This window comes from Camellia sinensis, chromosome 11 (genome assembly GCF_055761805.1).
Source record: "Camellia sinensis isolate YWXY chromosome 11, ASM5576180v1, whole genome shotgun sequence".
NCBI classification, from domain to species: Eukaryota; Viridiplantae; Streptophyta; class Magnoliopsida; order Ericales; family Theaceae; genus Camellia; species Camellia sinensis.
The window spans coordinates 4777091-4849179 of NC_138971.1; positions in this window are offsets into that span (position 1 = coordinate 4777091).

Sequence of the window (72089 nt, forward strand, 5' to 3'; positions counted from 1 at the left end):
GGTACCGAAACCCCGTGTTTACATATCTGCCACTGTGCTGGAGAATCCGTATAGGTGTTCGAGTGTTCGAACCGTAATGCGCAAGAAATGGTACCGAAATCCCGTATTTACATATCTGCCACTGTGCAGGATTATCCGGATAGGTGTTCGAGTGTTCGAACCGTAATGCGAAAGAAATCGTACCGAAACCCCGTATTTACATATCTGCCACTGTGCAGGAGAATCTGCATAGGTGTTCGAGTGTTCGAACCGTATTGCGCAAGAAATGGTATGTAAACCCCGTATTTACATATCTGCCACTGTGCAGGAGAATCCGTATAGGTGTTCGAGTGTTCGAACCGTAATGCGCAAGAAATGGTGCCGAAACCCCGTATTTACATATCTGCCACTGTGCTGGAGAATCCGTATACGTGTTCGAGTGTTCGAACCGTAATGCGCAAGAAATGGTACCGAAACCCCGTATTTACATATCTGCCACTGTGCAGGAGAATCCGTAAAGGTGTTCGAGTGTTCGAACCGTAATGCGCAAGAAATGGTACCGAAACCCCGTATTTACATATCTGCCACTGTGCAGGAGAATCCGGATAGGTGTTCGAGTGTTCGAACCGTAATGCGCAAGAAATGGTACCGAAACCCCGTATTTACATATCTGCCACTGTGCAGGAGAATCCGCATAGGTGTTCGAGTGTTCGAACCGTATTGCGCAAGAAATGGTATGTAAACCCCGTATTTACATATCTGCCACTGTGCAGGAGAATCCGTATAGGTGTTCGAGTGTTCGAACCGTAATGCGCAAGAAATGGTACCGAAACCCCGTATTTACATATCTGCCACTGTGCTGGAGAATCTGTATAGGTGTTCGAGTGTTCGAACCGTAATGCGCAAAAAATGGTACCGAAACCCCGTATTTACATATCTGCCACTGTGCAGGAGAATCCGTACAGGTGTTCGAGTGTTCGAACCGTAATGCGCAAGAAATGGTACCGAAACCCCGTATTTACATATCTGCCACTGTGCAGGAGAATCCGTACAGGTGTTCGAGTGTTCGAACCGTAATGCGCAAGAAATGGTACCGAAACCCCGTATTTACATATCTGCCACTGTGCAGGAGAATCCGCATAGGTGTTCGAGTGTTCGAACCGTATTGCGCAAGAAATGATATGTAAACCCCGTATTTACATATCTGCCACTGTGCAGGAGAATCCGTATAGGTGTTCGAGTGTTCGAACCGTAATGCGCAAGAAATGGTGCCGAAACCCCGTATTTACATATCTGCCACTGTGCTGGAGAATCCGTATAGGTGTTCGACTGTTCGAACCGTAATGCGCAAGAAATGGTACCGAAACCCCATATTTACATATCTGCCACTGTGCAGGAGAATCCGTAAAGGTGTTCGAGTGTTCGAACCGTAATGCGCAAGAAATGGTACCGAAACCCCGTATTTACATATCTGCCACTGTGCAGGAGAATCCGGATAGGTGTTCGAGTGTTCGAACCGTAATGCGCAAGAAATGGTACCGAAACCCCGTATTTACATATCTGCCACTGTGCAGGAGAATCCGCATAGGTGTTCGAGTGTTCGAACCGTATTGCGCAAGAAATTGTATGTAAACCCCGTATTTACATATCTGCCACTGTGCAGGAGAATCCGTATAGGTGTTCGAGTGTTCGAACCGTAATGCGCAAGAAATGGTACCGAAACCCCGTATTTACATATCTGCCACTGTGCTGGAGAATCCGTATAGGTGTTTGAGTGTTCGAACCGTAATGCGCAAAAAATGGTACCGAAACCCCGTATTTACATATCTGCCACTGTGCAGGAGAATCCGTATAGGTGTTCGAGTGTTCGAACCGTAATGCGCAAGAAATGGTACCGAAACCCCGTATTTACATATCTGCCACTGTGCAGGAGAATCCGGATAGGTGTTTGAGTGTTCGAACCGTAATGCGCAAGAAATGGTACCGAAACCCCGTATTTACATATCTGCCACTGTGCAGGAGACTCCGCATAGGTGTTCGAGTGTTCGAACCGTATTGCGCAAGAAATGGTATGTAAACCCCGTATTTACATATCTGCCACTGTGCCGGAGAATCCGTATAGGTGTTCGAGTGTTCGAACCGTAATGCGCAAGAAATGGTATGGAAACCCCGTATTTACATATCTGCCACTGTGCAGGAGAATCCGTAGAGGTGTTCGAGTGTTCGAACCGTAATGCGCAAGAAATGGTACGGAAACCCCGTATTTACATATCAGCCACTGTGCAGGAGAATCCGTATAGGTGTTCGAGTGTTCGAACCGTAATGCGCAAGAAATGGTACCGAAACCCCGTATTTACATATCTGCCACTGTGTAGGAGAATCCGCATAGGTGTTCGAGTGTTCGAACCGTAATGCGCAAGAAATGGTACCGAAAACCCGTATTTACATATCTGCCACTGTGTAGGAGAATCCGTAAAGGTGTTCGAGTGTTCGAACCGTAATGCGCAAGAAATGGTACCGAAACCCCGTATTTACATATCTGCCACTGTGTAGGAGAATCCGGATAGGTGTTCGAGTGTTCGAACCGTAATGCGCAAGAAATGGTACCGAAACCCCGTATTTACATATCTGCCACTGTGCAGGAGAATCCGCATAGGTGTTCGAGTGTTCGAACCGTATTGCGCAAGAAATGGTATGTAAACCCCGTATTTACATATCTGCCACTGTGCAGGAGAATCCGTATAGGTGTTCGAGTGTTCGAACCGTAATGCGCAAGAAATGGTACCGAAACCCCGTATTTACATATCTGCCACTGTGCTGGAGAATCCGTATAGGTGTTCGAGTGTTCCAACCGTAATGCGCAAAAAATGGTACCGAAACCCCGTATTTACATATCTGCCACTGTGCAGGAGAATCCGTATAGGTGTTCGAGTGTTCGAACCGTAATGCGCAAGAAATGGTACCGAAACCCCGTGTTTACATATCTACCACTGTGCAGGAGAATCCGCATAGGTGTTCGAGTGTTCGAACCGTATTGCGCAAGAAATGGTATGTAAACCCCGTATTTACATATCTGCCACTGTTTAGGAGAATCCGTATAGGTGTTCGAGTGTTCGAACCGTAATGCGCAAGAAATGGTGCCGAAACCCCGTATTTACATATCTGCCACTGTGCAGGAGAATCCGTATAGGTGTTCGAGTGTTCGAATCGTAATGCGCAAGAAATGGTACCGAAACCCCGTATTTACATATCTGCCACTGTGCAGGAGAATCCGCATAGGTGTTCGAGTGTTCGAACCGTATTGCGCAAGAAATGGTATGTAAACCCCGTATTTACATATCTGCCACTGTGCAGGAGAATCCGTATAGGTGTTCGAGTGTTCGAACCGTAATGCGCAAGAAATGGTACCGAAACCCCGTATTTACATATCTGCCACTGTGCTGGAGAATCCGTATAGGTGTTCGAGTGTTCGAACCGTAATGCGCAAAAAATGGTACCGAAACCCCGTATTTACATATCTGCCACTGTGCAGGAGAATCCGTATAGGTGTTCGAGTGTTCGAACCGTAATGCGCAAGAAATGGTACGGAAACCCCGTATTTACATATCTGCCACTGTGCAGGAGAATCCGCATAGGTGTTCGAGTGTTCGAACCGTAATGCGCAAGAAATGGTTCCGAAATCCCGTATCTACATATCTGCCACTGTGCAGGAGAATCCGGATAGGTGTTCGAGTGTTCGAACCGTAATGCGAAAGAAATCGTACCGAAACCCCGTATTTACATATCTGCCACTGTGCAGGAGAATCTGCATAGGTGTTCGTGTGTTCGAACCGTATTGCGCAAGAAATGGTATGTAAACCCCGTATTTACATATCTGCCACTGTGCAGGAGAATCCGTATAGGTGTTCGAGTGTTCGAACCGTAATGCGCAAGAAATGGTGCCGAAACCCCGTATTTACATATCTGCCACTGTGCTGGAGAATCCGTATAGGTGTTCGACTGTTCGAACCGTAATGCGCAAGAAATGGTACCGAAACCCCATATTTACATATCTGCCACTGTGCAGGAGAATCCGTAAAGGTGTTCGAGTGTTCGAACCGTAATGCGCAAGAAATGGTACCGAAACCCCGTATTTACATATCTGCCACTGTGCAGGAGAATCCGGATAGGTGTTCGAGTGTTCGAACCGTAATGCGCAAGAAATGGTACCGAAACCCCGTATTTACATATCTGCCACTGTGCAGGAGAATCCGCATAGGTGTTCGAGTGTTCGAACCGTATTGCGCAAGAAATTGTATGTAAACCCCGTATTTACATATCTGCCACTGTGCAGGAGAATCCGTATAGGTGTTCGAGTGTTCGAACCGTAATGCGCAAGAAATGGTACCGAAACCCCGTATTTACATATCTGCCACTGTGCTGGAGAATCCGTATAGGTGTTCGAGTGTTCGAACCGTAATGCGCAAAAAATGGTACCGAAACCCCGTATTTACATATCTGCAACTGTGCAGGAGAATCCGTATAGGTGTTCGAGTGTTCGAACCGTAATGCGCAAGAAATGGTACCGAAACCCCGTATTTACACATCTGCAACTGTGCAGGAGAATCCGTATAGGTGTTCGAGTGTTCGAACCGTAATGCGCAAGAAATGGTACCGAAACCCCGTATTTACATATCTGCCACTGTGCAGGAGAATCCGCATAGGTGTTCGAGTGTTCGAACCGTATTGCGCAAGAAATTGTATGTAAACCCCGTATTTACATATCTGCCACTGTGCAGGAGAATCCGTATAGGTGTTCGAGTGTTCGAACCGTAATGCGCAAGAAATGGTACCGAAACCCCGTATTTACATATCTGCCACTGTGCTGGAGAATCCGTATAGGTGTTCGAGTGTTCGAACCGTAATGCGCAAAAAATGGTACCGAAACCCCGTATTTACATATCTGCCACTGTGCAGGAGAATCCGTATAGGTGTTCGAGTGTTCGAACCGTAATGCGCAAGAAATGGTACCGAAACCCCGTATTTACATATCTGCCACTGTGCAGGAGAATCCGCATAGGTGTTCGAGTGTTCGAACCGTATTGCGCAAGAAATGGTATGTAAACCCCGTATTTACATATCTGCCACTGTTTAGGGGAATCCGTATAGGTGTTCGAGTGTTCGAACCGTAATGCGCAAGAAATGGTGCCGAAACCCCGTATTTACATATCTGCCACTGTGCAGGAGAATCCGTATAGGTGTTCGAGTGTTCGAACCGTAATGCGCAAGAAATGGTACCGAAACCCCGTATTTACATATCTGCCACTGTGCTGGAGAATCCGTATAGGTGTTCGAGTGTTCGAACCGTAATGCGCAAAAAATGGTACCGAAACCCCGTATTTACATATCTGCCACTGTGCAGGAGAATCCGTATAGGTGTTCGAGTGTTCGAACCGTAATGCGCAAGAAATGGTACGGAAACCCCGTATTTACATATCTGCCACTGTGCAGGAGAATCCGCATAGGTGTTCGAGTGTTCGAACCGTAATGCGCAAGAAATGGTACCGAAATCCCGTATTTACAAATCTGCCACTGTGCAGGAGAATCCGGATAGGTGTTCGAGTGTTCGAACCGTAATGCGAAAGAAATCGTACCGAAACCCCGTATTTACATATCTGCCACTGTGCAGGAGAATCTGCATAGGTGTTCGAGTGTTCGAACCGTATTGCGCAAGAAATGGTATGTAAACCCCGTATTTCCATCTCTGCCACTGTGCAGGAGAATCCGTATAGGTGTTCGAGTGTTCGAACCGTAATGCGCAAGAAATGGTGCCGAAACCCCGTATTTACATATCTGCCACTGTGCTGGAGAATCCGTATAGGTGTTCGAGTGTTCGAACCGTAATGCGCAAGAAATGGTACTGAAACCCCGTATTTACATATCTGCCACTGTGCAGGAGAATCCGTAAAGGTGTTCGAGTGTTCGAACCGTAATGCGCAAGAAATGGTACCGAAACCCCGTATTTACATATCTGCCACTGTGCAGGAGAATCCGGATAGGTGTTCGAGTGTTCGAACCGTAATGCGCAAGAAATGGTACCGAAACCCCATATTTACATATCTGCCACTGTGCAGGAGAATCCGCATAGGTGTTCGAGTGTTCGAACCGTATTGCGCAAGAAATGGTATGTAAACCCCGTATTTACATATCTGCCACTGTGCAGGAGAATCCGTATAGGTGTTCGAGTGTTCGAACCGTAATGCGCAAGAAATGGTACCGAAACCCCGTATTTACATATCTGCCACTGTGGTGGAGAATCCGTATAGGTGTTCGAGTGTTCGAACCGTAATGCTCAAAAAATGGTACCGAAACCCCGTATTTACATATCTGCCACTGTGCAGGATAATCCGTATAGGTGTTCGAGTGTTCGAACCGTAATGCGCAAGAAATGGTACCGAAACCCCGTATTTACATATCTGCCACTGTGCAGGAGAATCCGCATAGGTGTTCGAGTGTTCGAACCGTATTGCGTAAGAAATGGTATGTAAACCCCGTATTTACATATCTGCCACTGTGCAGGAGAATTCGTATAGGTGTTCGAGTGTTCGAACCGTAATGCGCAAGAAATGGTACCGAAACCCCGTATTTACATATCTGCCACTGTGCTGGAGAATCCGTATAGGTGTTCGAGTGTTCGAACCGTAATGCGCAAAAAATGGTACCGAAACCCCGTATTTACATATCTGCAACTGTGCAGGAGAATCCGTATAGGTGTTCGAGTGTTCGAACCGTAATGCGCAAGAAATGGTACCGAAACCCCGTATTTACACATCTGCAACTGTGCAGGAGAATCCGTATAGGTGTTCGAGTGTTCGAACCGTAATGCGCAAGAAATGGTACCGAAACCCCGTATTTACATATCTGCCACTGTGCAGGAGAATCCGCATAGGTGTTCGAGTGTTCGAACCGTATTGCGCAAGAAATGGTATGTAAACCCCGTATTTACATATCTGCCACTGTTTAGGAGAATCCGTATAGGTGTTCGAGTGTTCGAACCGTAATGCGCAAGAAATGGTACCGAAACCCCGTATTTACATATCTGCCACTGTGCAGGAGAATCCGTATAGGTGTTCGAGTGTTCGAATCGTAATGCGCAAGAAATGGTACCGAAACCCCGTATTTACATATCTGCCACTGTGCAGGAGAATCCGCATAGGTGTTCGAGTGTTCGAACCGTATTGCGCAAGAAATGGTATGTAAACCCCGTATTTACATATCTGCCACTGTGCAGGAGAATCCGTATAGGTGTTCGAGTGTTCAAACCGTAATGCGCAAGAAATGGTACCGAAACCCCGTATTTACATATCTGCCACTGTGCAGGGGAATCCGCATAGGTGTTCGAGTGTTCGAACCGTAATGTGCAAGGAATGGTATGTAAACCCCGTATTTACATATCTGCCACTGTGCAGGAGAATCCGTATAGGTGTTCGAGTGTTCGAACCGTAATGCGCCAAAAATGGTACGGAAACCCCGTATTTACATATCTGCCACTGTGCAGGAGAATCCGCATAGGTGTTCGAGTGTTCGAACCGTAATGCGCAAGAAATGGTATGTAAACCCCGTATTTACATATCTGCCCCTGTGCAGGAGAATCCGTATAGGTGTTCGAGTTTTCCAACCGTATTGCGCAAGAAATGGTACCGAAACCCCGTATTTACATATCTGCTACTGTGCAGGATAATCCGTATAGGTGTTCGAGTGTTCGAACCGTAATGCGCAAGAAATGGTACCGAAACCCCGTATTTACATATCTGCCACTGTGCAGGAGAATTCGGATAGGTGTTTGAGTGTTCGAACCGTAATGCGCAAGAAATGGTACCGAAACCCCGTATTTACATATCTGCCACTGTGCAGGAGAATCCGCATAGGTGTTCGAGTGTTCGAACCGTATTGCGCAAGAAATGGTATGTAAACCCCGTATTTACATATCTGCCACTGTGCCGGAGAATCCGTATAGGTGTTCGAGTGTTCGAACCGTAATGCGCAAGAAATGGTATGGAAACCCCGTATTTAGATATCTGCCACTGCGCAGGAGAATCCGTAGAGGTGTTCGAGTGTTCGAACCGTAATGCGCAAGAAATGGTACGGAAACCCCGTATTTACATATCAGCCACTGTGCAGGAGAATCCGTATAGGTGTTCGAGTGTTCGAACCGTAATGCGCAAGAAATGGTACCGAAACCCCGTATTTACATATCTGCCACTGTGTAGGAGAATCCGCATAGGTGTTCGAGTGTTCGAACCGTAATGCGCAAGAAATGGTACCGAAAACCCGTATTTACATATCTGCCACTGTGCAGGAGAATCCGTAAAGGTGTTCGAGTGTTCGAACCGTAATGCGCAAGAAATGGTACCGAAACCCCGTATTTACATATCTGCCACTGTGTAGGAGAATCCGGATAGGTGTTCGAGTGTTCGAACCGTAATGCGCAAGAAATGGTACCGAAACCCCGTATTTACATATCTGCCACTGTGCAGGAGAATCCGCATAGGTGTTCGAGTGTTCGAACCGTATTGCGCAAGAAATGGTATGTAAACCCCGTATTTACATATCTGCCACTGTGCAGGAGAATCCGTATAGGTGTTCGAGTGTTCGAACCGTAATGCGCAAGAAATGGTACCGAAACCCCGTATTTACATATCTGCCACTGTGCTGGAGAATCCGTATAGGTGTTCGAGTGTTCGAACCGTAATGCGCAAAAAATGGTACCGAAACCCCGTATTTACATATCTGCCACTGTGCAGGAGAATCCGTATAGGTGTTCGAGTGTTCGAACCGTAATGCGCAAGAAATGGTACCGAAACCCCGTGTTTACATATCTGCCACTGTGCAGGAGAATCCGCATAGGTGTTCGAGTGTTCGAACCGTATTGCGCAAGAAATGGTATGTAAACCCCGTATTTACATATCTGCCACTGTTTAGGAGAATCCGTATAGGTGTTCGAGTGTTCGAACCGTAATGCGCAAGAAATGGTGCCGAAACCCCGTATTTACATATCTGCCACTGTGCAGGAGAATCCGTATAGGTGTTCGAGTGTTCGAATCGTAATGCGCAAGAAATGGTACCGAAACCCCGTATTTACATATCTGCCACTGTGCAGGAGAATCCGCATAGGTGTTCGAGTGTTCGAACCGTATTGCGCAAGAAATGGTATGTAAACCCCGTATTTACATATCTGCCACTGTGCAGGAGAATCCGTATAGGTGTTCGAGTGTTCGAACCGTAATGCGCAAGAAATGGTACCGAAACCCCGTATTTACATATCTGCCACTGTGCTGGAGAATCCGTATAGGTGTTCGAGTGTTCGAACCGTAATGCGCAAAAAATGGTACCGAAACCCCGTATTTACATATCTGCCACTGTGCAGGAGAATCCGTATAGGTGTTCGAGTGTTCGAACCGTAATGCGCAAGAAATGGTACGGAAACCCCGTATTTACATATCTGCCACTGTGCAGGAGAATCCGCATAGGTGTTCGAGTGTTCGAACCGTAATGCGCAAGAAATGGTTCCGAAATCCCGTATCTACATATCTGCCACTGTGCAGGAGAATCCGGATAGGTGTTCGAGTGTTCGAACCGTAATGCGAAAGAAATCGTACCGAAACCCCGTATTTACATATCTGCCACTGTGCAGGAGAATCTGCATAGGTGTTCGAGTGTTCGAACCGTATTGCGCAAGAAATGGTATGTAAACCCCGTATTTACATATCTGCCACTGTGCAGGAGAATCCGTATAGGTGTTCGAGTGTTCGAACCGTAATGCGCAAGAAATGGTGCCGAAACCCCGTATTTACATATCTGCCACTGTGCTGGAGAATCCGTATAGGTGTTCGAGTGTTCGAATCGTAATGCGCAAGAAATGGTACCGAAACCCCATATTTACATATCTGCCACTGTGCAGGAGAATCCGTAAAGGTGTTCGAGTGTTCGAACCGTAATGCGCAAGAAATGGTACCGAAACCCCGTATTTACATATCTGCCACTGTGCAGGAGAATCCGTATAGGTGTTCGAGTGTTCGAACCGTAATGCGCAAGAAATGGTACCGAAACCCCGTGTTTACATATCTGCCACTGTGCAGGAGAATCCGCATAGGTGTTCGAGTGTTCGAACCGTATTGCGCAAGAAATGGTATGTAAACCCCGTATTTACATATCTGCCACTGTTTAGGAGAATCCGTATAGGTGTTCGAGTGTTCGAACCGTAATGCGCAAGAAATGGTGCCGAAACCCCGTATTTACATATCTGCCACTGTGCAGGAGAATCCGTATAGGTGTTCGAGTGTTCGAATCGTAATGCGCAAGAAATGGTACCGAAACCCCGTATTTACATATCTGCCACTGTGCAGGAGAATCCGCATAGGTGTTCGAGTGTTCGAACCGTATTGCGCAAGAAATGGTATGTAAACCCCGTATTTACATATCTGCCACTGTGCAGGAGAATCCGTATAGGTGTTCGAGTGTTCGAACCGTAATGCGCAAGAAATGGTGCCGAAACCCCGTATTTACATATCTTCCACTGTGCTGGAGAATCCGTATAGGTGTTCGACTGTTCGAACCGTAATGCGCAAGAAATGGTACCGAAACCCCATATTTACATATCTGCCACTGTGCAGGAGAATCCGTAAAGGTGTTCGAGTGTTCGAACCGTAATGCGCAAGAAATGGTACCGAAACCCCGTATTTACATATCTGCCACTGTGCAGGAGAATCCGGATAGGTGTTCGAGTGTTCGAACCGTAATGCGCAAGAAATGGTACCGAAACCCCGTATTTACATATCTGCCACTGTGCAGGAGAATCCGCATAGGTGTTCGAGTGTTCGAACCGTATTGCGCAAGAAATGGTATGTAAACCCCGTATTTACATATCTGCCACTGTGCAGGAGAATCCGTATAGGTGTTCGAGTGTTCGAACCGTAATGCGCAAGAAATGGTACCGAAACCCCGTATTTACATATCTGCCACTGTGCTGGAGAATCCGTATAGGTGTTCGAGTGTTCGAACCGTAATGCGCAAAAAATGGTACCGAAACCCCGTATTTACATATCTGCCACTGTGCAGGAGAATCCGTATAGGTGTTCGAGTGTTCGAACCGTAATGCGCAAGAAATGGTACCGAAACCCCGTATTTACATATCTGCCACTGTGCAGGAGAATCCGCATAGGTGTTCGAGTGTTCGAACCGTATTGCGCAAGAAATGGTATGTAAACCCCGTATTTACATATCTGCCACTGTTTAGGGGAATCCGTATAGGTGTTCGAGTGTTCGAACCGTAATGCGCAAGAAATGGTGCCGAAACCCCGTATTTACATATCTGCCACTGTGCAGGAGAATCCGTATAGGTGTTCGAGTGTTCGAACCGTAATGCGCAAGAAATGGTACCGAAACCCCGTATTTACATATCTGCCACTGTGCTGGAGAATCCGTATAGGTGTTCGAGTGTTCGAACCGTAATGCGCAAAAAATGGTACCGAAACCCCGTATTTACATATCTGCCACTGTGCTGGAGAATCCGTATAGGTGTTCGAGTGTTCGAACCGTAATGCGCAAAAAATGGTACCGAAACCCCGTATTTACATATCTGCCACTGTGCAGGAGAATCCGTATAGGTGTTCGAGTGTTCGAACCGTAATGCGCAAGAAATGGTACCGAAACCCCGTATTTACATATCTGCCACTGTGCAGGAGAATCCGCATAGGTGTTCGAGTGTTCGAACCGTATTGCGCAAGAAATGGTATGTAAACCCCGTATTTACATATCTGCCACTGTTTAGGGGAATCCGTATAGGTGTTCGAGTGTTCGAACCGTAATGCGCAAGAAATGGTGCCGAAACCCCGTATTTACATATCTGCCACTGTGCAGGAGAATCCGTATAGGTGTTCGAGTGTTCGAACCGTAATGCGCAAGAAATGGTACCGAAACCCCGTATTTACATATCTGCCACTGTGCTGGAGAATCCGTATAGGTGTTCGAGTGTTCGAACCGTAATGCGCAAAAAATGGTACCGAAACCCCGTATTTACATATCTGCCACTGTGCAGGAGAATCCGTATAGGTGTTCGAGTGTTCGAACCGTAATGCGCAAGAAATGGTACGGAAACCCCGTATTTACATATCTGCCACTGTGCAGGAGAATCCGCATAGGTGTTCGAGTGTTCGAACCGTAATGCGCAAGAAATGGTACCGAAACCCCGTATTTACATATCTGCCACTGTGCTGGAGAATCCGTATAGGTGTTCGAGTGTTCGAACCGTAATGCGCAAAAAATGGTACCGAAACCCCGTATTTACATATCTGCCACTGTGCAGGAGAATCCGTATAGGTGTTCGAGTGTTCGAACCGTAATGCGCAAGAAATGGTACGGAAACCCCGTATTTACATATCTGCCACTGTGCAGGAGAATCCGCATAGGTGTTCGAGTGTTCGAACCGTAATGCGCAAGAAATGGTTCCGAAATCCCGTATCTACATATCTGCCACTGTGCAGGAGAATCCGGATAGGTGTTCGAGTGTTCGAACCGTAATGCGAAAGAAATCGTACCGAAACCCCGTATTTACATATCTGCCACTGTGCAGGAGAATCTGCATAGGTGTTCGAGTGTTCGAACCGTATTGCGCAAGAAATGGTATGTAAACCCCGTATTTACATATCTGCCACTGTGCAGGAGAATCCGTATAGGTGTTCGAGTGTTCGAACCGTAATGCGCAAGAAATGGTGCCGAAACCCCGTATTTACATATCTGCCACTGTGCTGGAGAATCCGTATAGGTGTTCGACTGTTCGAACCGTAATGCGCAAGAAATGGTACCGAAACCCCATATTTACATATCTGCCACTGTGCAGGAGAATCCGTAAAGGTGTTCGAGTGTTCGAACCGTAATGCGCAAGAAATGGTACCGAAACCCCGTATTTACATATCTGCCACTGTGCAGGAGAATCCGGATAGGTGTTCGAGTGTTCGAACCGTAATGCGCAAGAAATGGTACCGAAACCCCGTATTTACATATCTGCCACTGTGCAGGAGAATCCGCATAGGTGTTCGAGTGTTCGAACCGTATTGCGCAAGAAATGGTATGTAAACCCCGTATTTACATATCTGCCACTGTGCAGGAGAATCCGTATAGGTGTTCGAGTGTTCGAACCGTAATGCGCAAGAAATGGTACCGAAACCCCGTATTTACATATCTGCCACTGTGCTGGAGAATCCGTATAGGTGTTCGAGTGTTCGAACCGTAATGCGCAAAAAATGGTACCGAAACCCCGTATTTACATATCTGCCACTGTGCAGGAGAATCCGTATAGGTGTTCGAGTGTTCGAACCGTAATGCGCAAGAAATGGTACCGAAACCCCGTATTTACATATCTGCCACTGTGCAGGAGAATCCGCATAGGTGTTCGAGTGTTCGAACCGTATTGCGCAAGAAATGGTATGTAAACCCCGTATTTACATATCTGCCACTGTTTAGGGGAATCCGTATAGGTGTTCGAGTGTTCGAACCGTAATGCGCAAGAAATGGTGCCGAAACCCCGTATTTACATATCTGCCACTGTGCAGGAGAATCCGTATAGGTGTTCGAGTGTTCGAACCGTAATGCGCAAGAAATGGTACCGAAACCCCGTATTTACATATCTGCCACTGTGCTGGAGAATCCGTATAGGTGTTCGAGTGTTCGAACCGTAATGCGCAAAAAATGGTACCGAAACCCCGTATTTACATATCTGCCACTGTGCAGGAGAATCCGTATAGGTGTTCGAGTGTTCGAACCGTAATGCGCAAGAAATGGTACGGAAACCCCGTATTTACATATCTGCCACTGTGCAGGAGAATCCGCATAGGTGTTCGAGTGTTCGAACCGTAATGCGCAAGAAATGGTACCGAAATCCCGTATTTACAAATCTGCCACTGTGCAGGAGAATCCGGATAGGTGTTCGAGTGTTCGAACCGTAATGCGAAAGAAATCGTACCGAAACCCCGTATTTACATATCTGCCACTGTGCAGGAGAATCTGCATAGGTGTTCGAGTGTTCGAACCGTATTGCGCAAGAAATGGTATGTAAACCCCGTATTTCCATCTCTGCCACTGTGCTGGAGAATCCGTATAGGTGTTCGAGTGTTCGAACCGTAATGCGCAAGAAATGGTGCCGAAACCCCGTATTTACATATCTGCCACTGTGCTGGAGAATCCGTATAGGTGTTCGAGTGTTCGAACCGTAATGCGCAAGAAATGGTACCGAAACCCCGTATTTACATATCTGCCACTGTGCAGGAGAATCCGTAAAGGTGTTCGAGTGTTCGAACCGTAATGCGCAAGAAATGGTACCGAAACCCCGTATTTACATATCTGCCACTGTGCAGGAGAATCCGGATAGGTGTTCGAGTGTTCGAACCGTAATGCGCAAGAAATGGTACCGAAACCCCATATTTACATATCTGCCACTGTGCAGGAGAATCCGCATAGGTGTTCGAGTGTTCGAACCGTATTGCGCAAGAAATGGTATGTAAACCCCGTATTTACATATCTGCCACTGTGCAGGAGAATCCGTATAGGTGTTCGAGTGTTCGAACCGTAATGCGCAAGAAATGGTACCGAAACCCCGTATTTACATATCTGCCACTGTGCTGGAGAATCCGTATAGGTGTTCGAGTGTTCGAACCGTAATGCTCAAAAAATGGTACCGAAACCCCGTATTTACATATCTGCCACTGTGCAGGATAATCCGTATAGGTGTTCGACTGTTCGAACCGTAATGCGCAAGAAATGGTACCGAAACCCCGTATTTACATATCTGCCACTGTGCAGGAGAATCTGCATAGGTGTTCGAGTGTTCGAACCGTATTGCGCAAGAAATGGTATGTAAACCCCGTATTTACATATCTGCCACTGTGCAGGAGAATCCGTATAGGTGTTCGAGTGTTCGAACCGTAATGCGCAAGAAATGGTACCGAAACCCCGTATTTACATATCTGCCACTGTGCTGGAGAATCCGTATAGGTGTTCGAGTGTTCGAACCGTAATGCGCAAAAAATGGTACCGAAACCCCGTATTTACATATCTGCAACTGTGCAGGAGAATCCGTATAGGTGTTCGAGTGTTCGAACCGTAATGCGCAAGAAATGGTACCGAAACCCCGTATTTACATATCTGCAACTGTGCAGGAGAATCCGTATAGGTGTTCGAGTGTTCGAACCGTAATGCGCAAGAAATGGTACCGAAACCCCGTATTTACATATCTGCCACTGTGCAGGAGAATCCGCATAGGTGTTCGAGTGTTCGAACCGTATTGCGCAAGAAATGGTATGTAAACCCCGTATTTACATATCTGCCACTGTTTAGGAGAATCCGTATAGGTGTTCGAGTGTTCGAACCGTAATGCGCAAGAAATGGTACCGAAACCCCGTATTTACATATCTGCCACTGTGCAGGAGAATCCGTATAGGTGTTCGAGTGTTCGAATCGTAATGCGCAAGAAATGGTACCGAAACCCCGTATTTACATATCTGCCACTGTGCAGGAGAATCCGCATAGGTGTTCGAGTGTTCGAACCGTATTGCGCAAGAAATGGTATGTAAACCCCGTATTTACATATCTGCCACTGTGCAGGGGAATCCGCATAGGTGTTCGAGTGTTCGAACCGTAATGCGCCAGAAATGGTATGTAAACCCCGTATTTACATATCTGCCACTGTGCAGGAGAATCCGTATAGGTGTTCGAGTGTTCGAACCGTAATGCGGCAGAAATGGTACGGAAACCCCGTATTTACATATCTGCCACTGTGCAGGAGAATCCGCATAAGTGTTCGAGTGTTCGAACCGTAATGCGCAAGAAATGGTATGTAAACCCCGTATTTACATATCTGCCACGGTGCAGGAGAATCCGTATAGGTGTTCGAGTTTTCCAACCGTAATGCGCAAGAAATGGTACCGAAACCCCGTATTTACATATCTGCTACTGTGCAGGAGAATCCGTATAGGTGTTCGAGTGTTCGAACCGTAATGCGCAAGAAATGGTACCGAAACCCCGTATTTACATATCTGCCACTGTGCAGGAGAATTCGGATAGGTGTTTGAGTGTTCGAACCGTAATGCGCAAGAAATGGTACCGAAACCCCGTATTTACATATCTGCCACTGTGCAGAAGAATCCGCATAGGTGTTCGAGTGTTCGAACCGTATTGCGCAAGAAATGGTATGTAAACCCCGTATTTACATATCTGCCACTGTTTAGGAGAATCCGTATAGGTGTTCGAGTGTTCGAACCGTAATGCACAAGAAATGGTACCGAAACCCCGTATTTACATATCTGCCACTGTGCAGGAGAATCCGTATAGGTGTTCGAGTGTTCGAACCGTAATGCGCAAGAAATGGTACCGAAACCCCGTATTTACATATCTGCCACTGTGCTGGAGAATCCGTATAGGTGTTCGAGTGTTCGAACCGTAATGCGCAAAAAATGGTACCGAAACCCCGTATTTACATATCTGCCACTGTGCAGGAGAATCCGTATAGGTGTTCGAGTGTTCGAACCGTAATGCGCAAGAAATGGTACCGAAACCCCGTATTTACATATCTGCAACTGTGCAGGAGAATCCGTATAGGTGTTCGAGTGTTCGAACCGTAATGCGCAAGAAATGGTACCGAAACCCCGTATTTACATATCTGCCACTGTGCAGGAGAATCCGCATAGGTGTTCGAGTGTTCGAACCGTATTGCGCAAGAAATGGTATGTAAACCCCGTATTTACATATCTGCCACTGTTTAGGAGAATCCGTATAGGTGTTCGAGTGTTCGAACCGTAATGCACAAAAAATGGTACCGAAACCCCGTATTTACATATCTGCCACTGTGCAGGAGAATCCGTATAGGTGTTCGAGTGTTCGAACCGTAATGCGCAAGAAATGGTACCGAAACCCCGTATTTACATATCTGCCACTGTGCAGGAGAATCCGCATAGGTGTTCGAGTGTTCGAACCGTATTGCGCAAGAAATGGTATGTAAACCCCGTATTTACATATCTGCCACTGTTTAGGAGAATCCGTATAGGTGTTCGAGTGTTCGAACCGTAATGCGCAAGAAATGGTACCGAAACCCCGTATTTACATATCTGCCACTGTGCAGGAGAATCCGTATCGGTGTTCGAGTGTTCGAACCGTAATGCGCAAGAAATGGTACCGAAACCCCGTATTTACATATCTGCCACTGTGCAGGAGAATCCGGATAGGTGTTTGAGTGTTCGAACCGTAATGCGCAAGAAATGGTACCGAAACCCCGTATTTACATATCTGCCACTGTGCAGGAGAATCCGCATAGGTGTTCGAGTGTTCGAACCGTATTGCGCAAGAAATGGTATATAAACCCCGTATTTACATATCTGCCACTGTGCAGGAGAATCCGTATAGGTGTTCGAGTGTTCGAACCGTAATGCGCAAGAAATGGTATGGAAACCCCGTATTTACATATCTGCCACTGTGCAGGAGAATCCGTATAGGTGTTCGAGTGTTCCAACCGTAATGCGCAAGAAATGGTATGTAAACCCCGTATTTACATATCTGCCACCGTGCAGGAGAATCCGCATAGGTGTTCGAGTGTTCGAACCGTAATGCGCAAGAAATGGTATGTAAACCCCGTATTTACATATCTGCCACTGTGCAGGAGAATCCGTATAGGTGTTCGAGTATTCCAACCGTAATGCGCAAGAAATGGTACCGAAACCCCGTATTTACATATCTGCCACTGTGCAGGAGAATCCGTATAGGTGTTCGAGTGTTCGAACCGTAATGCGCAAGAAATGGTACCGAAACCCCGTATTTACATATCTGCCACTGTGCAGGAGAATTCGCATAGGTGTTCGAGTGTTCGAACCGTAATGCGCAAGAAATGGTAGGTAAACCCCGTATTTACATATCTGCCACTGTGCAGGAGAATCCGCATAGGTGTTCGAGTGTTCGAACCGTAATGCGCAAGAAATGGTACGGAAACCCCGTATTTACATATCTGCCACTGTGCAGGAGAATCCGCATAGGTGTTCGAGTGTTCCAACCGTAATGCGCAAGAAATGGTACCGAAACCCCGTATTTACATATCTGCTATTGTGCAGGAGAATCCGTATAGGTGTTCGAGTGTTCGAACCGTAATGCGCAAGAAATGGTGCCGAAACCCCGTATTTACATATCTGCCACTGTGCAGGAGAATCCGGATAGGTGTTTAAGTGTTCAAACCGTAATGCGCAAGAAATGGTACCGAAACCCCGTATTTACATATCTGCCACTGTGCAGGAGAATCCGCATAGGTGTTCGAGTGTTCGAACCGTATTGCGCAAGAAATGGTATGTAAACCCCGTATTTACATATCTGCCACTGTGCAGGAGAATCCGTATAGGTGTTCGAGTGTTCGAACCGTAATGCGCAAGAAATGGTATGGAAACCCCGTATTTACATATCTGCCACTGCGCAGGAGAATCCGTAGAGGTGTTCGAGTGTTCGAACCGTAATGCGCAAGAAATGGTACGGAAACCCCGTATTTACATATCTGCCACTGTGCAGGAGAATCCGTATAGGTGTTCGAGTGTTCGAACCGTAATGCGCAAGAAATGGTATGTAAACCCCGTATTTACATATCTGCCACTGTGCAGGAGAATCCGTATAGGTGTTCGAGTGTTCGAACCGTAATGCGCAAGAAATGGTACGAAAACCCCGTATTTACATATCTGCCACTGTGCAGGAGAATCCGCATCGGTGTTCGAGTGTTCGAACCGTAATGCGCAAGAAATGGTAGGTGAACCCCGTATTTACATATCTGCCACTGTGCAGGAGAATCCGCATAGGTGTTCGAGTGTTCGAACCGTAATGCGCAAGAAATGGTACGGAAACCCCGTATTTACATATCTGCCACTGTGCAGGAGAATCCGCATAGGTGTTCGAGTGTTCCAACCGTACTGCGCAAGAAATGGTACCGAAACCCCGTATTTACATATCTGCCACTGTGTAGGAGAATCGGCATAGGTGTTCGAGTGTTCTAACCGTAATGCGCAAGAAATGGTATGTAAACCCCGTATTTACATATCTGCAACTGTGCAGGAGAATCAGCATAGGTGTTCGAGTGTTCGAACCGTAATGCGCAAGAAATTGTATGTAAACACCGTATTTACATATCTGCCACTGTGCAGGAGAATCCGTATAGGTGTTCGAGTGTTCGAACCGTAATGCGCAAGAAATGGTACCGAAACCCCGTATTTACATATCTGCCACTGTGCAGGAGAATCCGGATAGGTGTTTAAGTGTTCAAACCGTAATGCGCAAGAAATGGTACCGAAACCCCGTATTTACATATCTGCCACTGTGCAGGAGAATCCGCATAGGTGTTCGAGTGTTCGAACCGTATTGCGCAAGAAATGGTATGTAAACCCCGTATTTACATATCTGCCACTGTGCAGGAGAATCCGTATAGGTGTTCGAGTGTTCGAACCGTAATGCGCAAGAAATGGTATGGAAACCCCGTATTTACATATCTGCCACTGTGCAGGAGAATCCGTAGAGGTGTTCGAGTGTTCGAACCGTAATGCGCAAGAAATGGTACGGAAACCCCGTATTTACATATCTGCCACTGTGCAGGAGAATCCGTATAGATGTTCGAGTGTTCGAACCGTAATGCGCAAGAAATGGTACCGAAACCCCGTATTTACATATCTACCACTGTGCAGGAGAATCCGTATAGGTGTTCGAGTGTTCGGACCGTAATGCGCAAGAAATGGTACCGAAACCCCGTATTTACATATCTGCCACTGTGCAGGAGAATCCGTATAGGTGTTCGAATGTTCGAACCGTAATGCGCAAGAAATGGTATGTAAACCCCGTATTTACATATCTGCCAATGTGCAGGAGAATCAGCATAGGTGTTCGAGTGTTCGAACCGTAATGCGCAAGAAATGGTATGTAAACCCCGTATTTACATATCTGCCACTGTGCAGGAGAATCCGTATAGGTGTTCGAGTGTTCGAACCGTAATGCGCAAGAAATGGTACCGAAACCCCGTATTTACATATCTGCCACTGTGCAGGAGAATCCGTATAGGTGTTCGAGTGTTCGAACCGTAATGCGCAAGAAATGGTACCGAAACCCCGTATTTACATATCTGCCACTGTGCTGGAGAATCCGGATAGGTGTTCGAGTGTTCGAACCGTAATGCGCAAGAAATGGTACGGAAACCCCGTATTTACATATCTGCCACTGTGCAGGAGAATCCGTATAGATGTTCGAGTGTTCGAACCGTAATGCGCAAGAAATGGTACCGAAACCCCGTATTTACATATCTACCACTGTGCAGGAGAATCCGTATAGGTGTTCGAGTGTTCGGACCGTAATGCGCAAGAAATGGTACCGAAACCCCGTATTTACATATCTGCCACTGTGCAGGAGAATCCGCATCGGTGTTCGAGTGTTCGAACCGTAATGCGCAAGAAATGGTAGGTAAACCCCGTATTTACATATCTGCCACTGTGCAGGAGAATCCGCATAGGTGTTCGAGTGTTCGAACCGTAATGCGCAAGAAATGGTACGGAAACCCCGTATTTACATATCTGCCACTGTGCAGGAGAATCCTCATAGGTGTTCGAGTGTTCCAACCGTAATGCGCAAGAAATGGTACCGAAACCCCGTATTTACATATCTGCCACTGTGCAGGAGAATCCGTATAGGTGTTCGAGTGTTCGAACCGTATTGCGCAAGAAATGGTATGTAAACCCCGTATTTACATATCTGCCACTGTGCAGGAGAATCCGTATAGGTGTTCGAGTGTTCGAACCGTAATGCGCAAGAAATGGTAAGGAAACCCCGTATTTACATATCTGCCACTGCGCAGGAGAATCCGTAGAGGTGTTCGAGTGTTCGAACCGTAATGCGCAAGAAATGGTACGGAAACCCCGTATTTACATATCTGCCACTGTGCAGGAGAATCCGTATAGGTGTTCGAGTGTTCGAACCGTAATGCGCAAGAAATGGTACCGAAACCCCGTATTTACATATCTCCCACTGTGCAGGAGAATCCGTATAGGTGTTCGAGTGTTCGAACCGTAATGCGCAAGAAATGGTACCGAAACCCCGTATTTACATATCTGCCACTGTGCAGGAGAATCCGTATAGGTGTTCGAGTGTTCGAACCGTAATGCGCAAGAAATGGTATGTAAACCCCATATTTACATATCTGCCAATGTGCAGGAGAATCAGCATAGGTGTTCGAGTGTTCGAACCGTAATGCGCAAGAAATGGTATGTAAACCCCGTATTTACATATCTGCCACTGTGCAGGAGAATCCGCATAGGTGTTCGAGTGTTCCAACCGTACTGCGCAAGAAATGGTACCGAAACCCCGTATTTACATATCTGCCACTGTGCAGGAGAATCCGTATAGGTGTTCGAGTGTTCGAACCGTAATGCGCAAGAAATGGTACCGAAACCCCGTATTTACATATCTGCCACTGTGCAGGAGAATTCGCATAGGTGTTCGAGTGTTCGAACCGTAATGCGCAAGAAATGGTAGGTAAACCCCGTATTTACATATCTGCCACTGTGCAGGAGAATCCGCATAGGTGTTCGAGTGTTCGAACCGTAATGCGCAAGAAATGGTACGGAAACCCCGTATTTACATATCTGCCACTGTGTAGGAGAATCCGCATAGGTGTTCGAGTGTTCCAACCGTAATGCGCAAGAAATGGTACCGAAACCCCGTATTTACATATCTGCTATTGTGCAGGAGAATCCGTATAGGTGTTCGAGTGTTCGAACCGTAATGCGCAAGAAATGGTGCCGAAACCCCGTATTTACATATCTGCCACTGTGCAGGAGAATCCGGATAGGTGTTTAAGTGTTCAAACCGTAATGCGCAAGAAATGGTACCGAAACCCCGTATTTACATATCTGCCACTGTGCAGGAGAATCCGCATAGGTGTTCGAGTGTTCGAACCGTATTGCGCAAGAAATGGTATGTAAACCCCGTATTTACATATCTGCCACTGTGCAGGAGAATCCGTATAGGTGTTCGAGTGTTCGAACCGTAATGCGCAAGAAATGGTATGGAAACCCCGTATTTACATATCTGCCACTGCGCAGGAGAATCCGTAGAGGTGTTCGAGTGTTCGAACCGTAATGCGCAAGAAATGGTACGGAAACCCCGTATTTACATATCTGCCACTGTGCAGGAGAATCCGTATAGGTGTTCGAGTGTTCGAACCGTAATGCGCAAGAAATGGTATGTAAACCCCGTATTTACATATCTGCCACTGTGCAGGAGAATCCGTATAGGTGTTCGAGTGTTCGAACCGTAATGCGCAAGAAATGGTACGAAAACCCCGTATTTACATATCTGCCACTGTGCAGGAGAATCCGCATCGGTGTTCGAGTGTTCGAACCGTAATGCGCAAGAAATGGTAGGTGAACCCCGTATTTACATATCTGCCACTGTGCAGGAGAATCCGCATAGGTGTTCGAGTGTTCGAACCGTAATGCGCAAGAAATGGTACGGAAACCCCGTATTTACATATCTGCCACTGTGCAGGAGAATCCGCATAGGTGTTCGAGTGTTCCAACCGTACTGCGCAAGAAATGGTACCGAAACCCCGTATTTACATATCTGCCACTGTGTAGGAGAATCGGCATAGGTGTTCGAGTGTTCTAACCGTAATGCGCAAGAAATGGTATGTAAACCCCGTATTTACATATCTGCAACTGTGCAGGAGAATCAGCATAGGTGTTCGAGTGTTCGAACCGTAATGCGCAAGAAATTGTATGTAAACCCCGTATTTACATATCTGCCACTGTGCAGGAGAATCCGTATAGGTGTTCGAGTGTTCGAACCGTAATGCGCAAGAAATGGTACCGAAACCCCGTATTTACATATCTGCCACTGTGCAGGAGAATCCGGATAGGTGTTTAAGTGTTCAAACCGTAATGCGCAAGAAATGGTACCGAAACCCCGTATTTACATATCTGCCACTGTGCAGGAGAATCCGCATAGGTGTTCGAGTGTTCGAACCGTATTGCGCAAGAAATGGTATGTAAACCCCGTATTTACATATCTGCCACTGTGCAGGAGAATCCGTATAGGTGTTCGAGTGTTCGAACCGTAATGCGCAAGAAATGGTATGGAAACCCCGTATTTACATATCTGCCACTGTGCAGGAGAATCCGTAGAGGTGTTCGAGTGTTCGAACCGTAATGCGCAAGAAATGGTACGGAAACCCCGTATTTACATATCTGCCACTGTGCAGGAGAATCCGTATAGATGTTCGAGTGTTCGAACCGTAATGCGCAAGAAATGGTACCGAAACCCCGTATTTACATATCTACCACTGTGCAGGAGAATCCGTATAGGTGTTCGAGTGTTCGGACCGTAATGCGCAAGAAATGGTACCGAAACCCCGTATTTACATATCTGCCACTGTGCAGGAGAATCCGTATAGGTGTTCGAATGTTCGAACCGTAATGCGCAAGAAATGGTATGTAAACCCCGTATTTACATATCTGCCAATGTGCAGGAGAATCAGCATAGGTGTTCGAGTGTTCGAACCGTAATGCGCAAGAAATGGTATGTAAACCCCGTATTTACATATCTGCCACTGTGCAGGAGAATCCGTATAGGTGTTCGAGTGTTCGAACCGTAATGCGCAAGAAATGGTACCGAAACCCCGTATTTACATATCTGCCACTGTGCAGGAGAATCCGTATAGGTGTTCGAGTGTTCGAACCGTAATGCGCAAGAAATGGTACCGAAACCCCGTATTTACATATCTGCCACTGTGCTGGAGAATCCGGATAGGTGTTCGAGTGTTCGAACCGTAATGCGCAAGAAATGGTACGGAAACCCCGTATTTACATATCTGCCACTGTGCAGGAGAATCCGTATAGATGTTCGAGTGTTCGAACCGTAATGCGCAAGAAATGGTACCGAAACCCCGTATTTACATATCTACCACTGTGCAGGAGAATCCGTATAGGTGTTCGAGTGTTCGGACCGTAATGCGCAAGAAATGGTACCGAAACCCCGTATTTACATATCTGCCACTGTGCAGGAGAATCCGCATCGGTGTTCGAGTGTTCGAACCGTAATGCGCAAGAAATGGTAGGTAAACCCCGTATTTACATATCTGCCACTGTGCAGGAGAATCCGCATAGGTGTTCGAGTGTTCGAACCGTAATGCGCAAGAAATGGTACGGAAACCCCGTATTTACATATCTGCCACTGTGCAGGAGAATCCTCATAGGTGTTCGAGTGTTCCAACCGTAATGCGCAAGAAATGGTACCGAAACCCCGTATTTACATATCTGCCACTGTGCAGGAGAATCCGTATAGGTGTTCGAGTGTTCGAACCGTATTGCGCAAGAAATGGTATGTAAACCCCGTATTTACATATCTGCCACTGTGCAGGAGAATCCGTATAGGTGTTCGAGTGTTCGAACCGTAATGCGCAAGAAATGGTAAGGAAACCCCGTATTTACATATCTGCCACTGCGCAGGAGAATCCGTAGAGGTGTTCGAGTGTTCGAACCGTAATGCGCAAGAAATGGTACGGAAACCCCGTATTTACATATCTGCCACTGTGCAGGAGAATCCGTATAGGTGTTCGAGTGTTCGAACCGTAATGCGCAAGAAATGGTACCGAAACCCCGTATTTACATATCTCCCACTGTGCAGGAGAATCCGTATAGGTGTTCGAGTGTTCGAACCGTAATGCGCAAGAAATGGTACCGAAACCCCGTATTTACATATCTGCCACTGTGCAGGAGAATCCGTATAGGTGTTCGAGTGTTCGAACCGTAATGCGCAAGAAATGGTATGTAAACCCCATATTTACATATCTGCCAATGTGCAGGAGAATCAGCATAGGTGTTCGAGTGTTCGAACCGTAATGCGCAAGAAATGGTATGTAAACCCCGTATTTACATATCTGCCACTGTGCAGGAGAATCCGTATAGGTGTTCGAGTGTTCGAACCGTAATGCGCAAGAAATGGTACCGAAACCCCGTATTTACATATCTGCCACTGTGCAGGAGAATCCGTATAGGTGTTCGAGTGTTCGAACCGTAATGCGCAAGAAATGGTACCGAAACCCCGTATTTACATATCTGCCACTGTGCTGGAGAATCCGGATAGGTGTTCGAGTGTTCGAACCGTAATGCGCAAGAAATGGTATGTAAACCCCGTATTTACATATCTGCCACTGTGCAGGAGAATCCGTATAGGTGTTCGAGTGTTCGAACCGTAATGCGCAAGAAATGGTATGTAAACCCCGTATTTACATATCTGCCAATGTGCAGGAGAATCAGCATAGGTGTTCGAGTGTTCGAACCGTAATGCGCAAGAAATGGTATGTAAACCCCGTATTTACATATCTGCCACTGTGCAGGAGAATCCGTATAGGTGTTCGAGTGTTCGAACCGTAATGCGCAAGAAATGGTACCGAAACCCCGTATTTACATATCTGCCACTGTGCAGGAGAATCCGTATAGGTGTTCGAGTGTTCGAACCGTAATGCGCAAGAAATGGTACGGAAACCCCGTATTTACATATCTGCCACTGTGCAGGAGAATCCGTATAGGTGTTCGAGTGTTCGAACCGTAATGCGCAAGAAATGGTACCGAAACCCCGTATTTACATATCTCCCACTGTGCAGGAGAATCCGTATAGGTGTTCGAGTGTTCGAACCGTAATGCGCAAGAAATGGTACGGAAACCCCGTATTTACATATCTGCCACTGTGCAGGAGAATCCTCATAGGTGTTCGAGTGTTCCAACCGTAATGCGCAAGAAATGGTACCGAAACCCCGTATTTACATATCTGCCACTGTGCAGGAGAATCCGTATAGGTGTTCGAATGTTCGAACCGTAATGCGCAAGAAATGGTATGTAAACCCCGTATTTACATATCTGCCAATGTGCAGGAGAATCAGCATAGGTGTTCGAGTGTTCGAACCGTAATGCGCAAGAAATGGTATGTAAACCCCGTATTTACATATCTGCCACTGTGCAGGAGAATCCGTATAGGTGTTCGAGTGTTCGAACCGTAATGCGCAAGAAATGGTACCGAAACCCCGTATTTACATATCTGCCACTGTGCAGGAGAATCCGTATAGGTGTTCGAGTGTTCGAACCGTAATGCGCAAGAAATGGTACCGAAACCCCGTATTTACATATCTGCCACTGTGCTGGAGAATCCGGATAGGTGTTCGAGTGTTCGAACCGTAATGCGCAAGAAATGGTACGGAAACCCCGTATTTACATATCTGCCACTGCGCAGGAGAATCCGTATAGATGTTCGAGTGTTCGAACCGTAATGCGCAAGAAATGGTACCGAAACCCCGTATTTACATATCTACCACTGTGCAGGAGAATCCGTATAGGTGTTCGAGTGTTCGGACCGTAATGCGCAAGAAATGGTACCGAAACCCCGTATTTACATATCTGCCACTGTGCAGGAGAATCCGCATCGGTGTTCGAGTGTTCGAACCGTAATGCGCAAGAAATGGTAGGTAAACCCCGTATTTACATATCTGCCACTGTGCAGGAGAATCCGCATAGGTGTTCGAGTGTTCGAACCGTAATGCGCAAGAAATGGTACGGAAACCCCGTATTTACATATCTGCCACTGTGCAGGAGAATCCTCATAGGTGTTCGAGTGTTCCAACCGTAATGCGCAAGAAATGGTACCGAAACCCCGTATTTACATATCTGCCACTGTGCAGGAGAATCCGTATAGGTGTTCGAGTGTTCGAACCGTATTGCGCAAGAAATGGTATGTAAACCCCGTATTTACATATCTGCCACTGTGCAGGAGAATCCGTATAGGTGTTCGAGTGTTCGAACCGTAATGCGCAAGAAATGGTATGGAAACCCCGTATTTACATATCTGCCACTGCGCAGGAGAATCCGTAGAGGTGTTCGAGTGTTCGAACCGTAATGCGCAAGAAATGGTACGGAAACCCCGTATTTACATATCTGCCACTGTGCAGGAGAATCCGTATAGGTGTTCGAGTGTTCGAACCGTAATGCGCAAGAAATGGTACCGAAACCCCGTATTTACATATCTCCCACTGTGCAGGAGAATCCGTATAGGTGTTCGAGTGTTCGAACCGTAATGCGCAAGAAATGGTACCGAAACCCCGTATTTACATATCTGCCACTGTGCAGGAGAATCCGTATAGGTGTTCGAGTGTTCGAACCGTAATGCGCAAGAAATGGTATGTAAACCCCGTATTTACATATCTGCCAATGTGCAGGAGAATCAGCATAGGTGTTCGAGTGTTCGAACCGTAATGCGCAAGAAATGGTATGTAAACCCCGTATTTACATATCTGCCACTGTGCAGGAGAATCCGTATAGGTGTTCGAGTGTTCGAACCGTAATGCGCAAGAAATGGTACCGAAACCCCGTATTTACATATCTGCCACTGTGCAGGAGAATCCGTATAGGTGTTCAAGTGTTCGAACCGTAATGCGCAAGAAATGGTACCGAAACCCCGTATTTACATATCTGCCACTGTGCTGGAGAATCCGGATAGGTGTTCGAGTGTTCGAACCGTAATGCGCAAGAAATGGTATGTAAACCCCGTATTTACATATCTGCCACTGTGCAGGAGAATCCGTATAGGTGTTCGAGTGTTCGAACCGTAATGCGCAAGAAATGGTACGGAAACCCCGTATTTACATATCTGCCACTGTGCAGGAGAATCCGCATCGGTGTTCGAGTGTTCGAACCGTAATGCGCAAGAAATGGTAGGTAAACCCCGTATTTACATATCTGCCACTGTGCAGGAGAATCCGCATAGGTGTTCGAGTGTTCGAACCGTAATGCGCAAGAAATGGTACGGAAACCCCGTATTTACATATCTGCCACTGTGCAGGAGAATCCGCATAGGTGTTCGAGTGTTCCAACCGTAATGCGCAAGAAATGGTACCGAAACCCCGTATTTACATATCTGCCACTGTGCAGGAGAATCCGTATAGGTGTTCGAGTGTTCGAACCGTAATGCGCAAGAAATGGTACGGAAACCCCGTATTTACATATCTGCCACTGTGCAGGAGAATCCGCATAGGTGTTCGAGTGTTCGAACCGTAATGCGCAAGAAATGGTACGGAAACCCCGTATTTACATATCTGCCACTGTGCAGGAGAATCCGCATAGGTGTTCGAGTGTTCCAACCGTAATGCGCAAGAAATGGTACCGAAACCCCGTATTTACATATCTGCCACTGTGCAGGAGAATCCGTATAGGTGTTCGAGTGTTCGAACCGTAATGCGCAAGAAATGGTACGGAAACCCCGTATTTACATATCTGCCACTGTGCAGGAGAATCCGGATAGGTGTTCGAGTGTTCGAACCGTAATGCGCAAGAAATGGTAGGTAAACCCCGTATTTACATATCTGCCACTGTGCAGGAGAATCCGCATAGGTGTTCGAGTGTTCGAACCGTAATGCGCAAGAAATGGTACGGAAACCCCGTATTTACATATCTGCCACTGTGCAGGAGAATCCGTATAGGTGTTCGAGTGTTCGAACCGTAATGCGCAAGAAATGGTACCGAAACCCCGTATTTACATATCTGCCACTGTGCAGGAGAATCCGTATAGGTGTTCGAATGTTCGAACCGTAATGCGCAAGAAATGGTATGTAAACCCCGTATTTACATATCTGCCAATGTGCAGGAGAATCAGCATAGGTGTTCGAGTGTTCGAACCGTAATGCGCAAGAAATGGTATGTAAACCCCGTATTTACATATCTGCCACTGTGCAGGAGAATCCGTATAGGTGTTCGAGTGTTCGAACCGTAATGCGCAAGAAATGGTACGAAAACCCCGTATTTACATATCTGCCACTGTGCAGGAGAATCCGCATCGGTGTTCGAGTGTTCGAACCGTAATGCGCAAGAAATGGTACCGAAACCCCGTATTTACATATCTGCCACTGTGCAGGAGAATCCGTATAGGTGTTCGAGTGTTCGAACCGTAATGCGCAAGAAATGGTATGTAAACCCCGTATTTACATATCTGCCAATGTGCAGGAGAATCAGCATAGGTGTTCGAGTGTTCGAACCGTAATGCGTAAGAAATGGTATGTAAACCCCGTATTTACATATCTGCCACTGTGCAGGAGAATCCGTATAGGTGTTCGAGTGTTCGAACCGTAATGCGCAAGAAATGGTACCGAAACCCCGTATTTACATATCTGCCACTGTGCAGGAGAATCCGTATAGGTGTTCGAGTGTTCGAACCGTAATGCGCAAGAAATGGTACCGAAACCCCGTATTTACATATCTGCCACTGTGCTGGAGAATCCGGATAGGTGTTCGAGTGTTCGAACCGTAATGCGCAAGAAATGGTATGTAAACCCCGTATTTACATATCTGCCACTGTGCAGGAGAATCCGTATAGGTGTTCGAGTGTTCGAACCGTAATGCGCAAGAAATGGTATGTAAACCCCGTATTTACATATCTGCCAATGTGCAGGAGAATCAGCATAGGTGTTCGAGTGTTCGAACCGTAATGCGCAAGAAATGGTATGTAAACCCCGTATTTACATATCTGCCACTGTGCAGGAGAATCCGTATAGGTGTTCGAGTGTTCGAACCGTAATGCGCAAGAAATGGTACCGAAACCCCGTATTTACATATCTGCCACTGTGCAGGAGAATCCGTATAGGTGTTCGAGTGTTCGAACCGTAATGCGCAAGAAATGGTACGGAAACCCCGTATTTACATATCTGCCACTGTGCAGGAGAATCCGTATAGGTGTTCGAGTGTTCGAACCGTAATGCGCAAGAAATGGTACCGAAACCCCGTATTTACATATCTCCCACTGTGCAGGAGAATCCGTATAGGTGTTCGAGTGTTCGAACCGTAATGCGCAAGAAATGGTACGGAAACCCCGTATTTACATATCTGCCACTGTGCAGGAGAATCCTCATAGGTGTTCGAGTGTTCCAACCGTAATGCGCAAGAAATGGTACCGAAACCCCGTATTTACATATCTGCCACTGTGCAGGAGAATCCGTATAGGTGTTCGAATGTTCGAACCGTAATGCGCAAGAAATGGTATGTAAACCCCGTATTTACATATCTGCCAATGTGCAGGAGAATCAGCATAGGTGTTCGAGTGTTCGAACCGTAATGCGCAAGAAATGGTATGTAAACCCCGTATTTACATATCTGCCACTGTGCAGGAGAATCCGTATAGGTGTTCGAGTGTTCGAACCGTAATGCGCAAGAAATGGTACCGAAACCCCGTATTTACATATCTGCCACTGTGCAGGAGAATCCGTATAGGTGTTCGAGTGTTCGAACCGTAATGCGCAAGAAATGGTACCGAAACCCCGTATTTACATATCTGCCACTGTGCTGGAGAATCCGGATAGGTGTTCGAGTGTTCGAACCGTAATGCGCAAGAAATGGTACGGAAACCCCGTATTTACATATCTGCCACTGCGCAGGAGAATCCGTATAGATGTTCGAGTGTTCGAACCGTAATGCGCAAGAAATGGTACCGAAACCCCGTATTTACATATCTACCACTGTGCAGGAGAATCCGTATAGGTGTTCGAGTGTTCGGACCGTAATGCGCAAGAAATGGTACCGAAACCCCGTATTTACATATCTGCCACTGTGCAGGAGAATCCGCATCGGTGTTCGAGTGTTCGAACCGTAATGCGCAAGAAATGGTAGGTAAACCCCGTATTTACATATCTGCCACTGTGCAGGAGAATCCGCATAGGTGTTCGAGTGTTCGAACCGTAATGCGCAAGAAATGGTACGGAAACCCCGTATTTACATATCTGCCACTGTGCAGGAGAATCCTCATAGGTGTTCGAGTGTTCCAACCGTAATGCGCAAGAAATGGTACCGAAACCCCGTATTTACATATCTGCCACTGTGCAGGAGAATCCGTATAGGTGTTCGAGTGTTCGAACCGTATTGCGCAAGAAATGGTATGTAAACCCCGTATTTACATATCTGCCACTGTGCAGGAGAATCCGTATAGGTGTTCGAGTGTTCGAACCGTAATGCGCAAGAAATGGTATGGAAACCCCGTATTTACATATCTGCCACTGCGCAGGAGAATCCGTAGAGGTGTTCGAGTGTTCGAACCGTAATGCGCAAGAAATGGTACGGAAACCCCGTATTTACATATCTGCCACTGTGCAGGAGAATCCGTATAGGTGTTCGAGTGTTCGAACCGTAATGCGCAAGAAATGGTACCGAAACCCCGTATTTACATATCTCCCACTGTGCAGGAGAATCCGTATAGGTGTTCGAGTGTTCGAACCGTAATGCGCAAGAAATGGTACCGAAACCCCGTATTTACATATCTGCCACTGTGCAGGAGAATCCGTATAGGTGTTCGAGTGTTCGAACCGTAATGCGCAAGAAATGGTATGTAAACCCCGTATTTACATATCTGCCAATGTGCAGGAGAATCAGCATAGGTGTTCGAGTGTTCGAACCGTAATGCGCAAGAAATGGTATGTAAACCCCGTATTTACATATCTGCCACTGTGCAGGAGAATCCGTATAGGTGTTCGAGTGTTCGAACCGTAATGCGCAAGAAATGGTACCGAAACCCCGTATTTACATATCTGCCACTGTGCAGGAGAATCCGTATAGGTGTTCAAGTGTTCGAACCGTAATGCGCAAGAAATGGTACCGAAACCCCGTATTTACATATCTGCCACTGTGCTGGAGAATCCGGATAGGTGTTCGAGTGTTCGAACCGTAATGCGCAAGAAATGGTATGTAAACCCCGTATTTACATATCTGCCACTGTGCAGGAGAATCCGTATAGGTGTTCGAGTGTTCGAACCGTAATGCGCAAGAAATGGTACGGAAACCCCGTATTTACATATCTGCCACTGTGCAGGAGAATCCGCATCGGTGTTCGAGTGTTCGAACCGTAATGCGCAAGAAATGGTAGGTAAACCCCGTATTTACATATCTGCCACTGTGCAGGAGAATCCGCATAGGTGTTCGAGTGTTCGAACCGTAATGCGCAAGAAATGGTACGGAAACCCCGTATTTACATATCTGCCACTGTGCAGGAGAATCCGCATAGGTGTTCGAGTGTTCCAACCGTAATGCGCAAGAAATGGTACCGAAACCCCGTATTTACATATCTGCCACTGTGCAGGAGAATCCGTATAGGTGTTCGAGTGTTCGAACCGTAATGCGCAAGAAATGGTACGGAAACCCCGTATTTACATATCTGCCACTGTGCAGGAGAATCCGCATAGGTGTTCGAGTGTTCGAACCGTAATGCGCAAGAAATGGTACGGAAACCCCGTATTTACATATCTGCCACTGTGCAGGAGAATCCGCATAGGTGTTCGAGTGTTCCAACCGTAATGCGCAAGAAATGGTACCGAAACCCCGTATTTACATATCTGCCACTGTGCAGGAGAATCCGTATAGGTGTTCGAGTGTTCGAACCGTAATGCGCAAGAAATGGTACGGAAACCCCGTATTTACATATCTGCCACTGTGCAGGAGAATCCGGATAGGTGTTCGAGTGTTCGAACCGTAATGCGCAAGAAATGGTAGGTAAACCCCGTATTTACATATCTGCCACTGTGCAGGAGAATCCGCATAGGTGTTCGAGTGTTCGAACCGTAATGCGCAAGAAATGGTACGGAAACCCCGTATTTACATATCTGCCACTGTGCAGGAGAATCCGTATAGGTGTTCGAGTGTTCGAACCGTAATGCGCAAGAAATGGTACCGAAACCCCGTATTTACATATCTGCCACTGTGCAGGAGAATCCGTATAGGTGTTCGAATGTTCGAACCGTAATGCGCAAGAAATGGTATGTAAACCCCGTATTTACATATCTGCCAATGTGCAGGAGAATCAGCATAGGTGTTCGAGTGTTCGAACCGTAATGCGCAAGAAATGGTATGTAAACCCCGTATTTACATATCTGCCACTGTGCAGGAGAATCCGTATAGGTGTTCGAGTGTTCGAACCGTAATGCGCAAGAAATGGTACGAAAACCCCGTATTTACATATCTGCCACTGTGCAGGAGAATCCGCATCGGTGTTCGAGTGTTCGAACCGTAATGCGCAAGAAATGGTACCGAAACCCCGTATTTACATATCTGCCACTGTGCAGGAGAATCCGTATAGGTGTTCGAGTGTTCGAACCGTAATGCGCAAGAAATGGTATGTAAACCCCGTATTTACATATCTGCCAATGTGCAGGAGAATCAGCATAGGTGTTCGAGTGTTCGAACCGTAATGCGTAAGAAATGGTATGTAAACCCCGTATTTACATATCTGCCACTGTGCAGGAGAATCCGTATAGGTGTTCGAGTGTTCGAACCGTAATGCGCAAGAAATGGTACCGAAACCCCGTATTTACATATCTGCCACTGTGCAGGAGAATCCGTATAGGTGTTCGAGTGTTCGAACCGTAATGCGCAAGAAATGGTACCGAAACCCCGTATTTACATATCTGCCACTGTGCTGGAGAATCCGGATAGGTGTTCGAGTGTTCGAACCGTAATGCGCAAGAAATGGTATGTAAACCCCGTATTTACATATCTGCCACTGTGCAGGAGAATCCGTATAGGTGTTCGAGTGTTCGAACCGTAATGCGCAAGAAATGGTACGGAAACCCCGTATTTACATATCTGCCACTGTGCAGGAGAATCCGCATCGGTGTTCGAGTGTTCGAACCGTAATGCGCAAGAAATGGTAGGTAAACCCCGTATTTACATATCTGCCACTGTGCAGGAGAATCCGCATAGGTGTTCGAGTGTTCGAACCGTAATGCGCAAGAAATGGTACGGAAACCCCGTATTTACATATCTGCCACTGTGCAGGAGAATCCGCATAGGTGTTCGAGTGTTCCAACCGTAATGCGCAAGAAATGGTACCGAAACCCCGTATTTACATATCTGCCACTGTGCAGGAGAATCCGTATAGGTGTTCGAGTGTTCGAACCGTAATGCGCAAGAAATGGTACGGAAACCCCGTATTTACATATCTGCCACTGTGCAGGAGAATCCGGATAGGTGTTCGAGTGTTCGAACCGTAATGCGCAAGAAATGGTATGTAAACCCCGTATTTACATATCTGCCACTGTGCAGGAGAATCCGTATAGGTGTTCGAGTGTTCGAACCGTAATGCGCAAGAAATGGTACGAAAACCCCGTATTTACATATCTGCCACTGTGCAGGAGAATCCGCATCGGTGTTCGAGTGTTCGAACCGTAATGCGCAAGAAATGGTAGGTAAACCCCGTATTTACATATCTGCCACTGTGCAGGAGAATCCGCATAGGTGTTCGAGTGTTCGAACCGTAATGCGCAAGAAATGGTACGGAAACCCCGTATTTACATATCTGCCACTGTGCAGGAGAATCCGCATAGGTGTTCGAGTGTTCCAACCGTACTGCGCAAGAAATGGTACCGAAACCCCGTATTTACATATCTGCTACTGTGCAGGAGAATCCGTATAGGTGTTCGAGTGTTCTAACCGTAATGCGCAAGAAATGGTATGTAAACCCCGTATTTGCATATCTGCCACTGTGCAGGAGAATTCGTATAGGTGTTCGAGTGTTCCAACCGTAATGCGCAAGAAATGGTACCGAAACCCCGTATTTACATATCTGCCACTGTGCAGGAGAATCCGTATAGGTGTTCGCGTGTTCGAACCGTAATGCGCAAGAAATGGTACCGAAACCCCGTATTTACATATCTGCCACTGTGCTGGAGAATCCGGATAGGTGTTCGAGTGTTCGAACCGTAATGCGCAAGAAATGGTATGTAAACCCCGTATTTACATATCTGCCACTGCGCAGGAGAATCCGTAGAGGTGTTCCAGTGTTCGAACCGTAATGCGCAAGAAATGGTACGGAAACCCCGTATTTACATATCTGCCACTGTGCAGGAGAATCCGTATAGGTGTTCGAGTGTTCGAACCGTAATGCGCAAGAAATGGTACCGAAACCCCGTATTTATATATCTACCACTGTGCAGGAGAATCCGTATAGGTGTTCGAGTGTTCGAACCGTAATGCGCAAGAAATGGTACCGAAACCCCGTATTTACATATCTGCCACTGTGCAGGAGAATCCGTATAGGTGTTCGAGTGTTCGAACCGTAATGCGCAAGAAATGGTATGTAAACCCCGTATTTACATATCTGCCAATGTGCAGGAGAATCAGCATAGGTGTTCGAGTGTTCGAACCGTAATGCGCAAGAAATGGTATGTAAACCCCGTATTTACATATCTGCCACTGTGCAGGAGAATCCGTATAGGTGTTCGAGTGTTCGAACCGTAATGCGCAAGAAATGGTACCGAAACCCCGTATTTACATATCTGCCACTGTGCAGGAGAATCCGTATAGGTGTTCGAGTGTTCGAACCGTAATGCGCAAGAAATGGTACCGAAACCCTGTATTTACATATCTGCCACTGTGCTGGAGAATCCGGATAGGTGTTCGAGTGTTCGAACCGTAATGCGCAAGAAATGGTATGTAAACCCCGTATTTACATATCTGCCACTGTGCAGGAGAATCCGTATAGGTGTTCGAGTGTTCGAACCGTAATGCGCAAGAAATGGTACGGAAACCCCGTATTTACATATCTGCCACTGTGCAGGAGAATCCGCATCGGTGTTCGAGTGTTCGAACCGTAATGCGCAAGAAATGGTAGGTAAACCCCGTATTTACATATCTGCCACTGTGCAGGAGAATCCGCATAGGTGTTCGAGTGTTCGAACCGTAATGCGCAAGAAATGGTACGGAAACCCCGTATTTACATATCTGCCACTGTGCAGGAGAATCCGCATAGGTGTTCGAGTGTTCCAACCGTAATGCGCAAGAAATGGTACCGAAACCCCGTACTTACATATCTGCCACTGTGCAGGAGAATCCGTATAGGTGTTCGAGTGTTCGAACCGTAATGCGCAAGAAATGGTACGGAAACCCCGTATTTACATATCTGCCACTGTGCAGGAGAATCCGGGTAGGTGTTCGAGTGTTCGAACCGTAATGCGCAAGAAATGGTATGTAAACCTCGTATTTACATATCTGCCACTGTGCAGGAGAATCCGTATAGGTGTTCGAGTGTTCGAACCGTAATGCGCAAGAAATGGTACGGAAACCCCGTATTTACATATCTGCCACTGTGCAGGAGAATCCGCATCGGTGTTCGAGTGTTCGAACCGTAATGCGCAAGAAATGGTAGGTAAACCCCGTATTTACATATCTGCCACTGTGCAGGAGAATCCGCATAGGTGTTCGAGTGTTCGAACCGTAATGCGCAAGAAATGGTACGGAAACCCGGTATTTACATATCTGCCACTGTGCAGGAGAATCCGCATAGGTGTTCGAGTGTTCCAACCGTAATGCGCAAGAAATGGTACCGAAACCCCGTATTTACATATCTGCTACTGTGCAGGAGAATCCGTATAGGTGTTCGAGTGTTCTAACCGTAATGCGCAAGAAATGGTACCGAAACCCCGTATTTACATATCTGCCACTGTGCAGGAGAATCCGGATAGGTGTTCGAGTGTTCGAACCGTAATGCGCAAGAAATGGTATGTAAACCCCGTATTTACATATCTGCCACTGTGCAGGAGAATCCGTATAGGTGTTCGAGTGTTCGAACCGTAATGCGCAAGAAATGGTACGGAAACCCCGTATTTACATATCTGCCACTGTGCAGGAGAATCCGCATCGGTGTTCGAGTGTTCGAACCGTAATGCGCAAGAAATGGTAGCTAAACCCCGTATTTACATATCTGCCACTGTGCAGGAGAATCCGCATAGGTGTTCGAGTGTTCGAACCGTAATGCGCAAGAAATGGTACGGAAACCCCGTATTTACATATCTGCCACTGTGCAGGAGAATCCGCAAAGGTGTTCGAGTGTTCCAACCGTAATGCGCAAGAAATGGTTCCGAAACCCCGTATTTACATATCTGCTACTGTGCAGGAGAATCCGTATAGGTGTTCGAGTGTTCTAACCGTAATGCGCAAGAAATGGTACCGAAACCCCGTATTTACATATCTGCCACTGTGCAGGAGAATCCGGATAGGTGTTCGAGTGTTCGAACCGTAATGCGCAAGAAATGGTATGTAAACCCCGTATTTACATATCTGCCACTGTGCAGGAGAATCCGCATAGGTGTTCGAGTGTTCGAACCGTAATGCGCAAGAAATGGTATGTAAACCCCGTATTTGCATATCTGCCACTGTGCAGGAGAATTCGTATAGGTGTTCGAGTGTTCCAACCGTAATGCGCAAGAAATGGTACCGAAACCCCGTATTTACATATCTGCCACTGTGCAGGAGAATCCGTATAGGTGTTCGCGTGTTCGAACCGTAATGCGCAAGAAATGGTACCGAAACCCCGTATTTACATATCTGCCACTGTGCTGGAGAATCCGGATAGGTGTTCGAGTGTTCGAACCGTAATGCGCAAGAAATGGTATGTAAACCCCGTATTTACATATCTGCCACTGTGCAGGAGAATCCGTATAGGTGTTCGAGTGTTCGAACCGTAATGCGCAAGAAATGGTATGGAAACCCCGTATTTACATATCTGCCACTGCGCAGGAGAATCCGTAGAGGTGTTCGAGTGTTCGAACCGTAATGCGCAAGAAATGGTACGGAAACCCCGTATTTACATATCTGCCACTGTGCAGGAGAATCCGTATAGGTGTTCGAGTGTTCGAACCGTAATGCGCAAGAAATGGTACCGAAACCCCGTATTTACATATCTGCCACTGTGCAGGAGAATCCGTATAGGTGTTCGCGTGTTCGAACCGTAATGCGCAAGAAATGGTACCGAAACCCCGTATTTACATATCTGCCACTGTGCTGGAGAATCCGGATAGGTGTTCGAGTGTTCGAACCGTAATGCGCAAGAAATGGTATGTAAACCCCGTATTTACATATCTGCCACTGTGCAGGAGAATCCGTATAGGTGTTCGAGTGTTCGAACCGTAATGCGCAAGAAATGGTATGGAAACCCCGTATTTACATATCTGCCACTGCGCAGGAGAATCCGTAGAGGTGTTCGAGTGTTCGAACCGTAATGCGCAAGAAATGGTACGGAAACCCCGTATTTACATATCTGCCACTGTGCAGGAGAATCCGTATAGGTGTTCGAGTGTTCGAACCGTAATGCGCAAGAAATGGTACCGAAACCCCGTATTTACATATCTACCACTGTGCAGGAGAATCCGTATAGGTGTTCGAGTGTTCGAACCGTAATGCGCAAGAAATGGTACCGAAACCCCGTATTTACATATCTGCCACTGTGCAGGAGAATCCGTATAGGTGTTCGAGTGTTCGAACCGTAATGCGCAAGAAATGGTATGTAAACCCCGTATTTACATATCTGCCAATGTGCAGGAGAATCAGCATAGGTGTTCGAGTGTTCGAACCGTAATGCGCAAGAAATGGTATGTAAACCCCGTATTTACATATCTGCCACTGTGCAGGAGAATCCGTATAGGTGTTCGAGTGTTCGAACCGTAATGCGCAAGAAATGGTACCGAAACCTCGTATTTACATATCTGCCACTGTGCAGGAGAATCCGCATAGGTGTTCGAGTGTTCGAACCGTAATGTGCAAGAAATGGTATGTAAACCCCGTATTTACATATCTGCCACTGTGCTGGAGAATCCGGATAGGTGTTCGAGTGTTCGAACCGTAATGCGCAAGAAATGGTATGTAAACCCCGTATTTACATATCTGCCACTGTGCAGGAGAATCCGTAGAGGTGTTCGAGTGTTCGAACCGTAATGCGCAAGAAATGGTACGGAAACCCCGTATTTACATATCTGCCACTGTGCAGGAGAATCCGTATAGGTGTTCGAGTGTTCGAACCGTAATGCGCAAGAAATGGTATGTAAACCCCGTATTTACATATCTGCCACTGTGTAGGAGAATCCGTATAGGTGTTCGAGTGTTCGAACCGTAATGCGCAAGAAATGGTACGAAAACCCCGTATTTACATATCTGCCACTGTGCAGGAGAATCCGCATCGGTGTTCGAGTGTTCGAACCGTAATGCGCAAGAAATGGTAGGTGAACCCCGTATTTACATATCTGCCACTGTGCAGGAGAATCCGCATAGGTGTTCGAGTGTTCGAACCGTAATGCGCAAGAAATGGTACGGAAACCCTGTATTTACATATCTGCCACTGTGCAGGAGAATCCGCATAGGTGTTCGAGTGTTCCAACCGTACTGCGCAAGAAATGGTACCGAAACCCCGTATTTACATATCTGCCACTGTGTAGGAGAATCGGCATAGGTGTTCGAGTGTTCTAACCGTAATGCGCAAGAAATGGTATGTAAACCCCGTATTTACATATCTGCAACTGTGCAGGAGAATCAGCATAGGTGTTCGAGTGTTCGAACCGTAATGCGCAAGAAATTGTATGTAAACCCCGTATTTACATATCTGCCACTGTGCAGGAGAATCCGTATAGGTGTTCGAGTGTTCGAACCGTAATGCGCAAGAAATGGTACCGAAACCCCGTATTTACATATCTGCCACTGTGCAGGAGAATCCGGATAGGTGTTTAAGTGTTCAAACCGTAATGCGCAAGAAATGGTACCGAAACCCCGTATTTACATATCTGCCACTGTGCAGGAGAATCCGCATAGGTGTTCGAGTGTTCGAACCGTATTGCGCAAGAAATGGTATGTAAACCCCGTATTTACATATCTGCAACTGTGCAGGAGAATCAGCATAGGTGTTCGAGTGTTCGAACCGTAATGCGCAAGAAATTGTATGTAAACCCCGTATTTACATATCTGCCACTGTGCAGGAGAATCCGTATAGGTGTTCGAGTGTTCGAACCGTAATGCGCAAGAAATGGCACCGAAACCCCGTATTTACATATCTGCCACTGTGCAGGAGAATCCGGATAGGTGTTTAAGTGTTCAAACCGTAATGCGCAAGAAATGGTACCGAAACCCCGTATTTACATATCTGCCACTGTGCAGGAGAATCCGCATAGGTGTTCGAGTGTTCGAACCGTATTGCGCAAGAAATGGTATGTAAACCCCGTATTTACATATCTGCCACTGTGCAGGAGAATCCGTATAGGTGTTCGAGTGTTCGAACCGTAATGCGCAAGAAATGGTATGGAAACCCCGTATTTACATATCTGCCACTGCGCAGGAGAATCCGTAGAGGTGTTCGAGTGTTCGAACCGTAATGCGCAAGAAATGGTACGGAAACCCCGTATTTACATATCTGCCACTGTGCAGGAGAATCCGTATAGGTGTTCGAGTGTTCGAACCGTAATGCGCAAGAAATGGTACCGAAACCCCGTATTTACATATCTACCACTGTGCAGGAGAATCCGTATAGGTGTTCGAGTGTTCGGACCGTAATGCGCAAGAAATGGTACCGAAACCCCGTATTTACATATCTGCCACTGTGCAGGAGAATCCGTATAGGTGTTCGAATGTTCGAACCGTAATGCGCAAGAAATGGTATGTAAACCCCGTATTTACATATCTGCCAATGTGCAGGAGAATCAGCATAGGTGTTCGAGTGTTCGAACCGTAATGCGCAAGAAATGGTATGTAAACCCCGTATTTACATATCTGCCACTGTGCAGGAGAATCCGTATAGGTGTTCGAGTGTTCGAACCGTATTGCGCAAGAAATGGTATGTAAACCCCGTATTTACATATCTGCCACTGTGCAGGAGAATCCGTATAGGTGTTCGAGTGTTCTAACCGTAATGCGCAAGAAATGGTATGTAAACCCCGTATTTACATATCTGCAACTGTGCAGGAGAATCAGCATAGGTGTTCGAGTGTTCGAACCGTAATGCGCAAGAAATTGTATGTAAACCCCGTATTTACATATCTGCCACTGTGCAGGAGAATCCGTATAGGTGTTCGAGTGTTCGAACCGTAATGCGCAAGAAATGGTACCGAAACCCCGTATTTACATATCTGCCACTGTGCAGGAGAATCCGTATAGGTGTTCGAGTGTTCGAACCGTAATGCGCAAGAAATGGTACCGAAACCCCGTATTTACATATCTGCCACTGTGCTGGAGAATCCGGATAGGTGTTCGAGTGTTCGAACCGTAATGCGCAAGAAATGGTATGTAAACCCCGTATTTACATATCTGCCACTGTGCAGGAGAATCCGTATAGGTGTTCGAGTGTTCGAACCGTAATGCGCAAGAAATGGTACGGAAACCCCGTATTTACATATCTGCCACTGTGCAGGAGAATCCGCATCGGTGTTCGGGTGTTCGAACCGTAATGCGCAAGAAATGGTAGGTAAACCCCGTATTTACATATCTGCCACTGTGCAGGAGAATCCGCATAGGTGTTCGAGTGTTCGAACCGTAATGCGCAAGAAATGGTACGGAAACCCCGTATTTACATATCTGCCACTGTGCAGGAGAATCCTCATAGGTGTTCGAGTGTTCCAACCGTAATGCGCAAGAAATGGTACCGAAACCCCGTATTTACATATCTGCCACTGTGCAGGAGAATCCGTATAGGTGTTCGAGTGTTCGAACCGTATTGCGCAAGAAATGGTATGTAAACCCCGTATTTACATATCTGCCACTGTGCAGGAGAATCCGTATAGGTGTTCGAGTGTTCGAACCGTAATGCGCAAGAAATGGTATGGAAACCCCGTATTTACATATCTGCCACTGCGCAGGAGAATCCGTAGAGGTGTTCGAGTGTTCGAACCGTAATGCGCAAGAAATGGTACGGAAACCCCGTATTTACATATCTGCCACTGTGCAGGAGAATCCGTATAGGTGTTCGAGTGTTCGAACCGTAATGCGCAAGAAATGGTACCGAAACCCCGTATTTACATATCTCCCACTGTGCAGGAGAATCCGTATAGGTGTTCGAGTGTTCGAACCGTAATGCGCAAGAAATGGTACCGAAACCCCGTATTTACATATCTGCCACTGTGCAGGAGAATCCGTATAGGTGTTCGAGTGTTCGAACCGTAATGCGCAAGAAATGGTATGTAAACCCCGTATTTACATATCTGCCAATGTGCAGGAGAATCAGCATAGGTGTTCGAGTGTTCGAACCGTAATGCGCAAGAAATGGTATGTAAACCCCGTATTTACATATCTGCCACTGTGCAGGAGAATCCGTATAGGTGTTCGAGTGTTCGAACCGTAATGCGCAAGAAATGGTACCGAAACCCCGTATTTACATATCTGCCACTGTGCAGGAGAATCCGTATAGGTGTTCGAGTGTTCGAACCGTAATGCGCAAGAAATGGTACCGAAACCCCGTATTTACATATCTGCCACTGTGCTGGAGAATCCGGATAGGTGTTCGAGTGTTCGAACCGTAATGCGCAAGAAATGGTATGTAAACCCCGTATTTACATATCAGCCACTGTGCAGGAGAATCCGTATAGGTGTTCGAGTGTTCGAACCGTAATGCGCAAGAAATGGTACGGAAACCCCGTATTTACATATCTGCCACTGTGCAGGAGAATCCGCATCGGTGTTCGAGTGTTCGAACCGTAATGCGCAAGAAATGGTAGGTAAACCCCGTATTTACATATCTGCCACTGTGCAGGAGAATCCGCATAGGTGTTCGAGTGTTCGAACCGTAATGCGCAAGAAATGGTACGGAAACCCCGTATTTACATATCTGCCACTGTGCAGGAGAATCCGCATAGGTGTTCGAGTGTTCGAACCGTAATGCGCAAGAAATGGTACCGAAACCCCGTATTTACATATCTGCCACTGTGCAGGAGAATCCGTATAGGTGTTCGAGTGTTCGAACCGTAATGCGCAAGAAATGGTACCGAAACCCCGTATTTACATATCTGCCACTGTGCTGGAGAATCCGGATAGGTGTTCGAGTGTTCGAACCGTAATGCGCAAGAAATGGTATGTAAACCCCGTATTTACATATCTGCCACTGTGCAGGAGAATCCGTATAGGTGTTCGAGTGTTCGAACCGTAATGCGCAAGAAATGGTACGGAAACCCCGTATTTACATATCTGCCACTGTGCAGGAGAATCCGCATCGGTGTTCGAGTGTTCGAACCGTAATGCGCAAGAAATGGTAGGTAAACCCCGTATTTACATATCTGCCACTGTGCAGGAGAATCCGCATAGGTGTTCGAGTGTTCGAACCGTAATGCGCAAGAAATGGTACGGAAACCCCGTATTTACATATCTGCCACTGTGCAGGAGAATCCGCATAGGTGTTCGAGTGTTCCAACCGTAATGCGCAAGAAATGGTACCGAAACCCCGTATTTACATATCTGCCACTGTGCAGGAGAATCCGTATAGGTGTTCGAGTGTTCGAACCGTAATGCGCAAGAAATGGTACGGAAACCCCGTATTTACATATCTGCCACTGTGCAGGAGAATCCGGATAGGTGTTCGAGTGTTCGAACCGTAATGCGCAAGAAATGGTATGTAAACCCCGTATTTACATATCTGCCACTGTGCAGGAGAATCCGTATAGGTGTTCGAGTGTTCGAACCGTAATGCGCAAGAAATGGTACGAAAACCCCGTATTTACATATCTGCCACTGTGCAGGAGAATCCGCATCGGTGTTCGAGTGTTCGAACCGTAATGCGCAAGAAATGGTAGGTAAACCCCGTATTTACATATCTGCCACTGTGCAGGAGAATCCGCATAGGTGTTCGAGTGTTCGAACCGTAATGCGCAAGAAATGGTACGGAAACCCCGTATTTACATATCTGCCACTGTGCAGGAGAATCCGCATAGGTGTTCGAGTGTTCCAACCGTACTGCGCAAGAAATGGTACCGAAACCCCGTATTTACATATCTGCTACTGTGCAGGAGAATCCGTATAGGTGTTCGAGTGTTCTAACCGTAATGCGCAAGAAATGGTATGTAAACCCCGTATTTGCATATCTGCCACTGTGCAGGAGAATTCGTATTGGTGTTCGAGTGTTCCAACCGTAATGCGCAAGAAATGGTACCGAAACCCCGTATTTACATATCTGCCACTGTGCAGGAGAATCCGTATAGGTGTTCGCGTGTTCGAACCGTAATGCGCAAGAAATGGTACCGAAACCCCGTATTTACATATCTGCCACTGTGCTGGAGAATCCGGATAGGTGTTCGAGTGTTCGAACCGTAATGCGCAAGAAATGGTATGTAAACCCCGTATTTACATATCTGCCACTGCGCAGGAGAATCCGTAGAGGTGTTCCAGTGTTCGAACCGTAATGCGCAAGAAATGGTACGGAAACCCCGTATTTACATATCTGCCACTGTGCAGGAGAATCCGTATAGGTGTTCGAGTGTTCGAACCGTAATGCGCAAGAAATGGTACCGAAACCCCGTATTTACATATCTGCCACTGTGCAGGAGAATCCGTATAGGTGTTCGAGTGTTCGAACCGTAATGCGCAAGAAATGGTACCGAAACCCCGTATTTACATATCTGCCACTGTGCTGGAGAATCCGGATAGGTGTTCGAGTGTTCGAACCGTAATGCGCAAGAAATGGTATGTAAACCCCGTATTTACATATCTGCCACTGTGCAGGAGAATCCGTATAGGTGTTCGAGTGTTCGAACCGTAATGCGCAAGAAATGGTACGGAAACCCCGTATTTACATATCTGCCACTGTGCAGGAGAATCCGCATCGGTGTTCGGGTGTTCGAACCGTAATGCGCAAGAAATGGTAGGTAAACCCCGTATTTACATATCTGCCACTGTGCAGGAGAATCCGCATAGGTGTTCGAGTGTTCGAACCGTAATGCGCAAGAAATGGTACGGAAACCCCGTATTTACATATCTGCCACTGTGCAGGAGAATCCTCATAGGTGTTCGAGTGTTCCAACCGTAATGCGCAAGAAATGGTACCGAAACCCCGTATTTACATATCTGCCACTGTGCAGGAGAATCCGTATAGGTGTTCGAGTGTTCGAACCGTATTGCGCAAGAAATGGTATGTAAACCCCGTATTTACATATCTGCCACTGTGCAGGAGAATCCGTATAGGTGTTCGAGTGTTCGAACCGTAATGCGCAAGAAATGGTATGGAAACCCCGTATTTACATATCTGCCACTGCGCAGGAGAATCCGTAGAGGTGTTCGAGTGTTCGAACCGTAATGCGCAAGAAATGGTACGGAAACCCCGTATTTACATATCTGCCACTGTGCAGGAGAATCCGTATAGGTGTTCGAGTGTTCGAACCGTAATGCGCAAGAAATGGTACCGAAACCCCGTATTTACATATCTCCCACTGTGCAGGAGAATCCGTATAGGTGTTCGAGTGTTCGAACCGTAATGCGCAAGAAATGGTACCGAAACCCCGTATTTACATATCTGCCACTGTGCAGGAGAATCCGTATAGGTGTTCGAGTGTTCGAACCGTAATGCGCAAGAAATGGTATGTAAACCCCGTATTTACATATCTGCCAATGTGCAGGAGAATCAGCATAGGTGTTCGAGTGTTCGAACCGTAATGCGCAAGAAATGGTATGTAAACCCCGTATTTACATATCTGCCACTGTGCAGGAGAATCCGTATAGGTGTTCGAGTGTTCGAACCGTAATGCGCAAGAAATGGTACCGAAACCCCGTATTTACATATCTGCCACTGTGCAGGAGAATCCGTATAGGTGTTCGAGTGTTCGAACCGTAATGCGCAAGAAATGGTACCGAAACCCCGTATTTACATATCTGCCACTGTGCTGGAGAATCCGGATAGGTGTTCGAGTGTTCGAACCGTAATGCGCAAGAAATGGTATGTAAACCCCGTATTTACATATCTGCCACTGTGCAGGAGAATCCGTATAGGTGTTCGAGTGTTCGAACCGTAATGCGCAAGAAATGGTACGGAAACCCCGTATTTACATATCTGCCACTGTGCAGGAGAATCCGCATCGGTGTTCGAGTGTTCGAACCGTAATGCGCAAGAAATGGTAGGTAAACCCCGTATTTACATATCTGCCACTGTGCAGGAGAATCCGCATAGGTGTTCGAGTGTTCGAACCGTAATGCGCAAGAAATGGTACGGAAACCCCGTATTTACATATCTGCCACTGTGCAGGAGAATCCGCATAGGTGTTCGAGTGTTCGAACCGTAATGCGCAAGAAATGGTACCGAAACCCCGTATTTACATATCTGCCACTGTGCAGGAGAATCCGTATAGGTGTTCGAGTGTTCGAACCGTAATGCGCAAGAAATGGTACCGAAACCCCGTATTTACATATCTGCCACTGTGCTGGAGAATCCGGATAGGTGTTCGAGTGTTCGAACCGTAATGCGCAAGAAATGGTATGTAAACCCCGTATTTACATATCTGCCACTGTGCAGGAGAATCCGTATAGGTGTTCGAGTGTTCGAACCGTAATGCGCAAGAAATGGTACGGAAACCCCGTATTTACATATCTGCCACTGTGCAGGAGAATCCGCATCGGTGTTCGAGTGTTCGAACCGTAATGCGCAAGAAATGGTAGGTAAACCCCGTATTTACATATCTGCCACTGTGCAGGAGAATCCGCATAGGTGTTCGAGTGTTCGAACCGTAATGCGCAAGAAATGGTACGGAAACCCCGTATTTACATATCTGCCACTGTGCAGGAGAATCCGCATAGGTGTTCGAGTGTTCCAACCGTAATGCGCAAGAAATGGTACCGAAACCCCGTATTTACATATCTGCCACTGTGCAGGAGAATCCGTATAGGTGTTCGAGTGTTCGAACCGTAATGCGCAAGAAATGGTACGGAAACCCCGTATTTACATATCTGCCACTGTGCAGGAGAATCCGGATAGGTGTTCGAGTGTTCGAACCGTAATGCGCAAGAAATGGTATGTAAACCCCGTATTTACATATCTGCCACTGTGCAGGAGAATCCGTATAGGTGTTCGAGTGTTCGAACCGTAATGCGCAAGAAATGGTACGAAAACCCCGTATTTACATATCTGCCACTGTGCAGGAGAATCCGCATCGGTGTTCGAGTGTTCGAACCGTAATGCGCAAGAAATGGTAGGTAAACCCCGTATTTACATATCTGCCACTGTGCAGGAGAATCCGCATAGGTGTTCGAGTGTTCGAACCGTAATGCGCAAGAAATGGTACGGAAACCCCGTATTTACATATCTGCCACTGTGCAGGAGAATCCGCATAGGTGTTCGAGTGTTCCAACCGTACTGCGCAAGAAATGGTACCGAAACCCCGTATTTACATATCTGCTACTGTGCAGGAGAATCCGTATAGGTGTTCGAGTGTTCTAACCGTAATGCGCAAGAAATGGTATGTAAACCCCGTATTTGCATATCTGCCACTGTGCAGGAGAATTCGTATAGGTGTTCGAGTGTTCCAACCGTAATGCGCAAGAAATGGTACCGAAACCCCGTATTTACATATCTGCCACTGTGCAGGAGAATCCGTATAGGTGTTCGCGTGTTCGAACCGTAATGCGCAAGAAATGGTACCGAAACCCCGTATTTACATATCTGCCACTGTGCTGGAGAATCCGGATAGGTGTTCGAGTGTTCGAACCGTAATGCGCAAGAAATGGTATGTAAACCCCGTATTTACATATCTGCCACTGCGCAGGAGAATCCGTAGAGGTGTTCCAGTGTTCGAACCGTAATGCGCAAGAAATGGTACGGAAACCCCGTATTTACATATCTGCCACTGTGCAGGAGAATCCGTATAGGTGTTCGAGTGTTCGAACCGTAATGCGCAAGAAATGGTACCGAAACCCCGTATTTACATATCTGCCACTGTGCAGGAGAATCCGTATAGGTGTTCGAGTGTTCGAACCGTAATGCGCAAGAAATGGTACCGAAACCCCGTATTTACATATCTGCCACTGTGCTGGAGAATCCGGATAGGTGTTCGAGTGTTCGAACCGTAATGCGCAAGAAATGGTATGTAAACCCCGTATTTACATATCTGCCACTGTGCAGGAGAATCCGTATAGGTGTTCGAGTGTTCGAACCGTAATGCGCAAGAAATGGTACGGAAACCCCGTATTTACATATCTGCCACTGTGCAGGAGAATCCGCATCGGTGTTCGGGTGTTCGAACCGTAATGCGCAAGAAATGGTAGGTAAACCCCGTATTTACATATCTGCCACTGTGCAGGAGAATCCGCATAGGTGTTCGAGTGTTCGAACCGTAATGCGCAAGAAATGGTACGGAAACCCCGTATTTACATATCTGCCACTGTGCAGGAGAATCCTCATAGGTGTTCGAGTGTTCCAACCGTAATGCGCAAGAAATGGTACCGAAACCCCGTATTTACATATCTGCCACTGTGCAGGAGAATCCGTATAGGTGTTCGAGTGTTCGAACCGTATTGCGCAAGAAATGGTATGTAAACCCCGTATTTACATATCTGCCACTGTGCAGGAGAATCCGTATAGGTGTTCGAGTGTTCGAACCGTAATGCGCAAGAAATGGTATGGAAACCCCGTATTTACATATCTGCCACTGCGCAGGAGAATCCGTAGAGGTGTTCGAGTGTTCGAACCGTAATGCGCAAGAAATGGTACGGAAACCCCGTATTTACATATCTGCCACTGTGCAGGAGAATCCGTATAGGTGTTCGAGTGTTCGAACCGTAATGCGCAAGAAATGGTACCGAAACCCCGTATTTACATATCTCCCACTGTGCAGGAGAATCCGTATAGGTGTTCGAGTGTTCGAACCGTAATGCGCAAGAAATGGTACCGAAACCCCGTATTTACATATCTGCCACTGTGCAGGAGAATCCGTATAGGTGTTCGAGTGTTCGAACCGTAATGCGCAAGAAATGGTATGTAAACCCCGTATTTACATATCTGCCAATGTGCAGGAGAATCAGCATAGGTGTTCGAGTGTTCGAACCGTAATGCGCAAGAAATGGTATGTAAACCCCGTATTTACATATCTGTCACTGTGCAGGAGAATCCGTATAGGTGTTCGAGTGTTCGAACCGTAATGCGCAAGAAATGGTACCGAAACCCCGTATTTACATATCTGCCACTGTGCAGGAGAATCCGTATAGGTGTTCGAGTGTTCGAACCGTAATGCGCAAGAAATGGTACCGAAACCCCGTATTTACATATCTGCCACTGTGCTGGAGAATCCGGATAGGTGTTCGAGTGTTCGAACCGTAATGCGCAAGAAATGGTATGTAAACCCCGTATTTACATATCTGCCACTGTGCAGGAGAATCCGTATAGGTGTTCGAGTGTTCGAACCGTAATGCGCAAGAAATGGTACGGAAACCCCGTATTTACATATCTGCCACTGTGCAGGAGAATCCGCATCGGTGTTCGAGTGTTCGAACCGTAATGCGCAAGAAATGGTAGGTAAACCCCGTATTTACATATCTGCCACTGTGCAGGAGAATCCGCATAGGTGTTCGAGTGTTCGAACCGTAATGCGCAAGAAATGGTACGGAAACCCCGTATTTACATATCTGCCACTGTGCAGGAGAATCCGCATAGGTGTTCGAGTGTTCGAACCGTAATGCGCAAGAAATGGTACCGAAACCCCGTATTTACATATCTGCCACTGTGCAGGAGAATCCGTATAGGTGTTCGAGTGTTCGAACCGTAATGCGCAAGAAATGGTACCGAAACCCCGTATTTACATATCTGCCACTGTGCTGGAGAATCCGGATAGGTGTTCGAGTGTTCGAACCGTAATGCGCAAGAAATGGTATGTAAACCCCGTATTTACATATCTGCCACTGTGCAGGAGAATCCGTATAGGTGTTCGAGTGTTCGAACCGTAATGCGCAAGAAATGGTACGGAAACCCCGTATTTACATATCTGCCACTGTGCAGGAGAATCCGCATCGGTGTTCGAGTGTTCGAACCGTAATGCGCAAGAAATGGTAGGTAAACCCCGTATTTACATATCTGCCACTGTGCAGGAGAATCCGCATAGGTGTTCGAGTGTTCGAACCGTAATGCGCAAGAAATGGTACGGAAACCCCGTATTTACATATCTGCCACTGTGCAGGAGAATCCGCATAGGTGTTCGAGTGTTCCAACCGTAATGCGCAAGAAATGGTACCGAAACCCCGTATTTACATATCTGCCACTGTGCAGGAGAATCCGTATAGGTGTTCGAGTGTTCGAACCGTAATGCGCAAGAAATGGTACGGAAACCCCGTATTTACATATCTGCCACTGTGCAGGAGAATCCGGATAGGTGTTCGAGTGTTCGAACCGTAATGCGCAAGAAATGGTATGTAAACCCCGTATTTACATATCTGCCACTGTGCAGGAGAATCCGTATAGGTGTTCGAGTGTTCGAACCGTAATGCGCAAGAAATGGTACGAAAACCCCGTATTTACATATCTGCCACTGTGCAGGAGAATCCGCATCGGTGTTCGAGTGTTCGAACCGTAATGCGCAAGAAATGGTAGGTAAACCCCGTATTTACATATCTGCCACTGTGCAGGAGAATCCGCATAGGTGTTCGAGTGTTCGAACCGTAATGCGCAAGAAATGGTACGGAAACCCCGTATTTACATATCTGCCACTGTGCAGGAGAATCCGCATAGGTGTTCGAGTGTTCCAACCGTACTGCGCAAGAAATGGTACCGAAACCCCGTATTTACATATCTGCTACTGTGCAGGAGAATCCGTATAGGTGTTCGAGTGTTCTAACCGTAATGCGCAAGAAATGGTATGTAAACCCCGTATTTGCATATCTGCCACTGTGCAGGAGAATTCGTATAGGTGTTCGAGTGTTCCAACCGTAATGCGCAAGAAATGGTACCGAAACCCCGTATTTACATATCTGCCACTGTGCAGGAGAATTCGTATAGGTGTTCGCGTGTTCGAACCGTAATGCGCAAGAAATGGTACCGAAACCCCGTATTTACATATCTGCCACTGTGCTGGAGAATCCGGATAGGTGTTCGAGTGTTCGAACCGTAATGCGCAAGAAATGGTATGTAAACCCCGTATTTACATATCTGCCACTGCGCAGGAGAATCCGTAGAGGTGTTCCAGTGTTCGAACCGTAATGCGCAAGAAATGGTACGGAAACCCCGTATTTACATATCTGCCACTGTGCAGGAGAATCCGTATAGGTGTTCGAGTGTTCGAACCGTAATGCGCAAGAAATGGTACCGAAACCCCGTATTTACATATCTACCACTGTGCAGGAGAATCCGTATAGGTGTTCGAGTGTTCGAACCGTAATGCGCAAGAAATGGTACCGAAACCCCGTATTTACATATCTGCCACTGTGCAGGAGAATCCGTATAGGTGTTCGAGTGTTCGAACCGTAATGCGCAAGAAATGGTATGTAAACCCCGTATTTACATATCTGCCAATGTGCAGGAGAATCAACATAGGTGTTCGAGTGTTCGAACCGTAATGCGCAAGAAATGGTATGTAAACCCCGTATTTACATATCTGCCACTGTGCAGGAGAATCCGTATAGGTGTTCGAGTGTTCGAACCGTAATGCGCAAGAAATGGTACCGAAACCCCGTATTTACATATCTGCCACTGTGCAGGAGAATCCGTATAGGTGTTCGAGTGTTCGAACCGTAATGCGCAAGAAATGGTACCGAAACCCCGTATTTACATATCTGCCACTGTGCTGGAGAATCCGGATAGGTGTTCGAGTGTTCGAACCGTAATGCGCAAGAAATGGTATGTAAACCCCGTATTTACATATCTGCCACTGTGCAGGAGAATCCGTATAGGTGTTCGAGTGTTCGAACCGTAATGCGCAAGAAATGGTACGGAAACCCCGTATTTACATATCTGCCACTGTGCAGGAGAATCCGCATCGGTGTTCGAGTGTTCGAACCGTAATGCGCAAGAAATGGTAGGTAAACCCCGTATTTACATATCTGCCACTGTGCAGGAGAATCCGCATAGGTGTTCGAGTGTTCGAACCGTAATGCGCAAGAAATGGTACGGAAACCCCGTATTTACATATCTGCCACTGTGCAGGAGAATCCGCATAGGTGTTCGAGTGTTCCAACCGTAATGCGCAAGAAATGGTACCGAAACCCCGTATTTACATATCTGCTACTGTGCAGGAGAATCCGTATAGGTGTTCGAGTGTTCTAACCGTAATGCGCAAGAAATGGTACCGAAACCCCGTATTTACATATCTGCCACTGTGCAGGAGAATCCGGATAGGTGTTCGAGTGTTCGAACCGTAATGCGCAAGAAATGGTATGTAAACCCCGTATTTACATATCTGCCACTGTGCAGGAGAATCCGTATAGGTGTTCGAGTGTTCGAACCGTAATGCGCAAGAAATGGTACGGAAACTCCGTATTTACATATCTGCCACTGTGCAGGAGAATCCGCATCGGTGTTCGAGTGTTCGAACCGTAATGCGCAAGAAATGGTAGCTAAACCCCGTATTTACATATCTGCCACTGTGCAGGAGAATCCGCATAGGTGTTCGAGTGTTCGAACCGTAATGCGCAAGAAATGGTACGGAAACCCCGTATTTACATATCTGCCACTGTGCAGGAGAATCCGCAAAGGTGTTCGAGTGTTCCAACCGTAATGCGCAAGAAATGGTTCCGAAACCCCGTATTTACATATCTGCTACTGTGCAGGAGAATCCGTATAGGTGTTCGAGTGTTCTAACCGTAATGCGCAAGAAATGGTACCGAAACCCCGTATTTACATATCTGCCACTGTGCAGGAGAATCCGGATAGGTGTTCGAGTGTTCGAACCGTAATGCGCAAGAAATGGTATGTAAACCCCGTATTTACATATCTGCCACTGTGCAGGAGAATCCGCATAGGTGTTCGAGTGTTCGAACCGTAATGCGCAAGAAATGGTATGTAAAACCCGTATTTGCATATCTGCCACTGTGCAGGAGAATTCGTATAGGTGTTCGAGTGTTCCAACCGTAATGCGCAAGAAATGGTACCGAAACCCCGTATTTACATATCTGCCACTGTGCAGGAGAATCCGTATAGGTGTTCGCGTGTTCGAACCGTAATGCGCAAGAAATGGTACCGAAACCCCGTATTTACATATCTGCCACTGTGCTGGAGAATCCGGATAGGTGTTCGAGTGTTCGAACCGTAATGCGCAAGAAATGGTATGTAAACCCCGTATTTACATATCTGCCACTGTGCAGGAGAATCCGTATAGGTGTTCGAGTGTTCGAACCGTAATGCGCAAGAAATGGTATGGAAACCCCGTATTTACATATCTGCCACTGCGCAGGAGAATCCGTAGAGGTGTTCGAGTGTTCGAACCGTAATGCGCAAGAAATGGTACGGAAACCCCGTATTTACATATCTGCCACTGTGCAGGAGAATCCGTATAGGTGTTCGAGTGTTCGAACCGTAATGCGCAAGAAATGGTACCGAAACCCCGTATTTACATATCTACCACTGTGCAGGAGAATCCGTATAGGTGTTCGAGTGTTCGAACCGTAATGCGCAAGAAATGGTACCGAAACCCCGTATTTACATATCTGCCACTGTGCAGGAGAATCCGTATAGGTGTTCGAGTGTTCGAACCGTAATGCGCAAGAAATGGTATGTAAACCCCGTATTTACATATCTGCCAATGTGCAGGAGAATCAGCATAGGTGTTCGAGTGTTCGAACCGTAATGCGCAAGAAATGGTATGTAAACCCCGTATTTACATATCTGCCACTGTGCAGGAGAATCCGTATAGGTGTTCGAGTGTTCGAACCGTAATGCGCAAGAAATGGTACCGAAACCTCGTATTTACATATCTGCCACTGTGCAGGAGAATCCGCATAGGTGTTCGAGTGTTCGAACCGTAATGTGCAAGAAATGGTATGTAAACCCCGTATTTACATATCTGCCACTGTGCTGGAGAATCCGGATAGGTGTTCGAGTGTTCGAACCGTAATGCGCAAGAAATGGTATGTAAACCCCGTATTTACATATCTGCCACTGTGCAGGAGAATCCGTAGAGGTGTTCGAGTGTTCGAACCGTAATGCGCAAGAAATGGTACGGAAACCCCGTATTTACATATCTGCCACTGTGCAGGAGAATCCGTATAGGTGTTCGAGTGTTCGAACCGTAATGCGCAAGAAATGGTATGTAAACCCCGTATTTACATATCTGCCACTGTGCAGGAGAATCCGTATAGGTGTTCGAGTGTTCGAACCGTAATGCGCAAGAAATGGTACGAAAACCCCGTATTTACATATCTGCCACTGTGCAGGAGAATCCGCATCGGTGTTCGAGTGTTCGAACCGTAATGCGCAAGAAATGGTAGGTGAACCCCGTATTTACATATCTGCCACTGTGCAGGAGAATCCGCATAGGTGTTCGAGTGTTCGAACCGTAATGCGCAAGAAATGGTACGGAAACCCCGTATTTACATATCTGCCACTGTGCAGGAGAATCCGCATAGGTGTTCGAGTGTTCCAACCGTACTGCGCAAGAAATGGTACCGAAACCCCGTATTTACATATCTGCCACTGTGTAGGAGAATCGGCATAGGTGTTCGAGTGTTCTAACCGTAATGCGCAAGAAATGGTATGTAAACCCCGTATTTACATATCTGCAACTGTGCAGGAGAATCAGCATAGGTGTTCGAGTGTTCGAACCGTAATGCGCAAGAAATTGTATGTAAACCCCGTATTTACATATCTGCCACTGTGCAGGAGAATCCGTATAGGTGTTCGAGTGTTCGAACCGTAATGCGCAAGAAATGGTACCGAAACCCCGTATTTACATATCTGCCACTGTGCAGGAGAATCCGGATAGGTGTTTAAGTGTTCAAACCGTAATGCGCAAGAAATGGTACCGAAACCCCGTATTTACATATCTGCCACTGTGCAGGAGAATCCGCATAGGTGTTCGAGTGTTCGAACCGTATTGCGCAAGAAATGGTATGTAAACCCCGTATTTACATATCTGCAACTGTGCAGGAGAATCAGCATAGGTGTTCGAGTGTTCGAACCGTAATGCGCAAGAAATTGTATGTAAACCCCGTATTTACATATCTGCCACTGTGCAGGAGAATCCGTATAGGTGTTCGAGTGTTCGAACCGTAATGCGCAAGAAATGGCACCGAAACCCCGTATTTACATATCTGCCACTGTGCAGGAGAATCCGGATAGGTGTTTAAGTGTTCAAACCGTAATGCGCAAGAAATGGTACCGAAACCCCGTATTTACATATCTGCCACTGTGCAGGAGAATCCGCATAGGTGTTCGAGTGTTCGAACCGTATTGCGCAAGAAATGGTATGTAAACCCCGTATTTACATATCTGCCACTGTGCAGGAGAATCCGTATAGGTGTTCGAGTGTTCGAACCGTAATGCGCAAGAAATGGTATGGAAACCCCGTATTTACATATCTGCCACTGCGCAGGAGAATCCGTAGAGGTGTTCGAGTGTTCGAACCGTAATGCGCAAGAAATGGTACGGAAACCCCGTATTTACATATCTGCCACTGTGCAGGAGAATCCGTATAGGTGTTCGAGTGTTCGAACCGTAATGCGCAAGAAATGGTACCGAAACCCCGTATTTACATATCTACCACTGTGCAGGAGAATCCGTATAGGTGTTCGAGTGTTCGGACCGTAATGCGCAAGAAATGGTACCGAAACCCCGTATTTACATATCTGCCACTGTGCAGGAGAATCCGTATAGGTGTTCGAATGTTCGAACCGTAATGCGCAAGAAATGGTATGTAAACCCCGTATTTACATATCTGTCAATGTGCAGGAGAATCAGCATAGGTGTTCGAGTGTTCGAACCGTAATGCGCAAGAAATGGTATGTAAACCCCGTATTTACATATCTGCCACTGTGCAGGAGAATCCGTATAGGTGTTCGAGTGTTCGAACCGTAATGCGCAAGAAATGGTACCGAAACCCCGTATTTACATATCTGCCACTGTGCAGGAGAATCCGTATAGGTGTTCGAGTGTTCGAACCGTAATGCGCAAGAAATGGTACCGAAACCCCGTATTTACATATCTGCCACTGTGCTGGAGAATCCGGATAGGTGTTCGAGTGTTCGAACCGTAATGCGCAAGAAATGGTATGTAAACCCCGTATTTACATATCTGCCACTGTGCAGGAGAATCCGTATAGGTGTTCGAGTGTTCGAACCGTAATGCGCAAGAAATGGTACGGAAACCCCGTATTTACATATCTGCCACTGTGCAGGAGAATCCGCATCGGTGTTCGAGTGTTCGAACCGTAATGCGCAAGAAATGGTAGGTAAACCCCGTATTTACATATCTGCCACTGTGCAGGAGAATCCGCATAGGTGTTCGAGTGTTCGAACCGTAATGCGCAAGAAATGGTACGGAAACCCCGTATTTACATATCTGCCACTGTGCAGGAGAATCCTCATAGGTGTTCGAGTGTTCCAACCGTAATGCGCAAGAAATGGTACCGAAACCCCGTATTTACATATCTGCCACTGTGCAGGAGAATCCGTATAGGTGTTCGAGTGTTCGAACCGTATTGCGCAAGAAATGGTATGTAAACCCCGTATTTACATATCTGCCACTGTGCAGGAGAATCCGTATAGGTGTTCGAGTGTTCGAACCGTAATGCGCAAGAAATGGTATGGAAACCCCGTATTTACATATCTGCCACTGCGCAGGAGAATCCGTAGAGGTGTTCGAGTGTTCGAACCGTAATGCGCAAGAAATGGTACGGAAACCCCGTATTTACATATCTGCCACTGTGCAGGGGAATCCGTATAGGTGTTCGAGTGTTCGAACCGTAATGCGCAAGAAATGGTACCGAAACCCCGTATTTACATATCTCCCACTGTGCAGGAGAATCCGTATAGGTGTTCGAGTGTTCGAACCGTAATGCGCAAGAAATGGTACCGAAACCCCGTATTTACATATCTGCCACTGTGCAGGAGAATCCGTATAGGTGTTCGAGTGTTCGAACCGTAATGCGCAAGAAATGGTATGTAAACCCCGTATTTACATATCTGCCAATGTGCAGGAGAATCAGCATAGGTGTTCGAGTGTTCGAACCGTAATGCGCAAGAAATGGTATGTAAACCCCGTATTTACATATCTGCCACTGTGCAGGAGAATCCGTATAGGTGTTCGAGTGTTCGAACCGTAATGCGCAAGAAATGGTACCGAAACCCCGTATTTACATATCTGCCACTGTGCAGGAGAATCCGTATAGGTGTTCGAGTGTTCGAACCGTAATGCGCAAGAAATGGTACCGAAACCCCGTATTTACATATCTGCCACTGTGCTGGAGAATCCGGATAGGTGTTCGAGTGTTCGAACCGTAATGCGCAAGAAATGGTATGTAAACCCCGTATTTACATATCTGCCACTGTGCAGGAGAATCCGTATAGGTGTTCGAGTGTTCGAACCGTAATGCGCAAGAAATGGTACGGAAACCCCGTATTTACATATCTGCCACTGTGCAGGAGAATCCGCATCGGTGTTCGAGTGTTCGAACCGTAATGCGCAAGAAATGGTAGGTAAACCCCGTATTTACATATCTGCCACTGTGCAGGAGAATCCGCATAGGTGTTCGAGTGTTCGAACCGTAATGCGCAAGAAATGGTACGGAAACCCCGTATTTACATATCTGCCACTGTGCAGGAGAATCCGCATAGGTGTTCGAGTGTTCCAACCGTAATGCGCAAGAAATGGTACCGAAACCCCGTATTTACATATCTGCCACTGTGCAGGAGAATCCGTATAGGTGTTCGAGTGTTCGAACCGTAATGCGCAAGAAATGGTACGGAAACCCTGTATTTACATATCTGCCACTGTGCAGGAGAATCCGGATAGGTGTTCGAGTGTTCGAACCGTAATGCGCAAGAAATGGTATGTAAACCCCGTATTTACATATCTGCCACTGTGCAGGAGAATCCGTATAGGTGTTCGAGTGTTCGAACCGTAATGCGCAAGAAATGGTACGGAAACCCCGTATTTACATATCTGCCACTGTGCAGGAGAATCCGCATCGGTGTTCGAGTGTTCGAACCGTAATGCGCAAGAAATGGTAGGTAAACCCCGTATTTACATATCTGCCACTGTGCAGGAGAATCCGCATAGGTGTTCGAGTGTTCGAACCGTAATGCGCAAGAAATGGTACGGAAACCCCGTATTTACATATCTGCCACTGTGCAGGAGAATCCGCATAGGTGTTCGAGTGTTCCAACCGTACTGCGCAAGAAATGGTACCGAAACCCCGTATTTACATATCTGCTACTGTGCAGGAGAATCCGTATAGGTGTTCGAGTGTTCTAACCGTAATGCGCAAGAAATGGTATGTAAACCCCGTATTTGCATATCTGCCACTGTGCAGGAGAATTCGTATAGGTGTTCGAGTGGTCCAACCGTAATGCGCAAGAAATGGTACCGAAACCCCGTATTTACATATCTGCCACTGTGCAGGAGAATCCGTATAGGTGTTCGCGTGTTCGAACCGTAATGCGCAAGAAATGGTACCGAAACCCCGTATTTACATATCTGCCACTGTGCTGGAGAATCCGGATAGGTGTTCGAGTGTTCGAACCGTAATGCGCAAGAAATGGTATGTAAACCCCGTATTTACATATCTGCCACTGCGTAGGAGAATCCGTAGAGGTGTTCCAGTGTTCGAACCGTAATGCGCAAGAAATGGTACGGAAACCCCGTATTTACATATCTGCCACTGTGCAGGAGAATCCGTATAGGTGTTCGAGTGTTCGAACCGTAATGCGCAAGAAATGGTACCGAAACCCCGTATTTACATATCTACCACTGTGCAGGAGAATCCGTATAGGTGTTCGAGTGTTCGAACCGTAATGCGCAAGAAATGGTACCGAAACCCCGTATTTACATATCTGCCACCGTGCAGGAGAATCCGTATAGGTGTTCGAGTGTTCGAACCGTAATGCGCAAGAAATGGTATGTAAACCCCGTATTTACATATCTGCCAATGTGCAGGAGAATCAGCATAGGTGTTCGAGTGTTCGAACCGTAATGCGCAAGAAATGGTATGTAAACCCCGTATTTACATATCTGCCACTGTGCAGGAGAATCCGTATAGGTGTTCGAGTGTTCGAACCGTAATGCGCAAGAAATGGTACCGAAACCCCGTATTTACATATCTGCCACTGTGCAGGAGAATCCGTATAGGTGTTCGAGTGTTCGAACCGTAATGCGCAAGAAATGGTACCGAAACCCCGTATTTACATATCTGCCACTGTGCTGGAGAATCCGGATAGGTGTTCGAGTGTTCGAACCGTAATGCGCAAGAAATGGTATGTAAACCCCGTATTTACATATCTGCCACTGTGCAGGAGAATCCGTATAGGTGTTCGAGTGTTCGAACCGTAATGCGCAAGAAATGGTACGGAAACCCCGTATTTACATATCTGCCACTGTGCAGGAGAATCCGCATCGGTGTTCGAGTGTTCGAACCGTAATGCGCAAGAAATGGTAGGTAAACCCCGTATTTACATATCTGCCACTGTGCAGGAGAATCCGCATAGGTGTTCGAGTGTTCGAACCGTAATGCGCAAGAAATGGTACGGAAACCCCGTATTTACATATCTGCCACTGTGCAGGAGAATCCGCATAGGTGTTCGAGTGTTCCAACCGTAATGCGCAAGAAATGGTACCGAAACCCCGTACTTACATATCTGCCACTGTGCAGGAGAATCCGTATAGGTGTTCGAGTGTTCGAACCGTAATGCGCAAGAAATGGTACGGAAACCCCGTATTTACATATCTGCCACTGTGCAGGAGAATCCGGATAGGTGTTCGAGTGTTCGAACCGTAATGCGCAAGAAATGGTATGTAAACCTCGTATTTACATATCTGCCACTGTGCAGGAGAATCCGTATAGGTGTTCGAGTGTTCGAACCGTAATGCGCAAGAAATGGTACGGAAACCCCGTATTTACATATCTGCCACTGTGCAGGAGAATCCGCATCGGTGTTCGAGTGTTCGAACCGTAATGCGCAAGAAATGGTAGGTAAACCCCGTATTTACATATCTGCCACTGTGCAGGAGAATCCGCATAGGTGTTCGAGTGTTCGAACCGTAATGCGCAAGAAATGGTACGGAAACCCGGTATTTACATATCTGCCACTGTGCAGGAGAATCCGCATAGGTGTTCGAGTGTTCCAACCGTAATGCGCAAGAAATGGTACCGAAACCCCGTATTTACATATCTGCTACTGTGCAGGAGAATCCGTATAGGTGTTCGAGTGTTCTAACCGTAATGCGCAAGAAATGGTACCGAAACCCCGTATTTACATATCTGCCACTGTGCAGGAGAATCCGGATAGGTGTTCGAGTGTTCGAACCGTAATGCGCAAGAAATGGTATGTAAACCCCGTATTTACATATCTGCCACTGTGCAGGAGAATCCGTATAGGTGTTCGAGTGTTCGAACCGTAATGCGCAAGAAATGGTACGGAAACCCCGTATTTACATATCTGCCACTGAGCAGGAGAATCCGCATCGGTGTTCGAGTGTTCGAACCGTAATGCGCAAGAAATGGTAGGTAAACCCCGTATTTACATATCTGCCACTGTGCAGGAGAATCCGCATAGGTGTTCGAGTGTTCGAACCGTAATGCGCAAGAAATGGTACGGAAACCCCGTATTTACATATCTGCCACTGTGCAGGAGAATCCGCATAGGTGTTCGAGTGTTCCAACCGTAATGCGCAAGAAATGGTTCCGAAACCCCGTATTTACATATCTGCTACTGTGCAGGAGAATCCGTATAGGTGTTCGAGTGTTCTAACCGTAATGCGCAAGAAATGGTACCGAAACCCCGTATTTACATATCTGCCACTGTGCAGGAGAATCCGGATAGGTGTTCGAGTGTTCGAACCGTAATGCGCAAGAAATGGTATGTAAACCCCGTATTTACATATCTGCCACTGTGCAGGAGAATCCGCATAGGTGTTCGAGTGTTCGAACCGTAATGCGCAAGAAATGGTATGTAAACCCCGTATTTGCATATCTGCCACTGTGCAGGAGAATTCGTATAGGTGTTCGAGTGTTCTAACCGTAATGCGCAAGAAATGGTATGTAAACCCCGTATTTGCATATCTGCCACTGTGCAGGAGAATTCGTATAGGTGTTCGAGTGTTCCAACCGTAATGCGCAAGAAATGGTACCGAAACCCCGTATTTACATATCTGCCACTGTGCAGGAGAATCCGTATAGGTGTTCGCGTGTTCGAACCGTAATGCGCAAGAAATGGTACCGAAACCCCGTATTTACATATCTGCCACTGTGCTGGAGAATCCGGATAGGTGTTCGAGTGTTCGAACCGTAATGCGCAAGAAATGGTATGTAAACCCCGTATTTACATATCTGCCACTGCGTAGGAGAATCCGTAGAGGTGTTCCAGTGTTCGAACCGTAATGCGCAAGAAATGGTACGGAAACCCCGTATTTACATATCTGCCACTGTGCAGGAGAATCCGTATAGGTGTTCGAGTGTTCGAACCGTAATGCGCAAGAAATGGTACCGAAACCCCGTATTTACATATCTACCACTGTGCAGGAGAATCCGTATAGGTGTTCGAGTGTTCGAACCGTAATGCGCAAGAAATGGTACCGAAACCCCGTATTTACATATCTGCCACTGTGCAGGAGAATCCGTATAGGTGTTCGAGTGTTCGAACCGTAATGCGCAAGAAATGGTATGTAAACCCCGTATTTACATATCTGCCAATGTGCAGGAGAATCAGCATAGGTGTTCGAGTGTTCGAACCGTAATGCGCAAGAAATGGTATGTAAACCCCGTATTTACATATCTGCCACTGTGCAGGAGAATCCGTATAGGTGTTCGAGTGTTCGAACCGTAATGCGCAAGAAATGGTACCGAAACCCCGTATTTACATATCTGCCACTGTGCAGGAGAATCCGTATAGGTGTTCGAGTGTTCGAACCGTAATGCGCAAGAAATGGTACCGAAACCCCGTATTTACATATCTGCCACTGTGCTGGAGAATCCGGATAGGTGTTCGAGTGTTCGAACCGTAATGCGCAAGAAATGGTATGTAAACCCCGTATTTACATATCTGCCACTGTGCAGGAGAATCCGTATAGGTGTTCGAGTGTTCGAACCGTAATGCGCAAGAAATGGTACGGAAACCCCGTATTTACATATCTGCCACTGTGCAGGAGAATCCGCATCGGTGTTCGAGTGTTCGAACCGTAATGCGCAAGAAATGGTAGGTAAACCCCGTATTTACATATCTGCCACTGTGCAGGAGAATCCGCATAGGTGTTCGAGTGTTCGAACCGTAATGCGCAAGAAATGGTACGGAAACCCCGTATTTACATATCTGCCACTGTGCAGGAGAATCCGCATAAGTGTTCGAGTGTTCCAACCGTAATGCGCAAGAAATGGTACCGAAACCCCGTACTTACATATCTGCCACTGTGCAGGAGAATCCGTATAGGTGTTCGAGTGTTCGAACCGTAATGCGCAAGAAATGGTACGGAAACCCCGTATTTACATATCTGCCACTGTGCAGGAGAATCCGGATAGGTGTTCGAGTGTTCGAACCGTAATGCGCAAGAAATGGTATGTAAACCTCGTATTTACATATCTGCCACTGTGCAGGAGAATCCGTATAGGTGTTCGAGTGTTCGAACCGTAATGCGCAAGAAATGGTACGGAAACCCCGTATTTACATATCTGCCACTGTGCAGGAGAATCCGCATCGGTGTTCGAGTGTTCGAACCGTAATGCGCAAGAAATGGTAGGTAAACCCCGTATTTACATATCTGCCACTGTGCAGGAGAATCCGCATAGGTGTTCGAGTGTTCGAACCGTAATGCGCAAGAAATGGTACGGAAACCCGGTATTTACATATCTGCCACTGTGCAGGAGAATCCGCATAGGTGTTCGAGTGTTCCAACCGTAATGCGCAAGAAATGGTACCGAAACCCCGTATTTACATATCTGCTACTGTGCAGGAGAATCCGTATAGGTGTTCGAGTGTTCTAACCGTAATGCGCAAGAAATGGTACCGAAACCCCGTATTTACATATCTGCCACTGTGCAGGAGAATCCGGATAGGTGTTCGAGTGTTCGAACCGTAATGCGCAAGAAATGGTATGTAAACCCCGTATTTACATATCTGCCACTGTGCAGGAGAATCCGTATAGGTGTTCGAGTGTTCGAACCGTAATGCGCAAGAAATGGTTCCGAAACCCCGTATTTACATATCTGCTACTGTGCAGGAGAATCCGGATAGGTGTTCGAGTGTTCTAACCGTAATGCGCAAGAAATGGTACGGAAACCCCGTATTTACATATCTGCCACTGTGCAGGAGAATCCGCATCGGTGTTCGAGTGTTCGAACCGTAATGCGCAAGAAATGGTAGGTAAACCCCGTATTTACATATCTGCCACTTTGCAGGAGAATCCGCATAGGTGTTCGAGTGTTCGAACCGTAATGCGCAAGAAATGGTACGGAAACCCGGTATTTACATATCTGCCACTGTGCAGGAGAATCCGCATAGGTGTTCGAGTGTTCCAACCGTAATGCGCAAGAAATGGTACCGAAACCCCGTATTTACATATCTGCTACTGTGCAGGAGAATCCGTATAGGTGTTCGAGTGTTCTAACCGTAATGCGCAAGAAATGGTACCGAAACCCCGTATTTACATATCTGCCACTGTGCAGGAGAATCCGGATAGGTGTTCGAGTGTTCGAACCGTAATGCGCAAGAAATGGTATGTAAACCCCGTATTTACATATCTGCCACTGTGCAGGAGAATCCGTATAGGTGTTCGAGTGTTCGAACCGTAATGCGCAAGAAATGGTTCCGAAACCCCGTATTTACATATCTGCTACTGTGCAGGAGAATCCGGATAGGTGTTCGAGTGTTCTAACCGTAATGCGCAAGAAATGGTACCGAAACCCCGTATTTACATATCTGCCACTGTGCAGGAGAATCCGGATAGGTGTTCGAGTGTTCGAACCGTAATGCGCAAGAAATGGTATGTAAACCCCGTATTTACATATCTGCCACTGTGCAGGAGAATCCGCATAGGTGTTCGAGTGTTCGAACCGTAATGCGCAAGAAATGGTATGTAAACCCCGTATTTGCATATCTGCCACTGTGCAGGAGAATTCGTATAGGTGTTCGAGTGTTCCAACCGTAATGCGCAAGAAATGGTACCGAAACCCCGTATTTACATATCTGCCACTGTGCAGGAGAATCCGTATAGGTGTTCGCGTGTTCGAACCGTAATGCGCAAGAAATGGTACCGAAACCCCGTATTTACATATCTGCCACTGTGCTGGAGAATCCGGATAGGTGTTCGAGTGTTCGAACCGTAATGCGCAAGAAATGGTATGTAAACCCCGTATTTACATATCTGCCACTGTGCAGGAGAATCCGTATAGGTGTTCGAGTGTTCGAACCGTAATGCGCAAGAAATGGTATGGAAACCCCGTATTTACATATCTGCCACTGCGCAGGAGAATCCGTAGAGGTGTTCGAGTGTTCGAACCGTAATGCGCAAGAAATGGTACGGAAACCCCGTATTTACATATCTGCCACTGTGCAGGAGAATCCGTATAGGTGTTCGAGTGTTCGAACCGTAATGCGCAAGAAATGGTACCGAAACCCCGTATTTACATATCTACCACTGTGCAGGAGAATCCGTATAGGTGTTCGAGTGTTCGAACCGTAATGCGCAAGAAATGGTACCGAAACCCCGTATTTACATATCTGCCACTGTGCAGGAGAATCCGTATAGGTGTTCGAGTGTTCGAACCGTAATGCGCAAGAAATGGTATGTAAACCCCGTATTTACATATCTGCCAATGTGCAGGAGAATCAGCATAGGTGTTCGAGTGTTCGAACCGTAATGCGCAAGAAATGGTATGTAAACCCCGTATTTACATATCTGCCACTGTGCAGGAGAATCCGTATAGGTGTTCGAGTGTTCGAACCGTAATGCGCAAGAAATGGTACCGAAACCTCGTATTTACATATCTTCCACTGTGCAGGAGAATCCGCATAGGTGTTCGAGTGTTCGAACCGTAATGTGCAAGAAATGGTATGTAAACCCCGTATTTACATATCTGCCACTGTGCTGGAGAATCCGGATAGGTGTTCGAGTGTTCGAACCGTAATGCGCAAGAAATGGTATGTAAACCCCGTATTTACATATCTGCCACTGTGCAGGAGAATCCGTATAGGTGTTCGAGTGTTCGAACCGTAATGCGCAAGAAATGGTACGGAAACCCCGTATTTACATATCTGCCACTGTGCAGGAGAATCCGCATCGGTGTTCGAGTGTTCGAACCGTAATGCGCAAGAAATGGTAGGTAAACCCCGTATTTACATATCTGCCACTGTGCAGGAGAATCCGCATAGGTGTTCGAGTGTTTGAACCGTAATGCGCAAGAAATGGTACGGAAACCCCGTATTTACATATCTGCCACTGTGCAGGAGAATCCGCATAGGTGTTCGAGTGTTCCAACCGTAATGCGCAAGAAATGGTACCGAAACCCCGTATTTACATATCTGCTACTGTGCAGGAGAATCCGTATAGGTGTTCGAGTGTTCTAACCGTAATGCGCAAGAAATGGTACCGAAACCCCGTATTTACATATCTGCCACTGTGCAGGAGAATCCGGATAGGTGTTTGAGTGTTCGAACCGTAATGCGCAAGAAATGGTACCGAAACCAAGTATTTACATATCTGCCACTGTGCAGGAGAATCCGCATAGGTGTTCGAGTGTTCCAACCGTAATGCGCAAGAAATGGTACCGAAACCCCGTATTTACATATCTGCTACTGTGCAGGAGAATCCGTATAGGTGTTCGAGTGTTCGAACCGTAATGCGCAAGAAATGGTACCGAAACCCCGTATTTACATATCTGCCACTGTACAGGAGAATCCGGATAGGTGTTTGAGTGTTCGAACCGTAATGCGCAAGAAATGGTACCGAAACCCCGTATTTACATATCTGCCACTGTGCAGGAGAATCCGCATAGGTGTTCGAGTGTTCGAACCGTATTGCGCAAGAAATGGTATGTAAACCCCGTATTTACATATCTGCCACTGTGCAGGAGAATCCGTATAGGTGTTCGAGTGTTCGAACCGTAATGCGCAAGAAATGGTATGGAAACCCCGTATTTACATATCTGCCACTGTGCAGGAGAATCCGTATAGGTGTTCGAGTGTTCGAACCGTAATGCGCAAGAAATGGTACGGAAACCCCGTATTTACATATCTGCCACGGTGTAGGAGAATCAGTATAGCTGTTCGAGTGTTCGAACCGTAATGCGCAAGAAATGGTACCGAAACCCCGTATTTACATATCTGCCACTGTGTAGGAGAATCCGCATAGGTGTTCGAGTGTTCGAACCGTAATGCGGAAGAAATGGTATGTAAACCCCGTATTTACATATCTGCCACTGTGCAGGAGAATCCGTATATGTGTTCGAGTGTTCGAACCGTAATGCGCAAGAAATGGTACGGAAACCCCGTATTTACATATCTGCCACTGTGCAGGAGAATCCGCATAGGTGTTCGAGTGTTCGAACCGTAATGCGCAAGAAATGGTATGTAAACCCCGTGTTTACATATCTGCCACTGTGCAGGAGAATCCGCATAGGTGTTCGAGTGTTCGAACCGTAATGCGCAAGAAATGGTATGTAAACTCCGTATTTGCATATCTGCCACTGTGCAGGAGAATTCGTATAGGTGTTCGAGTGTTCCAACCGTAATGCGCAAGAAATGGTACCGAAACCCCGTACTTACATATCTGCCACTGTGCAGGAGAATCCGTATAGGTGTTCGAGTGTTCGAACCGTAATGCGCAAGAAATGGTACGGAAACCCCGTATTTACATATCTGCCACTGTGCAGGAGAATCCGGATAGGTGTTCGAGTGTTCGAACCGTAATGCGCAAGAAATGGTATGTAAACCTCGTATTTACATATCTGCCACTGTGCAGGAGAATCCGTATAGGTGTTCGAGTGTTCGAACCGTAATGCGCAAGAAATGGTACGGAAACCCCGTATTTACATATCTGCCACTGTGCAGGAGAATCCGCATCGGTGTTCGAGTGTTCGAACCGTAATGCGCAAGAAATGGTAGGTAAACCCCGTATTTACATATCTGCCACTGTGCAGGAGAATCCGCATAGGTGTTCGAGTGTTCGAACCGTAATGCGCAAGAAATGGTACGGAAACCCGGTATTTACATATCTGCCACTGTGCAGGAGAATCCGCATAGGTGTTCGAGTGTTCCAACCGTAATGCGCAAGAAATGGTACCGAAACCCCGTATTTACATATCTGCTACTGTGCAGGAGAATCCGTATAGGTGTTCGAGTGTTCTAACCGTAATGCGCAAGAAATGGTACCGAAACCCCGTATTTACATATCTGCCACTGTGCAGGAGAATCCGGATAGGTGTTCGAGTGTTCGAACCGTAATGCGCAAGAAATGGTATGTAAACCCCGTATTTACATATCTGCCACTGTGCAGGAGAATCCGCATAGGTGTTCGAGTGTTCCAACCGTAATGCGCAAGAAATGGTACCGAAACCCCGTATTTACATATCTGCTACTGTGCAGGAGAATCCGTATAGGTGTTCGAGTGTTCTAACCGTAATGCGCAAGAAATGGTACCGAAACCCCGTATTTACATATCTGCTACTGTGCAGGAGAATCCGTATAGGTGTTCGAGTGTTCTAACCGTAATGCGCAAGAAATTGTACCGAAACCCCGTATTTACATATCTGCCACTGTGCAGGAGAATCCGGATAGGTGTTTGAGTGTTCGAACCGTAATGCGCAAGAAATGGTACCGAAACCAAGTATTTACATATCTGCCACTGTGCAGGAGAATCCGCATAGGTGTTCGAGTGTTCCAACCGTAATGCGCAAGAAATGGTACCGAAACCCCGTATTTACATATCTGCTACTGTGCAGGAGAATCCGTATAGGTGTTCGAGTGTTCGAACCGTAATGCGCAAGAAATGGTACCGAAACCCCGTATTTACATATCTGCCACTGTACAGGAGAATCCGGATAGGTGTTTGAGTGTTCGAACCGTAATGCGCAAGAAATGGTATGTAAACCCCGTATTTGCATATCTGCCACTGTGCAGGAGAATTCGTATAGGTGTTCGAGTGTTCCAACCGTAATGCGCAAGAAATGGTACCGAAACCCCGTATTTACATATCTGCCACTGTGCAGGAGAATCCGTACAGGTGTTCGCGTGTTCGAACCGTAATGCGCAAGAAATGGTACCGAAACCCCGTATTTACATATCTGCCACTGTGCTGGAGAATCCGGATAGGTGTTCGAGTGTTCGAACCGTAATGCGCAAGAAATGGTATGTAAACCCCGTATTTACATATCTGCCACTGTGCAGGAGAATCCGTATAGGTGTTCGAGTGTTCGAACCGTAATGCGCAAGAAATGGTATGGAAACCCCGTATTTACATATCTGCCACTGCGCAGGAGAATCCGTAGAGGTGTTCGAGTGTTCGAACCGTAATGCGCAAGAAATGGTACGGAAACCCCGTATTTACATATCTGCCACTGTGCAGGAGAATCCGTATAGGTGTTCGAGTGTTCGAACCGTAATGCGCAAGAAATGGTACCGAAACCCCGTATTTACATATCTACCACTGTGCAGGAGAATCCGTATAGGTGTTCGAGTGTTCGAACCGTAATGTGCAAGAAATGGTACCGAAACCCCGTATTTACATATCTGCCACTGTGCAGGAGAATCCGTATAGGTGTTCGAGTGTTCGAACCGTAATGCGCAAGAAATGGTATGTAAACCCCGTATTTACATATCTGCCAATGTGCAGGAGAATCAGCATAGGTGTTCGAGTGTTCGAACCGTAATGCGCAAGAAATGGTATGTAAACCCCGTATTTACATATCTGCCACTGTGCAGGAGAATCCGTATAGGTGTTCGAGTGTTCGAACCGTAATGCGCAAGAAATGGTACCGAAACCTCGTATTTACATATCTTCCACTGTGCAGGAGAATCCGCATAGGTGTTCGAGTGTTCGAACCGTAATGTGCAAGAAATGGTATGTAAACCCCGTATTTACATATCTGCCACTGTGCTGGAGAATCCGGATAGGTGTTCGAGTGTTCGAACCGTAATGCGCAAGAAATGGTATGTAAACCCCGTATTTACATATCTGCCACTGTGCAGGAGAATCCGTATAGGTGTTCGAGTGTTCGAACCGTAATGCGCAAGAAATGGTACGGAAACCCCGTATTTACATATCTGCCACTGTGCAGGAGAATCCGCATCGGTGTTCGAGTGTTCGAACCGTAATGCGCAAGAAATGGTAGGTAAACCCCGTATTTACATATCTGCCACTGTGCAGGAGAATCCGCATAGGTGTTCGAGTGTTCGAACCGTAATGCGCAAGAAATGGTACGGAAACCCCGTATTTACATATCTGCCACTGTGCAGGAGAATCCGCATAGGTGTTCGAGTGTTCCAACCGTAATGCGCAAGAAATGGTACCGAAACCCCGTATTTACATATCTGCTACTGTGCAGGAGAATCCGTATAGGTGTTCGAGTGTTCTAACCGTAATGCGCAAGAAATGGTACCGAAACCCCGTATTTACATATCTGCCACAGTGCAGGAGAATCCGGATAGGTGTTTGAGTGTTCGAACCGTAATGCGCAAGAAATGGTACCGAAACCAAGTATTTACATATCTGCCACTGTGCAGGAGAATCCGCATAGGTGTTCGAGTGTTCCAACCGTAATGCGCAAGAAATGGTACCGAAACCCCGTATTTACATATCTGCTACTGTGCAGGAGAATCCGTATAGGTGTTCGAGTGTTCGAACCGTAATGCGCAAGAAATGGTACCGAAACCCCGTATTTACATATCTGCCACTGTACAGGAGAATCCGGATAGGTGTTTGAGTGTTCGAACCGTAATGCGCAAGAAATGGTACCGAAACCCCGTATTTACATATCTGCCACTGTGCAGGAGAATCCGCATAGGTGTTCGAGTGTTCGAACCGTATTGCGCAAGAAATGGTATGTAAACCCCGTATTTACATATCTGCCACTGTGCAGGAGAATCCGTATAGGTGTTCGAGTGTTCGAACCGTAATGCGCAAGAAATGGTATGGAAACCCCGTATTTACATATCTGCCACTGTGCAGGAGAATCCGTATAGGTGTTCGAGTGTTCGAACCGTAATGCGCAAGAAATGGTACGGAAACCCCGTATTTACATATCTGCCACGGTGTAGGAGAATCCGTATAGCTGTTCGAGTGTTCGAACCGTAATGCGCAAGAAATGGTACCGAAACCCCGTATTTACATATCTGCCACTGTGTAGGAGAATCCGCATAGGTGTTCGAGTGTTCGAACCGTAATGCGGAAGAAATGGTATGTAAACCCCGTATTTACATATCTGCCACTGTGCAGGAGAATCCGTATATGTGTTCGAGTGTTCGAACCGTAATGCGCAAGAAATGGTACGGAAACCCCGTATTTACATATCTGCCACTGTGCAGGAGAATCCGCATAGGTGTTCGAGTGTTCGAACCGTAATGCGCAAGAAATGGTATGTAAACCCCGTGTTTACATATCTGCCACTGTGCAGGAGAATCCGCATAGGTGTTCGAGTGTTCGAACCGTAATGCGCAAGAAATGGTATGTAAACTCCGTATTTGCATATCTGCCACTGTGCAGGAGAATTCGTATAGGTGTTCGAGTGTTCCAACCGTAATGCGCAAGAAATGGTACCGAAACCCCGTATTTACATATCTGCCACTGTGCAGGAGAATCCGTATAGGTGTTCGAGTGTTCGAACCGTAATGCGCAAGAAATGGTACCGAAACCTCGTATTTACATATCTGCCACTGTGCAGGAGAATCCGCATAGGTGTTCGAGTGTTCGAACCGTAATGTGCAAGAAATGGTATGTAAACCCCGTATTTACATATCCGCCACTGTGCAGGAGAATCCGCATAGGTGTTCGAGTGTTCGAACCGTAATGCGCAAGAAATGGTATGTAAACCCCGTATTTACATATCTGCCACTGTGCAGGAGAATCCGTATAGGTGTTCGAGTGTTCCAACCGTAATGCGCAAGAAATGGTACCGAAACCCCGTATTTGCATATCTGCCACTGTGCAGGAGAATCCGTATAGGTGTTCGAGTGTTCGAACCGTAATGCGCAAGAAATGGTATGTAAACCCCGTATTTACATATCTGTCACTGTGCAGGAGAATCCGTATATGTGTTCGAGTGTTCGAACCGTAATGCTCAAGAAATGGTACGGAAATCCCGTATTTACATATCTGCCACTGTGCAGGAGAATCCGCATAGGTGTTCGAGTGTTCCAACCGTAATGCGCAAGAAATGGTACCGAAACCCCGTATTTACATATCTGCTACTGTGCAGGAGAATCCGTATAGGTGTTCGAGTGTTCTAACCGTAATGCGCAAGAAATGGTACCGAAACCCCGTATTTACATATCTGCCACTGTGCAGGAGAATCCGGATAGGTGTTTGAGTGTTCGAACCGTAATGCGCAAGAAATGGTACCGAAACCAAGTATTTACATATCTGCCACTGTGCAGGAGAATCCGCATAGGTGTTCGAGTATTCCAACCGTAATGCGCAAGAAATGGTACCGAAACCCCGTATTTACATATCTGCTACTGTGCAGGAGAATCCGTATAGGTGTTCGAGTGTTCGAACCGTAATGCGCAAGAAATGGTACCGAAACCCCGTATTTACATATCTGCCACTGTACAGGAGAATCCGGATAGGTGTTTGAGTGTTCGAACCGTAATGCGCAAGAAATGGTACCGAAACCCCGTATTTACATATCTGCCACTGTGCAGGAGAATCCGCATAGGTGTTCGAGTGTTCGAACCGTATTGCGCAAGAAATGGCATGTAAACCCCGTATTTACATATCTGCCACTGTGGAGGAGAATCCGTATAGGTGTTCGAGTGTTCGAACCGTAATGCGCAAGAAATGGTATGGAAACCCCGTATTTACATATCTGCCACTGTGCAGGAGAATCCGTATAGGTGTTCGAGTGTTCGAACCGTAATGCGCAAGAAATGGTACGGAAACCCCGTATTTACATATCTGCCACGGTGTAGGAGAATCCGTATAGCTGTTCGAGTGTTCGAACCGTAATGCGCAAGAAA